This window comes from Balaenoptera borealis (assembly GCF_965194805.1).
Source record: "Balaenoptera borealis genome assembly, chromosome: 1".
NCBI classification, from domain to species: Eukaryota; Metazoa; Chordata; class Mammalia; order Artiodactyla; family Balaenopteridae; genus Balaenoptera; species Balaenoptera borealis.
This window is the reverse complement of record NC_138860.1, coordinates 18,355,788-18,427,876: the sequence shown is the minus strand read 5'-3', so window position 1 is coordinate 18,427,876 and position 72,089 is coordinate 18,355,788. Positions and strand designations below refer to the sequence as shown.

General features: G+C 38.9%; 1 protein-coding gene and 1 long non-coding RNA gene across 4 annotated transcripts in view; both read left to right on the top strand.

Annotated features, from left to right (window-relative positions):
- Window positions 1-20,071: 20,071 nt before the first annotated feature.
- On the top strand, window positions 20,072-57,501 carry LOC309630448 (uncharacterized protein). Of its 2 annotated transcripts, XM_082395736.1 has the most exons (5): window positions 20,072-34,430; window positions 38,362-38,446; window positions 49,875-50,062; window positions 55,419-55,477; window positions 55,757-57,501. In XM_082395736.1, exons 1-5 carry the CDS (start codon window positions 34,417-34,419, stop codon window positions 55,846-55,848), a joined length of 438 nt encoding a protein of 145 aa, XP_082251862.1. In that variant the 5' UTR covers window positions 20,072-34,416; the 3' UTR covers window positions 55,849-57,501. The 2 variants fall into 2 exon arrangements, with proteins under 2 accessions (XP_082251862.1, XP_082251861.1); XM_082395735.1 differs by having other exon boundaries at window positions 20,072-38,446.
- Window positions 57,502-71,646: 14,145 nt separating this feature from the next.
- Window positions 71,647-72,089, top strand: part of LOC309630593 — a 20,036-nt gene continuing 19,593 nt past the window's right edge. For both annotated transcript variants that reach the window (XR_014245783.1, XR_014245784.1), the window contains exon 1: window positions 71,647-72,089. This exon is cut by the window's right edge and continues 4,829 nt beyond it. This is a non-coding gene — a long non-coding RNA (uncharacterized lncRNA).

Genomic DNA, 72,089 nt, shown 5'->3' with positions numbered 1-72,089 from the left:
CCCCCTTCCCATTTTTCTTAGAGCAAAGCCAAAGCCTTCGCAATGGCTGACTTGCTCTATATGCTTTGCACCTCCTTCCTACTCCCTTGCTGCACCACACCATTCCCTTTCCAGCCTCATCTTTTATTGCTTTGCTCTTTTCTCTCTGGCCTCATTTCTGTTCCATGCATATGCCAGGCATGTTCCTGCCTTGGGGCCTTTGCACTCGCTCTTGCCTCTCCTGGAATGTTTCTACTCCAAAAATCTATGTAACTCTTTCAGTCCCCTTACCTTCCTCAGGGGGGGCCTTCCCTGATCACTTATTTAAAATTGCAACTTCCCACCTCCTACTCCACTTTTGAGTTTTTGTCTTCAAGGGTATTCATCACCTTCTAATAAACTAACAATTGGATTTTTTCCTTTCTTTTTTTTTTTTCCACTTAAACTCCACCAAAACGTAAACTTCATGAGGGAAAACCATGGGTGTCTTAATCATGGCTGGGTGTCCAATATAGTTCCAAACAGACAGTGAATGTTCAATACATATTTTAAAAATTCTTCAACTGACATTAAAAATAGCACCAAGTCAGCCCAGTAGCAATGAGCACACCTAGCATTCAGAGTTGTTTTCGGACATTATCCCGATAATAAAAAAAAAAGAGCCAGGGCTCTTTGGAGAAATGGCTGATTCTACAGCTGGACCTTCATATCGACATCTGCACATTCAGTCAGCTGGAGCTTCACAAATAGTTGAATCCTCAGATGCAGAACCCTCCCATGTGGAGAGCTGACTGTACTAACCATTTTATATAAAGGACTTGAACATCCATGGATTTTGACATCCAAGGGGTTGGGCAGGGGGTCCTGGACCAATATCCCACAGATACCAAGGGATGACTGTTTACAAGATGAGCTTGGAGTATCTTGTAGTGCCAGAAAGTAAGGCAGTACTAAAAACAACAGCAACGGCAGCAACAACAACAAAGCAACCAAACCAAAACCCAAAAAACCCCTACCTTGATGGGGGTGTGTCAAAGGGACACCAAAACCAGTTGGAGCAATTAGAGCAACAAAAGAAATACAGTAGGACTGAATTACAACACAAAGGATAAAATAAATATGCATGAGTCCATATTGATATAAGTAATGATTAGGTAAATAAGAGAGAAAACATAAATCCTTGCAGAAGAGTTTCAAATAATTTATGTAGATATTCTGCCTTCAAGGAGGGAGAACGTGGCTCCCCTCTCCTTAACTGTGGGCTGCACATAGTGATTTCCTTCCCAAGAGGACAGTGTGGAGAGAGAGAGAGAAAAAAAAGCATACAGTGGAAAAACCTGACCAAAAACCTGAAAAACAGTACCTCAGCCTGGTGTTCAAGGTCAACGTCAATTGTGATAAATCATCGTGATAGTGGGTGCCCTTTTCTATGTGATGAAAATGTCACTTTATCTCTCTAGTCTTCCTCCCCCAAACTCATACCAGTCTAATCATGAGAGAAGCATCAGACAAATCCTGATTGAGGGACATTCTACAAAATACTTGACCAGTACTCCTCAAAACTATCAAGGTCCTTAAAAATAAGGAAAGTCAGAGAAATTGTCACTGCCAAGAGGAGCCTAAGAAGACATGACAACTAAATGTAATGTGGTGTCCTGGATGGGATCCTGGAACAGAAAAAGACTTGAGGGAAAACTAAGGAAATCTGAATCAACCATGCACTTAGTTAATAACACTGTATTAACATTGATCACAAATTACAACAAATGTACCATGCTCTTGTATGACATTACTAATAGAGGAAATTGGGTGTGGGGTATATGGAAACTTTCTGTACTGTCTTTGCAATTTTTCTGAAAATCTAAAACTGTTCTAAAAAAAATGAAGGCTATTTAAAAAAACAGAGCCAAGTTCAAATTAGTTAGGAAGCCAGAAAACCATGATTATATCTAGAATATGTCGGTTCCAGTTGGAAATTTGCCAGCTTTTTGAGAATGATTACACTGACAGCTCTATTAACCTCCTGATACCAAACGCCTTTTAAATTTAGAAATGAGATAAATGGTCATTTTTCCTACCACCACCTTTTTTCCTTTGCTCTTGATATTTTAGCTTTGAGGTACCCTTTAATAGCACACTTATTTTCCAAAGACTGCAATAATGAATAATTCTGCATCTTATTTCTTAAACTTGCTATTGGTTACTTTCCTCCAATAATTTTTATTTTATCAATAATTTATTCTAAAACTGTTTTTTTTTTTTTTTTTTTTCTGTCTCTTGGGTGTAAAATTGGAGACTGGTCTTAGTCTTCTGGGAGGGCAGGGTGCCCCTAATGCAACCCGCAATCTATACCTGTATATAATTTTAACCTAATGTGTTTGAAGTAATTTGTCTATAATCTCTCCCTAGGTGAAATTTGTTCTTTTAGAGAATAATAAGACAATGACATGGTGTTTCACATTTTTGCTACAATGTACATTTTCATCTGGAACAAAATTCATCAACTGAAAAAATAAAATTGAATAAAAATTAATAATTAGTTTGTTATGTTTTAGATGCTGAACAAAGTCCCATATTAAAAAAAAAAGTGTTTCGCTTTGGTTTCTCAGCATGTGGCTGTGACTCAACTGTTCTCCTTTGATCTCCTACCGTTTAGTACTTTGTTTCTCTGGGAGAAAAAAAAAAAAAAAGGTGTAACAGTATTGGCTTCAGTCAGGTTGATTCTCTTTTTAGCTATCTATTTTAATTACACCTGAGGATGACAGCTTTGAGTTTGCTTGGCTTTTCCAGGGTGTGTAAACATTGTAAAATAAAAAATACGGGAATTCAAATGCAAAACCCAGTGTGGACCTCACACCGTGCACTCTTACCCTAGTCAGGAGATTTCACTGCTTTAAACTTTGGTTCGTTCACTTGCAAATGGTGACTGTACTGTGTTTCTTGCCCACCTTACATATTTGGTTAGGAGGAACAAATAAGATAAAAGTTGCAAACATTTCACGTAAACCACAAGGCACAAAGTAAAGATGAGAAATCATAAATAGAAATATTTTCAGTTATCAATACACCACCTTTTCTTACAGTTTTTAAAAATAACTTTTGGAGGATTTTTAGTTATTTTCAACTCTTCCAGAATACTTGTATCTGCTGTGCCCAGGCATTTATTTCAGCTTCCCCCATCACTGTTGGCCCTTCTCAGACCTCCACCTTGCCTATCCTTTCAGATCTTCTTTTCCCTAATTTTTTCCCTGCCCACCCATCCATTCTTTCCATTCCGCAGAAATGTCTAAGGACATTTCTATCTGGGTTTAGATATTGATTTCACCTTTGAGCTTCAGCTTCCTTATCTGTCAAGTGGGGATAATAATAATTCCCATCATGTTGGGTTGTTTGGGGGATTAATTGAGATAATACATTTGAGATGATAGTTTCATAGGAACCTTAATAGGAACTCAGCAAATATTTGTGGAATAAATGAATGGATTTCCTTCAGTGGATTTTCAGGTGCACTGTGCCTTCTGGGCAGCTTATTGTTCTGGTTCTGACTGTGAACCCAGCTCTTCACCAGCTCAAGAGGGGCCATGTCGAGAGCCTGCAAATGTGAGGTGCAAGGAGGCCATTTTGATGATGGTGAGAAAATAAAATTTATCATCTAGATCAGTTCTTGATAAAATGCTTTCCTTTTTTGTTAGGCTTGGATTGGCTCAGTCAGAAAGAGCGTATTGTAAAAACTCAGTGGAATGAAAGTAAGGGGAACTGTCCATATGCCCACCTCGCCCTGGCTGTGTAGCTGTGTCATTGATCAGGCAGGGGGTGACTCAGGCTTCTAAGGCCTGTTACTGTGGATACAATGTGGGTATGTACCTCTCAGCATCATTAGAAGAAGGAATGACCTCTGGGGAACTTTGCTGTTAAAGCTCCAATCACTGCTGCCGGATAATAATTCTCAGAAGATCTTCAATAACTGTCTGTCAAAGTAAGACTTGTGTGTGGTAGCCCAGCCCCAGAGATAAAGGTGAGTCAAAAGTCCCTGTGACTAGGAGGAAGGAATGGAGAGAGTGGCTGGAAGGAAGGAAAGAAGGAGTGAATTAACATTTTCTGAGTGTGAGATATGAACCAAGCACTAGACTAGGTCCTCCCAACCTGTTACTTTCAAGCCTGTCCTCAGCATCTCAGCACCCACTTCTATCTTGTCTGGATTGTTTCTCTGATTCTCTCATAGGTTGTTTCTGACTGCTTACCTACAGGAATACAGGAGTGGGTCTTTCATGATATTTTCCCTGAAGCAGTCTATTGAGACAAAGCATAGAGCACCTACAGAAGGGACTTAGTAAACCCCTGAGGACACGGGGCAGATGCTTAGCTGTTGCTGAGATAGAGACCAGGGCTCTGACTGTATGGAGTGCACCTATGTTCTCTCCTGGTCAATGGGACCTCAAAATGCAGTTGCTCCCTTTTAAGAAACTATTAAGGGTGGGGGAAATCTCTGGGGCTACCAAGAAATTCTTCTGGAGGGAAGACTTTTTCAATATTGGCTCTTTTCATGAGCTCTGTCTTGTTTAGAGTGAGAGGAAGAACTCTTGTTCACTGTGCTCTTTCAAAGCTCTCATTCTCTCCAGAGAACGTGAAGCCAGCAGTTTTACTCTCCATCTCACTACAGCTTGGTGACCCATGACCTTGGTCAATCCTTAGTCTCCAATATCTTTTCATATTGCCACAAATAATGGGCTATTTTTAGATTTGCTTGAGGTGGGGAGCGTCTGTGACATGCATCAGTACCTGCATGGTATTTGGGCTATGTGTATGCTTAATTTATTTCTCTGGAAGACTCCATGCTTATCCAACCAGGTACCATAAATCTCTTCCCAAATGTCACAGCTTGGATTAAGGTCAGGGCTATTAGGCTCTAAGGACTGTGTTAGCTCAATCAGACTCTGTATTCATTCGTTCTGTGCCATCCCGGCCAGGAGTGCATTGCAATTTAAAAATGTACCCTGCCTTTCAACGTTCTCTTGGTTTTCTGGCTACATCTTTGGTACTCTGGGAAGCAATAGGGAGCAATAAATAGCTAACATCAACCTCTTGGGCAGTATCTGAATGGGCAGAACATGAGGAAGTCTGAAAAGGCTCATTCCAAGCAGGATGAGACCCAGAGATACCTGGAAAAGAACTTTTAGAAATATTTCTGAATTAGATTGCAAAGCTCAATATTCACTAAGCCAAAAATCTTTTTTTTTTTTCCCCACAGAGAGACTGTCAAAATGTCCAATAGCCAAAAGGTGGCACTCCTCATCCATTATTCATATCCTTCCAAAGTGAGACCATCTCTACGTGTTCTTCTGTTCCTTCTATTAATTGTTTCATAATAAAATATTATACCCCCATTCTCTCCTGATAAAACATAGCAATAAAACAGAACTTATTCTTTGGGTTGATCTGTGTTTTGATATATGTTAGTCCTTATCCCTCTGGGTGGACAACGCATAAAGTAAACTGTTTGTATTTTCAGTAGAGCTTGGCTTATAGCTCTGTGTGTATCTATACACTGTGCCATATAACTGAGCACCTTTATTATAAAATCATCTCCGACCAGATCCAAGATTTTAATCTGTCTCTAGAGTTTGCCTCTCTCAATTTCATAAACCATGAAAACACAGCTGGAGCAATTTACAGACTGTGGAAAAACTCTTGAGTATTTTCGCTGAAGTACTAATTCAAGGATCATGCTTTGTTATTTCCTGTTTCATTGTTGTTTGTAAAACTAGTTAATGGGCAATGGGCTGCTTCAAATTTGCCTGGCCCTGCCATACTGTTGCGTGCACCTCCTGTCTGGGCATGGCATGAATTAGGTGCAAGCGTGACAGAAAAACGGCATTGATTTGAGAATGAATTTGAGAACGCATCAGTGAGAATGAAATCAGAGCAATTTGCAGAGAGCTAGGCTTGTATTCTTTGCGTACGAATGTGAGGCCTGAGGCTTTTAATAAACCAAATACTACTCCGTTATAACTTTCCACCAACCCCAAATATTTTTCAGATATACTTTCAGAATCAGCACTGGGTTAGCCACTATAGAGGAAGGGAAACTTTTGCAGCCTCCTGACTTATGGGTCATTAGAAGCAAAGACATAGAGCATGATGGAGAGCAACATGTCAGCATGGAGGAAAAGTATAAAGCAAGAAGATGAACTCCATTAATGCCCCACTAACCTAGAATTTGGAAATCTAGAAACCTCAGTCATTTAGAACACAGACATAAAATCATACATAAGTTAGAAGAGTTTCTGAGCAGCATGGAAAATCTTTATCATAAAATGCAAGCACTTTTCTCTATAGGAATATAGTCTTTAAGAGTTTTAGGACTGGTATAATACAAGGTAGATGCTCAATAAATATTTATGAAATAGTTGGATGGTGAGTGAAGACAGGCCTGAGGGAGGTAGGCTTAATGAACTCAATGTTATGAAAGGATGTTATGAATGGACCATCCAGTGTAGGAGAAAATTGCCTTGCACTCATCAACAGTCTCTAAAGGCATCACCACAATAGCATGATTAAACAATGGAGGCTTTCCATGTAAACTTCATTTGTTGACAAAACATGGAATTACATTTAGAATGTCCTGTTCCTTAAGATTGAAGTGTATGTAGTAAGAATGGTTAGGATTCAAAACAACTCATGCTGTTAAAAAGACAAGCTTGAATTATTTATTTTGAACATTTACTACTGGTCAAGAACTGAACTTGATTCTAGAATATAGTGGTAAACAAGTTATCTGAAATGTTCCCTTAGATTGCATATTTTGTAATTTTATGGTGTCCAAAAAAGGGACTTTAATACATTTTATTATGTACATATGAAGAGCAAGTGCCTTTGAGCAGAACTCATCCAGAAGACTTATAGCTCTAGTTCAAGTCCTCTGTAAAACAGTGATCAGAGGAAAATATTCAGTGCTACATCAAGCTTGATTTTAACTTTTGTTGATTGTTGATTTACAAAGTTGTGTTAGTTTCAGGTGGACAGCAAAGTGATTCAGTTATACATATATACATACGTTCTTTTTCAGATTCTTTTCCATTATAGATTATTATAAAATATTGAATATAGTTCCCTGTGCTATACGGTAGAAACTTGTTGCTTATCTATTTTATATATAGTAGTTTATAATTAATCCCAAACTCCTAATTTATCCCTCCCCCTCCTTCTGCTTTGGTAACCATAAGATTGTTTTCTATATCTGTGAGTTTGTTTCTGTTTTACAAAAAATTTCATTTGTATCATTTTTTTAGACTTCACAAATAAGTGATATCATATGGTATTTGTCTTTCTTTTTCTGACTTACTTCACTTAGTATGATAATCTCTAGATCTATCATGTTGCTGCAGATGGCATTATTTCATTCCTTTTTATGGCTGAGTAATATTCCATTGCATATATATATATATATATATATATATATATATATATATATGCAATGGAAGTGGTATGTGTATATATATATATATATATATTCTTTATCCATTGCTCTGCTGATGGACACTTAGGTTGCTTCCATGTCTTGGTTATTGTAAATAGCGCTTCAAGCTTGATTTATTATATGGATTTTTCTATACTGACAAGCCTTCTTACAACTTTCTTAGTGGGTGTGTTATCCACTAAGACAAGACAATGAAATTAGGCAAAATGCTAAGAAGCCATGCCCTGCATCTCTCTTACAGCATAGAAGAGCTGCATTATGAAAACTATCTTGTTTTTCAGTTAGCTGTGGCTCCACCAAATATTGTGGCTTCTAGTACTCTCTAGGTTAGGGTGAAAAATCTCATGCAACTTGGTGTGTAGACAATGAAGTGCTATTGACTGATATAAAGAAACGAGGTGACTTTAGTCCTCCTAACCTGAAATAGTTTCTCACCAAGATCTAAGAAATATTTCTGGAAAGTTTCATGGGTTAGGTTGGAACTGAAGTTTAGTAGTTTGTTTCACCTCTTTAAATGTGTAGATTTCAAATAGTGTTCCCATTTTGTTCTTCAGCATGCTCAGCCATCAATTTCCCCAGTCATTGTAGCAAGACCCTTACCACATTTGTAGTGTTCTTTATTATTTCCATTGAATTTTAGAGGTAAAATTAGGTTATAGCTCAAAGACTTTGCATGTTCAGCTTCAGGTCATGTAAAGTCATAGAGCAAGCCCAGGACGATGTGTGTCTTTAGATCTTTCACCGCTAGTACCCAACCCTTCTGCAAGATCCACACATTTGCTAACTCTAATTTCACATTTTCCAAACTGGAAGATGCTCTTTGGTTCATTCGGCTGGTTTTTTAAGTGTAGACTTTTTTTTTCATCTTTATAGGCTGATGTTGAGTTTTCAGAATGTTCTTTAAGTGGAAAAGTCTGGGTTTCTCCAACATCAACTTATTCTAGTGTTGCAGAAATGAAAGGACCAGTTGCTTATCTGATTTTTCACTTTCCAATCAGTTTTCATAGTGATTTGAAGATCTAGCCTAATCTCAGGACAACCCCTATAGATAAAGGATTAGCTATTCTTGCATTGCAGCTCGAGGTCATGCCTCATTTCTAGCTGTTCCAACTCAGTGATATTCAAGATAGAAATGCCCCATTCATGCCACCAAACTAAACTCGTGAGTACAACTCATTTTCTCTCTACAGTTTTTTTTTTCCCCATTGACTACGCCAGTTTTAGACAAACAAAAAGGTCACTCTGACTTCTATTTTGAACATTCATTATTGCTCCCAAAGATGAATGAAGTGCCAAAACTAAGAGAATCCTAAGCCAAACATGGTTGAAATAAGTCTACTTCTAAAATATTCACATATTGATTTGAAAACCTAAATAGAAAACTATTTCTGGATTGCTTATTCTATTGGTTGGATTTTATTGGTGGAATAATTGAGCCAACTATATGTATTTTTCTGAACCACTAGTCTGCCCACACTGTCCAGATTGTTTCTAAAACGATGGAAATTTCCATCCAGGTTGCATTTTCTTTGTTTGCTTCCGTCGACATTTCTTTGCCCAAAGAGTTTCTTTTGTGGTTCAATTTTTCCATCTTTTTAATATACAGGGTTGATCCCAGCTGTAATTGTGCATGGTTATATACTGACAACCCACATAAACAAACATCAACAAACACAGCCCTTTGATAGGATGATGTCATCACAAGTGGAGTTTCAAAAGCAAATACAAGTGGGCAACTGGGGCACCTGTGTCAGCTCTCCTAAGTCCTCTCTCCCCTCGCCCTTGATGATGAAAGAATTATCTTTACTGAAGGTGGAATGCTCTGTTGACACCAGCTCCCCTAGTCCCAACCCTGGAAGATCAATTTCACGTCAACTTGTTTAGATTGATACTGAGGCCACCTGGGCCTCAGCTGTCAGGAAACCCAGCGCTTTGCTTAAACAGCAGGCAGCTATCAAAATAGGGGAGAGAGAGAGAGAGAGAGAGAGAGAAAGAAAGAGAGAGAGAGGCTATCAGGCTTAATATTGGCACACATTAGAGGGCTAGAGAACTCTCTCAGGTCGGCTAATGTTGCCATTACCATTTGTCAGGTGTACAATCACCTGGAGAATAGGGATAATGGGGCCTTTGTAGGATCCTGAATCAACATCCCAAACAATTCAACCACTGTTCACAGGTTAGAGCCATAGCTCCCTGACCCTTCTTCCCTCTCTTCTCAAATAAACCCCTACTCTTCCCACCTCCCAGGAGCATTACATCAATCGGTACATTCACTTTCCCTCAATATGACAGCTGGTTAAGTGACACATGAGATTCCCTTCCTAATAGCTGCTGTATAGAAACAGCTGTGGGAATGATTTTTCATGTTGTTCAACCTTGTTTCCAGCATCAGAGGATTCAGAATTTGTGCATTCTTAGAGAAACTTCTCTCTTGTGTTCTAAATTTATTTATTTAATAGAAAAAGTGAACGCCGTTCATGGTTAAAAAAAAAAAAACAGTGGGGAGGGGATCATTTGCTCTTGTAGTTTATGAAATAGTCTTTTCAGAATCACTTTCATTTCAGCATTAAAAATGGCAGCCGTCGTGTGCGCCTCCATGATGAAATGCACAGAGAGCAAATTCAGCTCAGCTGTGCCATGTTACCTGGGCTGGTCTCTGCTGTGGACTTCCCCAGTGTGCTCAGTTTTGTGACATTTATCCATTCCATTCCACCTTCTACCCTGCCTCTGTCTTCTCTTTCCTTGTGCTTCTCACAAGTCCTTTTCATCCTTTGTAAACCATGAAGCCAGTTCTAGAACTCCCCTGAAAGGATTTATCTTCCTCTCTTTTAACCATGGGAAGAAAATGGAAAAAAGCTAAAATAGTAGTATCGAATAAAGAAGTGAAAATCTACCTTCCTGCTCATTGTAGCCAAGGCTCTCACAGGGGAAGTCCAGTGATATGATTATAGATTTCCAAAGCTAAAATATCAGAATGAACATTGGACTGACAAATGGATGGTAGACACCAAATCATGTCCTTCAGTTGTTCTGTATTGTGGCCCAGGAAGAATTTTCCAGAGCCCTCAAAAACTTGTTCTGAAAAGACATGTAATATGGTTGAAGTTTTTCCAACACCAAGAAGAACTTCTTGACAGGGCTTCATTTCCAGAACACTTAGTTTTGCCTCCCTCTGGACTTACACTTCTGTCTTTTTTGCAAAGGGGACTGATTCATTCAAGAGAGGAAAACATGGTGTAGGTTTTCAACAGTGCTACTTCCCCAAACCATTCCTTAGTGCTTAGAATGTTTATAAAGAGGAAGGGTGATTGAAGTCTTTTCTTACACATATAGACATCATTTACCAACAAATTGTATCTTAAGAAGGTAACTCATTGACTTAAACTCACATTCTGGCACATATTATATGTGTCTAGGAGAAGAGAGAAAACTTGGAGGTGCTGGATCCCATAGGGTGTGTTGTGTATATGTGGGACTTTTGCCTGAGTCTGGCACTGTTTTTGTTCAAAGACAAATACTCCTAGTGAGATAATGTTTTTGTGGTTCTAATTATTACATCATGAAAGGATACTTTGGGCTCATTTCTGGGAGGTTCAAAGCAGTGTATCTCCACTGGAGCACACTTCAGCACAGCCATTTTACAGTAGTGCCCAGTAGCAAATTAACATTTTTTTCACAAAGGCTTTGGTCTTTATAGCCAATTAGGTCCCTCCAACGCAGCCATATTGTGTAATGTGTAAATTAGGAACCTGATGCTGAACCTAGGAATAAAACATGTAAGGAACTCAGTCTGCAGTATACCCACATAGTCACTTCATGGACACAATTGTTGAATGCTAATCACATTTATTTAACAATGGGAAAAATGACTCATAAACCAGAAATCTAATTTTTATTTTGTTTTATAGTAAGCCCCTAGTTCTTGGGGATGGGAAGCATGGAATTCATTTTTTTTTCAGGTATTAGTTGCCACATGAGAAAGACGGCCCAAAATATAGCAATTCATTGGGTACTTGCTCACCATGCACATATGAGTAGCCAGAAGAGCAAGAGCTAGGGAGAGGCAAAGAGAGAGACTTGGGGAGGGATGGGGAAGGGGGAGGGAGAGACTGGCTCATTATTCAGATCCCTGGGAGTCCCTTGGTGGTTTATTTGTTGTGAGGAGCCAGAGAACAAATCCATTCTAAACTTCCTTCTTCCTGGCAGATTTTTGAAAGCTGAGGTTTCTCTGCTGACTGTGCATGTCCTTTTATCATGTGTTTGGTTTTTCGACATTAAGCCGTTTCACCGAGAATAGAACAGTTACTTTCAATTAATAAAGCATCCTGCAATTACCCTTTGTTCATGACCACATGAAGGCTTCCGTGTGTGCAGATGATAGCTTACCCGTTAAACAACTCTCTCCATTAGCCGTCTCTACTCCTCACTGTGTTTCCCATTTTGCCTTCTCCCCTGACACTAAGGGTACGCCTGCTTACTGCCGGCTCTGCAGAGAGACACCCGCATGAACACACCACATTTCATGTTCACTCTCAAATTGAGAATAAAGATCTTTCCTTCCAATGCCCTGTGAAGATTTTCAACTTTGATGTCTGTAAATCGGGTGACTTATTTTCACTAGTCTTAATGGCTGTCTCCTTGTATAAAGTAGAATTATGCTTTGAAAAGAAGTAGTCATAGTTTTTAGTGCAGTGAGTGCTTATTCTGCAAACTGTTGGTCTTCTGCTAATTGTCTTGGTCGTGTCAATCTGTGTTTGGAAGCTTCAGGACTGTGTAAACGCAGAATGAATCGTAAGCTCCTGGAGGACAGCATTGGATCTTTCTCATCTTTGTATTTCCCATGATTGAAAGCAGTCAGGAACATGCTAGGCTCTACAGATACAGTGTAAATAAAGGGATAACATAGAGAACCATATTTAAGCTGGTCTGCCACCACCTAAAGAGAATGAGTATGCCCTTTGCTGTTCCTTTACCAACTTCCTTTGAGTCCTTTCCATCCACTGAAACCAGCAGGCCAAGACCCAAGTTTCTTTCCTTTGTATTATCCTGAGGAAAATGATTAAAGAACTAAACTAATAGAAAACACATATAAAAGTCAACCTGGATGCTTACTGAAGGCAAGACAAACTCTGCCAATGACTTAACTGGTTTGCTAAGTTAAATATTAAATATTCCTCCAGGTTGTCCAAAGCTCCTTCCTCTTAAATAGGAGGAGACAGACATTTTCCCAGCACAACTTAACCAACAAAATTCCCAACAAAAACATTTTGTGATTATTATAAAAAAGTCCAACAAATATAGAAATGTATAAATATGAAAATGAAAATAACCCATGCTCCAACCATACATGAAACACCACTGCAACAGTGTGCTGTATGTCATTCCAGGTTTATACATATGAATATACATATGAATATCTATCCATCCCTCTTTTATCAGCATCTATCTCTATTTAGAATACTATGCACATATTTTTAACTTCATTTTTTTCTCTTAAACATAATATACATTTTCCTCACCATTTTAATGGCTTTCTAAGTATTCTAGTAAATGAACATATGTAATTAACTTAACCAATCCCCTCTTCGTGGACACCTGGATGGTTTCCAATACTAATATGCTTTTAATACTTGTTTCAAACATTGAAACTGACACTGGACAACACAAGCAGGAAAACAGAAAGTTATCTTGACTGAATCAGAGCCTCAAAATCTATTTATAATTTGAAATGATGCTTATATGTTAAAAAATTAGAATATTATAACTGAAAACTTATGAAGTTCTTCCATATAAGTTGGTAGATTTATTATATATAAATTGAAGATTATAGGCTAGTCATTTTATCTGTCACTAAATATTACGTACTTTTATAAAACTATCATTATAAAATTTAGAAATGATGTAAGAAGGGAGCAAAAGCATTAATCGATTGGGGCCCAAGCACACAGTAAATAGTTGGAAAACCAAGCTAGAAATCATAGCCTCTGAGCCAATGTCTATATTCAGACATTTAGAACTCTGCTCTAAGGGGTTTAGGTTTATCATTGCCATTAAAATTTATTTTAGGGGCCTATCGATATATTTTTTTAATGTTCCCTATTTGGTGTTTTTCAAGTTGCAAATGGTAGTTCATAAATTTTGCAGTAAATGTAATAACACAAAATGAAGGTGTAAAAGGTAAAGCTAAACATCTTAAGTCCACCCTTCATGGTTGGGAGGGTTGTGCACTGCACAAGAGGACAGCAGCTAATAGGGTTCCAATCATATTGCAGACAGTGAAGAGTTTTACATTTATTACAATGATTTTCTAGCAGATGGCAGTATATTATAAGAATATCCCAACAGATGGAAATAAAGCATCTTGAGTAAGGGGCATCTTTCTCCAATTGACAGCATCTCTGGTTATTCCCCAATCTCATGTCCCCTTATCCCCCTCTTATATTGTTCAATCAGTACTATCTTATGAAAATTCTTGCAGTCTACGATATAGTTCTAAATCATTCTTTTTAACGGATGATTAATATCTCATACAACTTATATGATGACGTTGAAAGACATAATGGGATATAGTAGCTACTGATAATTGATATTTCAAACAACCACATACATGAAATAATCAGAACTTTAATTTTTGCCATATAATTCAGTTGGCTCTTTCTGTAATTGATGCCTATTCATGGCAGAGAGAGACACTGTGGCTTCCTAAAATACTTTCTAAACCCTCAGAGAAAGATTAAATTGTGTTCAAGATTGTTATAGTGTTGAGTATTTTTTCCATGTTCTTTGAAACATTCATCTATTGCTTATATATGTGATACTTCTTTATTGTAATCAATTGAACACCATCTTCATACGGGGCTTTACAACTTCCAGAACACCTTCCCATCATTTTGGTATTTTTCTTTGAAAATACAAAACTGTAAGGCAGGAGGTGTTAGTCTCCCAATTTTCCTGTTGAGGAAGTGGTAGCTTAGGAAGGACAGATGTCTTGCCCAAGACCCTGAGGTCCTAACTATATAGAGTCATGGTGGGCACTCAGTTAGTTGTCTTTACATGGCCCCACTGCTCTAGATAGTAGGATTAATTAGAATCAACCACTTTCCAATCACCATAGTTAAACGGGGTTTTGCTCTGCTTTGGGTACCATAAAATATATCATTACCGTTTATGGGGTCAATGTTGTTTCCTTTGTTAGAATGGTTCCTTTGTTGTGCATTCCCCTGGATACATTGTCACTTTCTTCCTCCAGGTTTCTCAGATGCTGTAGGAACACATGTTCCCACTTTCCACTCCAGGCCACCAGTCTCCTTCCCTACCACACACACACACACACACACACACACACATGAAAGGCTAAATGAGTTTACCTATGACATTAGCTACTGAAATGCAACCTAGCAGCACCATAGACTATTAATTCGAAATAATCAATAATGTACCTTGGTTCTTCAGATCTTTCCATTGCGCATCTCTTGTTCTAGTCTAGACCAAGTTTATAGTTATAATGCTTTACAGCTATGAGAATGCTACAGTCTTTTAAAAAAACCCATTTTTTTCATTAACATTTAAAAATAATTCCCTATTGTTGGATTGGGTGGACACAACTTTAGTTAAAGAAGCCACATGATTTCAGTTTCCTGGGGCAGGGAGAGGGAATGTATAGAATCAAACCACTTCTTTAAGATGGCTCTTTCAGGTCACACTGTTTTGTCAACATCTCAGAGACACCACCATCAGCAAACAGCAAAGCATTTCTTCTTTTAAATGAAATAATGAACAGTTGGATCTTTTGGTCAAGAGCTGGTAGATTAGTTAACGGCACTTATTTACATTTTAGCATTACAGGCAAAAGAATAATTAACGGGTCAGACCCTATGCAGTGGACCGTGGCGGTCTGCAAGGATTAACAAATTAATTTGTTATTTCCATCCATTACCATTTTCTTCTTTTCCTTAGAAACGTGTGGAGTGTTTATTTCAGCCTTTGAAAGTTCCAGAGCAGGGCTGTTCACTGAGCTTTCTGAATGGATGAATAGAACAATAAGATTGTGTAACCACTGGGACACGTCAGTGCCTCCATCAAGGGGATAATATAGAAAGCCCTTTTCATCTTTTAGCAAGGGCCCATTATTCCTATGTATCTCTCTTCTGTGCTTTATGAAAAGGTTTGTACAGTAAATAATGACTGACTATGTAGTAGTTCTTTCTTCTTTTGCCAAGCTCTTTTTAGCTTTGGCAGCAATTTTGTTTTCCCTGTCATCATCTAATGTCTATTTATTTTACATTGCTACAAAGCCAGTGAAATTCCCTTATAAATCCCAGGTCATGAAGATGAAGCAGCAACCCGATTCCTTTTATTAAATGTCTCCAGTATCCTCTGCTTTTTCTAATTAGGTTCAAAGTGGTCAGTGGCTTGAAAAGGCTCTGGGCAGGAATCGAATCTGTTTGAACAATGCATTCCTAGGGGCTGTGCATACTAGATGTTTGGATTTAATTAGAAGACAGGTATCAAAAGTCAGATACTCTCTGGATGCACTGGGGTCGCGGACACGAGGTCCTCTTCCTACCCGGGCAATTTGACCAAATTCTTCCCCTCCCTCTGGTCCTCCCTCCCACAGACGCATACAATAGGCATTAGGTATTCAAAGCCTGGGGCTATTACTCACCACTGGTTTTCCAGAGCTGCAGTTTTCTTTTGTCAGCACTGCCACAGCATGAAGGTGAGAACAAGAAACTCTGAAACTGAAGGGGAAAAGATAAAAGGAAAAGTGTGCAGAAGAAAAGACAGGCTATTTAACTACTCTGTCAACCCAATTTTTCTCTCTGCTCAGCTGCAGGCATGTTCTGAAGATGGATGGGCACAGGTACAGCTGGTACCAGAGAGCAGCTGTGATTTCCATCTGGGTACCATTTAGTAGCAGATAGATTTTTCAGGCCAAAGTCTCCTCCACTTGTTGTGGTTAGAGAGGGAAAGTGAGAGGCCCACTGTGTTTTTTTCCACTTCAGATGCTATTGTTCCAAACCCTTGCCTCTCCCTGTGTTGGTGCATTATCAAAGAGAGGGGAATTATTTGACTGTGGGGTGAGTGGGTGGGGGAGTTAGCTGATGAGAGCTGGTGGAACTCAGACACAAAGCATCCCACGGAACACATTAAATTTTAGATCTATCCGACACATACTTCTCATATTGTCTGTCATTACCTTCTTTCCAAACTATGGGGCCATCAGGAAAGATGGTGTTCCTCTGAGAAGTGACGTCAACGTTTACGTCTGCACAGTGCTAAAGCAACTGGTTGAAATGTGAAAAATTCAGTACGTTGACGACAGTTCTTGTTCGGTTGTGCTAGGAAACCGGTTTGAATCATTTCTTTTTACCTCTATGACAGAGTTGACATGAGATGTCAGGGCAACCACTTCAGCCAATAAGATTCTTCCAGACGAAATAATTTCTAAAAATATTGCATATCTGAAAAGGTTTTGTGAAGTAGATTATTTGATTAAAATGTTTAAAAAATCCAATTTGTTAATATTTTAAAAATTGGACACTGATGTTCTTCAACTAGTTGTATCAGTGTGGGGTGGGCACTGACTGAATTAAATTATTGTTTTGGAGTGAATTTGGTCTACACTTTGCTGTTCTGCAAGTCTTCCACCCATATGTCAGGGGCTTTCACAAGAATCAAACTAGAGGCTGTTTTAATGCTTTTAGAAGATTTTGGGGGGCTGAAAGTTGGTGATTTTTTATGGTGTGAATGCTTCTTTTCAAGGCAGCACCTATATAGCCTGCTCATGGGCCCCAGTTCTTTTATGTTATTCGGATTTGAGACCAGAGATGTTTCATAAGCATTCGCAAGAATTAGCAAACGTGACCCAGGGAGAGATTGCGAGATCTTTTCTGGCAAACCAAGCTTCTTTTTCCTTGCCAACATTGACATCTTCCAAAGTTGGCCCCAGTTCTTCAGCTCTCCTAATGTACTCAAGGTCAATGTTTCTCTCCCTGAGGAGAAACCATTGCTGTGAGGCAGGACCAGAGTCCATTTTATTTTGCCCCTTAGTTTATTGCCCTTTTACCTTCAAAAGCCCAGAGTAAGTTTAAGAACATGTTGATAAATATGATGAACGCATACTCGATTCTGACCTTGAGTTTCGAAGGAAGAATTCAACAGGTAGGATGAAGTGTATGAGGTCCATGCATAAATGAACCATCTGTAGCATTGCTGCCCAATAGAAATATAATAAAATGTCATTTTACATTTTTTTTTAGTAGCCATGCTAAAATAGTAAAAAGAAACTGGTATAATTAATTTTAATAATTTATTTGATTTAACCTAATATATCTAAAATAATAACATTTGGACGTGTAATTAATATAAAAAATATGAATGAGATGTTTTATCTTTTTTTAATGTACTAAATCTTCAAAATCTGGTGAATTTTACGTTTACAGTACATCTCAACTTGAACTCACTACATTTCAAGTGCTCAGTAGCCCTGTGAGGTTAATGGCTGCTGTATTGGATAGAGCGGATCTGAAGGAAATTGATAAAGAGGGAACTAATTTATACTGAACATCTCTATATGCAAGGCACTGTGGTAGCAAGGAACATACGTTATGGCCAGCCTTCACAGCCAGCCTGCGAGGTGACTATTATTTTAATTTTATGGAAGAATGAGGTGGCTATGAATTTATTGTTCAAACAGGAGCCCTTTCGGGGTGATGGGGCAGCTTTTATTAAATCATCCAAGGACAATCATCGAGGACTGTCTCAGGCAAACCGGCAGGAATAGGCAACTTAGATGGGGAAACGAGGTAGAATAAGTTAACTAACTTGCCCAAGATCACACATGGAAGCACGAGTTAAGATTTAAAGTCAGATCTGTTTGTCTCGAAAGCCCACGCCTGGAATGTGCTTCTGGTATTCCTTCTGGAATCCTCCCTTGATAGTTTGGTTAACCATTCTAAGCTGGAAGCATTGGTCTCGAAATCTGTTGGCAGCATGCTTCTCTACCAAGCAAAAAAGACTCAGCTTGTCTCTGTTCTTAGAAAGGTCCTTCTAAGGAAGCAGAACATAAACAGAGGCTGACTACGTACCCATCATTGTTAGATGTATATTAATTGCTACCACAATTAGTAGTTAGATGAGCAGCCAGCTTAGACTCCCTAGCTATGTCTATGTGGTGGTAGGTAAGGGGAGAGAGGTTGCAGATCTCTAGCAATTTTCTCTACAATGCTCTAATTTACTAAGTTGCTTTCCCTATTGGGAAACATATCACTGGAATCTGTTCACAGACATGAAAGGGGGCCAGAAATGAAAACATTTTGTTTGACTTTCTCCAGCTCCCTTTAGGTCTCCAGAAAAATGGAACTTGGTCTCTGATGTAAATGACTGGGTTCTCTGATCTTTGATTAGTGTTTTTTTAATTTGCTTGTCTGTTCCTGACATGATCTATTTCTCAGAAATGCATACATTGCTCCCTTTAAGTGACAGCTAGAACGAATGGTTGCTGTAGAAAATCAGAACACAGCAGGAGAAAGGTTTGGGAACATTGCTAATAACAACAGCTAGCATTTATTGAGAGTGTACTATGTGCCAGACACTGCTTGGATTGCTTTATATCTATTATTTAATCTCAACAATGAGATGATAAGATACATACCATAATTATCCTCTTTTTACAGATAAGGGAACCCACTCAGAGACTTGTCCAAAGTCACATGGCTATTTAGTGTCAGAGCTTGGACTCAAACCTAGGTCTGGTTGGTTACAAAGCACTTACATTAAATAAAAATCAAACCCACCTGCATTACCAAGACCATTACTTGGAAATAATCCGTATTGTACATTTGCCATGTTGTCCTATTAAATCTCTGTTGTCCTGAGATTCCCTGAAAAATATGTTATTAGAAGATTGAATGAAAAAGGTGACTTTTTGGTTTGTATTTCCTGTAATGGCACAAGTTCTTGATAGATGTTCTGGAAATATTCTGGGCATTGATAAACACCTTTCTCTCCTGCGGGCTGAGTAGCATTTGGCTTGCGTCTCAGCATGGCTGGCAATCTCATTTAAGAAAAATTAGTTCTTTTCTCTCTGCCTACTTCTTTCTAATTTTCCATACTTGAAAATTTTAGAGGTTGATAAGCAGTGCCATTTTTTTCTCATTTACATTCTTCTGGTGAAAAGGTAAATCATTTAAATTGTATGATTATACATATCTACCATGGAACGCAATAAGCTGTTACCAAGTAGAATTAAAAAATGCGGCCCAACATTTAAAAACAAAACATTCTCTTGAATTTGCTCTCATGCTGCAGGAGGGTGCCCAGGTGAAGCTGAACACTACAGCGGCCTCTCTTTTCCTGTTCTGGAAGAGTACCTTATGGGACCCTCTGAAGCACAAAGGAGAGAGATTTGAGCAGAATGTCATAAACCGGGGTTATTGTTTCTATTAGACATATTTCAGAACTGCTTGTGACGTTAATACGAGTGGTTTGGTATCAAGTTTTATATTCTAATTGGCATTAAAAAAAAAATTGGTCTTTCCCTAAGACTGAAACAGCCAAGATCTTATCTGTTCTTTGTGTTAATTGTTGATAATGAGCTTAAGAAACAGTCAAGATCTTATCTGTTCTTTGTGTTAATTGTTGATAATGAGCGTAAGGCACAATGGCAGACACTGACCAAGCTCACAGATTGTCCCCAGATACAGAAGGGCTAGGTCTTCATTAGACTGTAAAAGTAGAAGATTACATCCACTGACAAGCAGCAGCTAGCAGGACGTTTCCAAGTTATGCTTCTAAACAACAGTAGGTGGGTCTGCAGAACGTTATTGCCGAGTACCCCCCTGGAAAATAAATGAAATAATCTTCCCCATGTTCAATCTTTGTAGGAACCTGAGGACTGGGGGAAAAAATCAAATAAAAATTGCATTTATAGGCCTGGAAAAAATAGGGGAGAATTATCTCCCTCATAAAACCAACTTCCAAACCTGAAATTGTATTTCTTCCAGACTAATATTTTACTTTATCTTTGATCAGTATAAATTTTTTTTTTTTTTATTTCTTTCGTTTTAAAGTCCTGGTTGAAAAAGTAGCTTGGCAGGCTGTTCCACTGGAGCTCAAATGGAGTTACTTATTGAAAAATACTCAAAAGTAAAAATTCGAAAGTTCTTCCCACTACACTCATCTGAGCCCCCCAAGTTCACTGCATGTAACTGTCTGTGTAGAATTATGGGCAGAGTCAAGTAACCACCTCCTGGCTTCAGACTCAACTTTCCACATCTCTTAGTGCCAAATACGTTTGCTTACTAAGATTTTCGCTTGAATCATATTCTGGTTTTTTTGTTTTTTTTTTTCTTTTTGGGTGATCCTAATTTGTGAGATAGTTGGAAAACTTTACGGGAGGGGTCTGAGAAAAGCCCATGAGTATTGGGGGAGCGGGGGAAGGTGGTCAGGTCTTTAAGCCTTTCAGGTGTGGAGAGATGATCTTTTCACAGTGGAATTACTGGAGACAAACGTCGACCACAAACGTCTTCCGCAATAAGAATACATGGGTGTTATTATCATTGATAAAGGAGAATCATTTCAGCAATGGAAAATTAGAGTCGGCGAGGGTCCCAGTGGGCTCTTGTAAACATGACAACTCTTCCCGGAGACTGGAGCAGGGATGGATTACATTTTCCTCCATTTTCCTCAGTAGCTTTTCATGCCATACCTTTCTGAGGCATTGTAGCCTCAACTGGAGCTCTAAGCAGGAAGCTTGGTGAGTCATCATTAGTAGCAACAATACTAATAAATAGATAACTAACCATAATAAAACAATCATTAGCACTTAGGATTTTATGATTTACCAAGCATTTTCTCATTAATTATCTCATCTGAGATAATGACCATTGTGTCACACCAGGCTGCTCTGGAGACCTCTTTCAGGGCACTCCTTCTCGCATCAAAGGAAGGGCTTTCCCAGCCCCTGGGAGCGGTGGTGAAGTGAATCTCCAAGGGCATTAGCCTTGCCACCCAGGAGAACACAGGAGGGAAGAGGAAGGAATCAAAGGGTGAGCAGAGGATTTGATGCCATGATGTGGAGACGCTTTGTTTCTTCCCCCATATATTTTTAACAGAACCCTTGGGACCTGGGGAGGTGGTTGTATGATCGCATGCTCTTTGAATGCTGTATTGTGTTTGAAACATAAAGCTGCTCCATAAAAAGTTTGTATTGTGAAATGTCAAGTTTTTGGCATGTATCATATTTGTCAAATGAGGTTATGTAAGCTGAGCTTTCCAGCATGGCCTCCCCTTGTACAACGTTGGAGAAAAGTTTCACAGAGGAAAGCCCAAGCCATCTGAAGCCACATTGTTCTCAGTTTCCAAAGTTGTAAAAAAGAAAACCACCCTAAAAGAAATATTTGAAAAAAAAATTACTGAATCCTAGAAAATATACCAAGACATATGGCAAGTTCTTATGTTTTGGGAGTATCAGGAAGAGGGAGGATGAACGATCATAAATTATAATAAGTCCAGGTAGGGAACCGTCAATCTATTCATGTGTCTTAAAGATGGAGTATCAGTTAATTAATTGCATTCTTCTTTCTAACCCCTGCCCCCCACACCCCAACCCTAAAGTCATTCAACTATTTGCTGAATAAATAAATCTCCTAGCCAAAGCTTTGGTGGTGAATTAAGGAATGGAATAACTGGTGTAGAATCTTAAATTGAAAATAAAAATCTGGTAGTGATTTGGGGAGCAAGCACCTGTTGGCTGACTTGTGTTGAGCTGAATGAAAATGGGATTATTGAAAAGTGAGAAAAGTCACAGACAGGCTTCTGTAGGAGACCACAGTCTGTGTTTCCTCACCCGCCATGTGAAAATAAAATCAAGTTACTCTTGGTTGCATAGTTCCTGGAGTTGCACAGAGTAGAGATGAGTTCCTTGGGTTGTTCCCTGGGTTAATTCCACTTGCCTCCACTGGCCAAAATGATCTGGGAACCACGTAAAAGTGTGAGTTGCAATATATCTTCTCTTTTTTTGTTTGTTTTTGTTTTTTTCTTTAAAAAATTTAAAATTTTTTATTGGAGTATAGTTGATTAACAATGTTGTGTTAGTTTCAGGTGTACAGCAAAGTGATTCAGTTATACATGTACATGTATCTATTCTTTTTCAAATTCTTTTCCCATTTAGGTTACTACAGAATATTGAGCAGCATTCCCTGTGCTCTACAGTAGGTCCTTGTTGGTTAACTATTTTAAGTATAGCAGTGTGTCCATATCAATCCCAAACTCCCAATCTATCCCTTCCCCCACCAACTCTTCCCCACTGGTAACCATAAGCTCATTTTCTAAGTCTTTGAGTCTGAAATAATGCCTTCTGCAGCAACATGGATGGCCTGGAGATTACCATGCAAAGTGAAGTAAGTCAGACAGAGAAAGACAAATATCATATGATATCATTTATATGCGGAATCTAAAAAAAAAAGATACAAATGAACTTATTTACAAAATAGATCTTCTCTTTAATTGTAGTAACTCTTACTGCAGTTAACCCATTCCTCAAATCTGACTCTATCTTGGGTCTGACCCTCCCAGGTACTAACCTAGATGCTCATTCTCTTGTATTCATCCTTATTCTTTGGGCTTAACCACTGATGGGTGGCCTTCCTCCCAGCTCCCATTCCCATTGCACGCCCAGCCCCACCCCCACCCCAGGCTGCCCTTTTCCTATCTCTGGCTCTCACCAAGCTGAGTCCATCTCCTCCAGTGGGAACCCGAACTCCTCTATTCCAAATCCAAGAAGATTTCTGTCTCTTCGTCCCCTCCTTCCACTATAATGGAAAAGAGAGGAAAAAAAGAAGGGAATCATCAATTTCTAGGTGTTAGGTAAAGAAAGTTATAATAAAAAACATCTTCTTTCTGGATGCAGTTCTTCAGTCTGTTTGTTTATTGCTTGAATAATAATAAACAAGGATTGGTTAATTAGCCATGATGACAGGACCATCTCATGTTTTTTGGGGCACTTAGTAAAAAATGAAGTTGGGCCCAATCTATGAGACAGGAGAGAGTCAATACGTTCAGTCAAAAATAGGCATGAGACAGATAAATACAAAAACCACAACAATGAACACTGAGAAAGGTGGATTCGGGTTACTGCTGGTGGGTTGGAGCAAGATCAATAGTAATGAAACAATGCTCCACAGCAGATGACCAACTTGGGATATGTTTTAAAAGGAGTGGTGTGATTTGGCGAGTACAAGGTCTCGCGCACAACCTAAAAATCGATTCCACATTCTCAGTGCTTTTTACAGGGTGTTTGCACTAAAAGTGGTAGAGGGTATTTATTTTCAGGCAGAATTCAATTTAAAAGCAGGAATAATTGAAAACATCATTTTGAATGACGTGGTTCTGAAAACTGAATTAAAAACAATGTTGACAATCCTTCTGAGCCCTCCCTACTCCTTTACTGCAAGAGTAACTTTTGAGACTAAAATTTCTTTTGTTATCTGAGACACTTTGTAATTCCTTTCAAAAGAGTGCAGATGTGTTGAGCTAAACCACGATTACCTTAAACTCCTAAGCCAATAAACCAATCGGTCAACAAGTTCCTGATTCTGCCTTCTAAATGCTTACAGTTAACTTGTACCACGGTGAGGACACACCCATCAAGAAACTGACCCATGATGAACTTACTGAATATCTAGTTGTCCAGCCATTCGTGGTATCGGGGACACATAGGATCACTGCCTTGTTCTAGTTCTAGAAAGGCCTTGTATTGCCCTAACCACTCTTCTTGGTGAGGAAAAATTTCTGGTAAAGTTTTCCTCAGTGGATCTAGGACATAAATTAAGTGGCTGCCTGTATTAATAATTTCTCCTCCTACTTCCTGACAAGCTTTGAGACACTCCTGAAGTCCTTACCTAAATTCTCTCCCTTCTACAAGGCCAAGAGCTGGAGTACTCATGAATCTTTCAATTACCCATCTGGTAAAGAAACCTCAGATTCAACTATGACCTCTTTTTCTCTTAGATTCACCCTGGCCAACTGAGTCCTGCTTGTACTCCTTTCTTGTTGGCTCTTAAATTCATCCTTCTTTTCATCTGCACTGACATCTTGATCTTTTCTTACCTGGACACTCAAATTACTTTCAAAGGGGAGTCTTTCCTCTTTCAAATCCATTATCCACACTGCTGTCCAAGTTTAAAAGGTCAGTCTGTTTAAAAGTCATCAAGGACTTCTTATCGTCTTCAGAATGAATATGAGACTCTTCAGCAAAGGGTGCAAGATCCTTCATGGTCTTTTCCCAACTCTCAAGTCTAGTTTGGTCATGTATCTTCATGTTCTCATTTATGAAGCCAGATGGCACTAAGGCGCTTGTCTTTCAAAGGGTCATGTCCTTGAAACTTTATGTCTTTAATTCAACCATTTCCCCTAAAATGCCTCTTCCTCAGTCCCCTGCCCATCTCGTCTATTTAATTACCCTTAATTGTCCTTTACTAATCAACTCAAGCCTGCTTTCCTCTGGAGCACCTCCCTGCACATCCCCGTGAAGAGGGAGCGCTCATCTTCTATACTCTCCCCTTCGCAATGGGTTGCCTACCACCTAGTATAACATTTTCATGCCGTTATTATTTGCTCATCACTTATTTGTGTCTTCCTAAGCACTTTAACTGGCTTAAGCAGAGACACTGGGTCTCGTCTGCCTCTTTATCCACAGTGCCTACCTGGCGCTTGACACAGTAATGTGTATTGTCAAGAATAAGTAGATCATTTGCAGGGTGAGGCTTTGCCAGTTTCCATGAAAGAGGGAGTTTCCCCATGTTTACACCTTTTGCTGGAGGAACCCAAGCCTCCTCTGGCATTTGCTTTGGAGACAGGTCATGGGAGCCGGGGTTCTCATAATCCTACCCTGGTTTGAAAGTCTGGAGCCAGAGTTTAAAGTCCTGTCTTCAGCCCATAACGACCTTTGAATTTCCACAGACTTCAAAGATTTTCACTGAATATTACCAACTATTTGATTAGTGCTTTACAATTTTCAAAATAACATCTTTCCTAAATAATATCTCTCTTTCATTCTCTCTTCCAACATATGCAAGCAATTGAGCCGATATGTTTGTAATTCACATTTTGGAGATGACAAAGTGTAGGCTCAGAGAGTTATTTAACCTGCTCGAGGCCACACAGTTGGTAAATGAGGACATAGGGCCACTCAGCTGGGGCAATGTATTCATTTTCCATTGCTGTATAATAAATTGCCACAAACTGAGAAGCTTAAAATGACATATGTTTATTATCTCATAGTTGGGTCAGAAGTCTACATATGGTTTAACTGAGTCCTCTGCTTAGGGTCTCATAAGGCTGAATTCAAGCTGTCAACTGAGCTGTGTTCTCTTTGGACCTTGGAGTTCCTTTCCAAGCTCAGTCATGTTGTTGGCAGATCCTTTTCCTTGTGGATATAGGAAATCAGGTCCCATTTTCTTGCTTGCTGTCAGCTGAAGGTGGTTGTCAGCAACTAGAAGCCACCTGCAGGTCCTAGCCATAAGGCTTTCTTAGTTCAAGGCAGTGAACTTCTTCAAAGCCAACTGGAGAATCTCTCTCTAGTCTTACAATGGAATCTTACAGAATGTCATTTAATCATTGGAGTGATTATCATTTCCTATTCACAGGTCCTGCCCACACTCACGGAAAGGGATTATAGTATACTGAATATGTATACTGAGGGACAGGAAACTTGGGGAGCCATCTTAGACCTCTGCTTACTGCACACCCCATTTCATCATTACATTAAAATGTCAAGACTCCAGGGAACTGTCAGTATCCTAGTCATAGGGTATGCCACTAAAAGAATGCCATCTTCTCTGTGCTTTCAGTTTGGATCATTTACACTGAAAGAAGAATCATAGTGTGTGTTGTGGGCAGTTTTTTTTTTTTTTTTTTTTCCTTTCTGGGTAAAGTGGAATTCATGACCTGTGAAGTGGACATAGCCAAAGACCATTTTAACTCTTCTGTGTCTAAGAATACCTCAACTGGATGTCCCAGATAGTTCCTAAGAATTGATGTCCAGGAACAGGCTAAGATAGAAGCTCATCTTTTCAGTTTTCTTTGTGCAGACTTTAGCTGAGGAAACTCAGGCGGTCACTGCAAGGCTGGTCCCTGGAATGGAGAACTCTGCTAGATTGTCAGTTAAGGGTGTTGATCCTAAATTGGGTGGTATCATCCAATGAGTCTGAGTTGGTTCCAGAGTCCTCTAAGTATGTAAGCTTTCCAGTTCTTTGGTCTTGTGTTCTGGATGGGAGCTAGCTGGGCATTTACCCATTTGCCTCTGGGCAATTTGTACCTTTGCTTTGTGGGTAAAAAGTGTCTATAACTTGCTTTTCAGAGGTCACTCTCAGTCACACTGAGAGTCCCTCTCAGTGTATGTTGCTGCTTTTGTTCTGGCCTGGGGAAGGGAAGAGCAGTCACATGGACCTTTGGGTGTGTTCACCTTGGTCTGACCCTATAGATCCATGAATATGGAATAGAGTGAGAGCTGTTTCTCTTTCTGGAGTTCAACTATAACACATCTTTGCTTACAAAAAACCAGAGCAGCTATTGTTTAATTTCTTTCATTAGGAAACTCACCAAATGTTTGGCCCTAAATTCTCTACTCCTCTGAGCCAGCTGGAAAACACCACAAGTTGCAAGGCAACACTAACCCACTGAATTAGTCACACAAGAAAATCTGTGTATGAAGTCTCTCTTGACCCAATTCTTTCTATTTGTCCCTTTGATTCCACCTTGCTGGGGTTTTATTTACTTTCTTAGAAAAATGGAGCCTTTTGAGAATCTGTTTTAGTTTATACCCACTGGGTCACACCAAGAGACACTGATACTAACATGCCGCATACCCAAGCATCCAATATCTACATGATACTGTGTCCAGTATGAAGGTTCCTCAGTACAATGAAGACCACATAGTGCAACTCCGGAAATCTGGGATTGGGCTACTTCTGACCTAGTGTGTGTTATCAACGTAAGCACCATCGACCACGAAACAGCTTATTGAGAAAATCAAATGTGAGTGTAAATAAGATAAACAGCTAATATTTAATATTTATTATTTACTAACTCTGCTAGGGGATCTGTCCTGTGGTTTTTACGCATTACTTCATTTAAACCTCATGGCCTCTATGAAGTAAGGACTATTGTTTCCCCAATTTTTTGTTAAAAGTTGCTATTTGTATGACCTAAGGGAATAAGCTTTTGAAGTATGCACATGTACTAGAAAAGTCAAATACATTTCTGGTGTGATATTTATAAAATATTCTTGTCTACTCATTATAGAAGGTCTCTGAAGGTTTTATTAACTGCAGTGTTCACTGTGAGCTATAGAATCACTCCATAGTTGGCTGGAACATTCTGTTAATGAGTCCATTTTTAATTCCTATGTCAATCAGTTAGTCTGGTTCTTTCCAAACCCATATAATGTTGTCCTGTTCTCAACCAAACATCAGAAGGATTTCCATAGTCACAGGTATGGAGAGTAGGGAGAGATTCAGAGTCTCTGGCTCATCATTTCTCAGAAGAATTCCTGCCAGGAATATCCGAACAGATGGTCATTCAACCTCCACTGAAATAACAGCATATAATAATCGATTTCATTAGAAAGTCCTTCTTTGTCTTGAACTGAAGTTTCCCCTTCTATAAAGCAGTCATGAATGGCTTTATAATCCTGGGTTTGCTTTTTGCTCTTCTATTATGAAATATTCTAAGGATAGACACCATTCCACCTGGCCACCACTATGCTACCCATCCAGTTTCAATTGTCCAGTGCATCCTCATCATTAAGAAAACATCTCAAAGCTCAAGTTCCTCTGATGGCTTGCCAATGACAACAGTGTTCATACGAAGATGCGCACACTGCATCACGTAAGCCCCTTTTAAAAAATTTACAATAAAGGGATTTTTTACCATTTCACTTTGGTCTTTTGCAGTAAGTGAGTAGGATTTGTCTTGAAGCAAAATCCCACTCTCTTACTGCAAAATCCCACTCACTTACTGTGGAAACAAGGAGTGTAGTGTGTGTAGGGTGATGGGATCAGAGGTAGGGACATGGGTGGGGCATAACAGTGCCTAGTAGGTGAAGTGTTGGAATCCAAGAGTTTAGGTATCTGTTACATGGTTTGGAGGAAGTCTACTGAATCCCCACATTTTCACAAAACAAATGGCTATTTCCTAGTCACTGAGACAACAGCAAGATTGCTTCAACACATGAACCTACTGGGAAGTGCCTCCAGCCCCAGGGCTTCTTGCTTCCCTACAGAAGAGAGAAGAAAACTGGTGAATTCCATCAGGAGTTTCCCAAAGGTCACATTCAGGCATATGTAGTAGCTGGGCGTGCAATACGGTCATTTACATGGTATTTGTATTCAGTTTGCAAGCATTGGGTTGTCAAAATATATTCCGTGTTAATTCTTGCCAACCCATCCTAACTGAGGAAGAACTCATATTTCACAAGCATATAGCAGATGTGCAAGTGTGTGTGTGTGTGTGTGTGTGTGTGTGTGTGTGTGTGTGTGTGTGAAGGCAGGGGGGTGGATAGTGGGTGGCAGATTGGAGGATGAAGGGGATGGGTACACAAAAAGATGGGAGATTATAAGTGTTCACCAAAAGTCAAGAAAGAATTTTAGTGGAAATAAAAATGGGTTAGGGAATAGATCTGGAATTTAGGCCCCCTCTTCTACTGATCAGCTGAGAGATCTTTGAAAACCACTTTTCTTCTGAGTCGTATTTCTTTATCTATAAAATGTGAAGGTTGAACTAGGAAGTCTCTAAGGTTCTTCCAGTGCTAACAAGTTAGAGATAACAAGCTTTTTTGTGTGTTTGTTTGTTTGTTTGTTTTCTTTTCTGAATGAGCCACAAGGTCTTGGTAGTTCAGATAATTCATACAACTCATCCCTCTCCCCAGATCCAAGGCATGGGTAATAGTGGCCTGAATTTAGGAAACTGTTAACTCCTCAACATCAGCAGAACTTTCTTATATCTCAGCGTCCTAAATTTTCCTATTTCTTCTTGTTACTTTTAAGTTTCTTTTACCTGTCTTGCTTTTTCTTTCTTGACTCTCTGACATCATGGGGTCAACGATATACTTGGCATTGGTGTGCAAGGTTATTGGGATAAAATTCACTAGAAAATTCATATCTCCATACTTTGCTTTCATTGAGGTTTATATGTTTTATTTCTAACCTAAGCTGCTTCCCTTTTTTGTTTTTCCCATAATTATAGAAACATAAGTCAATGAGAAGCCATTCTGCCTTACCTTTTTGCATGTAAAATTTTTATATTAAAAGAAAATAATAAAGCATATCCAAGAGTAGCAGAGCTTCCAAGAGTGAAATCATCACTTCACCAAACAAAGCCAGTTGGGTGTGTTTGTGTTCATAGCACTTGTGCCTATGAGTTTCTTCAGTTCGTGTGTGGGTGAAAGCTACACAGACTTTTTACTACAGTTATTTATATATATTTTAAAATCCATCAAAATTTCACTGTACCAATAAACCCAAGGCAGACATACTATAGAATTTGTGAGGTCATGAATAGCACTCTTTGAAAACTACATTCTGTTTTGCAGGCAGCCCATGGTGGTCAAATTTGTCCAGCTCTCATGTGTGAGAATAGTGCTTTAGATGGACCAAACCTTGATTTGAGGAAGAACAGACCAGCTCATTGGATGATTAATGTTCAGGCCCAGGAATGAGAGAATTCCAGCCCAAATGCATCACTTCATTACTTGCTGGATTGAAATTTTAAAAAAGGAGAGATCGTTTTGTCTGATAATATAATTGCCTTGCGTATACCAGGATATGAAGCCCCCAAGGAATCTTAGGAGTTAGACAAAGAAAATTATGAACCCCAGAGTATTAGGAATTTTATTAAACAAAGAATGTATGGCTCTTACCCATCTTTTGAGGACTAACGTATTGCTATGAAAATCCTTAAGTGTAGCAAGGAAGAGCCCCTATAACATTTCCTAGTTGCTGGTTGTAGAACTTCAGAACCTAGGCTTAGACTGGCCCAGCACTAGGTCTTAATGTAGTGAATTCAGAGTTTCTTCACATACTCTCAATATATTGTCATGTATTTTTTTTTAACATCTTTATTGGAGTATAATTGCGTTACAATGATGTGTTAGTTTCTGCTGTATAACAAAGTGAATCAGCTATACATATACATATAACCCCATATCTCCTCCCTCTTGTGTCTCCCTCCCACCCTTCCTATCCCACCCCCTAGGTGGTCATGAAGCACCGAGCTGATCTCCCTGTGCTATGCGGCTGCTTCCCACTAGCTATCTATTTTACATTTGGTAGTGTATATATGTCCATGCCACTCTCTCACTTTGTCCCAGCTTACACTTCCCCCTCCCCGTGTCCTCAAGTCCATTCTCTACATCTGTGTCTTTATTCCTGTCCTGCCCCTAAGTGTCCATCAACAGATGCATGGATAAAGAAGATGTGGCACATATATACAATGGAATATTACTCAGCCATAAAAAGAAATGAAATTGAGCTATTTATAGTGAGGTGGATGGACCTAGAGTCTGTCATACAGAGTGAAGTAAGTCAGAAAAAGAAAAACAAATACCATATGCTAACACATATATATGGAATCTTGTCATGTATTTTTAATTAATTGTTTGATATGCATGGATATTATCTTCTTAGCAAGGCTACAAGTTACTTGAGGGTGAGCAAAAGTTTTATTCTTCTCATTTCCCCAGTTTTAGCAGCTGTTGATTTGTCTGTTCCTGGGCACTGAGGATTTTGTTGCCAAAAAGTTGGGGCAGCTTCCCATACCTCTGAGAGAATATGCTAGCTAGGACCAGTAGCTCTTCTGAAGACACTGGAAATCTCCTTGGAACAAAGAAGACCAGAGTAAAATAATGACTTCTCAGATAAGGTACCTTTATTCTGGTGGGCTCTGGATATTAAACAAAAACAAAAACAAAAACAAAACAACAGAAAAGAAGGGAGAAAAGGAAAGAAAAGAAAAAAAAAAAGAATAGAAAAAAAGAGATGCTTTAATGACTGGGAAGGAGGTGGCGCCTAGGCATTTTTCACTCTTCTATTTTCCTGAGAACCAGGGAGCATGATTTTGTTTAAAAGAATATCTATCCCACTTGATTTCCCCCTATGCCTTGCCATTTTCCAGAAGTATACCTCTATCCAGTGGAAAATGATAAACAAACTTTGGGGTTAAAAGTAGCTCTTTCTCTCTCTCCAAGAGGGAATGGACCCCCTGGGAGACAACGTAAGCCTGCCCTGAAACCCACTCCTGCTCAGGACCTTGTCTGCCAGCAACTTGAATAGTATTTGAAACTCAGCAATTTATATACAGAACAGACACCAGGAACTTTTTTTTTTCTTTCTGAAAATAGCAAATATTTGGAATAGAATTCCAGGCCCGAGTGTAAGCAGAAAAGAAGCAATTAGATGCTGCCCAAGGAAAAAAGAGTATATTGGAAAGGAATGGCCTCCATGGACTCCACTGACCTTCTCCTGTTCCCTGGGTTTCTTACTTTCTTATGAATAATGAGTGAATTTGAGACCACTATCCACCAGGGCATAGATCTTTCTGCTTTTTATGTTCTTCATTTGCTACTTCCATATGGTAGAGTAATTCTCCAAACATTTAGCCCTGGTATATTAACTGGCCATTCTGGGTGGGAAGGGAATGCTAGGCTTATAAAACAGCTGATAAAATGGTCTTGGACTGGGCTTAAACACAACCCACTCTTCTTAGATGGGTACAAGGAAATGAGATTAGCTTGGTGCTGTCTAATTTAAAATCAAAGCTGGCCTAATCACTGAAGCTGGCTGTAGGATTCTGTAGATGTATGCATTACAGAGACCATGCTCATTATTAATTTGGGTGTAAGCTTTTCACATAATTTCTCACCCAGTAAAGAGCAGAACTGCCTTGATGTTCCCTCAGAGTGAGCTGGGTGAGACCCACAGGCTTCTGTGATTTAACAGTCCCAGAGCAAAGAGGTCAGTTTCCCAGGATACCCGACCCCTAGCAGAAGCCAACTCTACAACTATGACAGAATCAGATAAGATAGAAACAATCAGCCTTTCTCACTGTAATGAAACTGCTTAATGTCATGGGCAGAAATGATTGTCCTTATCATCCAAAAGCCTCTTCCAGTAAATCTGATTGATTGATATTTTCAGTCCTGTTAATGTCTCAAAATGGTAGGGCACTGATCTTTTCTACTGCTCCCCAGAAAATGAAAAATAGTGAGGCTGATATATTGGCATACTGGTCAATTACCTCATGAAATAACTTTGGCATGGTAGTTTTCATGCCATCATGCAAACAGAATAAAGCCATCGGGGGTAGATATAATTTCCCTCCCTCAGGAAGTTGGTTTTGCCACTGTATTATCCAAATGCATTTAATTATTAAGGCTTTTTTGGCTCACGACATGGGCTGAGGTTTAGGACAGAACAATCTACCTAGAGTCAGATTCCATCCTCCTGAAACTTAGTGTTGCAGTATTTTTATGCTATTTTATGAAGGGATTAACCTCTCCAAGGTTGGAATTTGCCTGCTTTGGATAAACTAACAGTTCCAGAGGATTTTTATCATTTACTGAATGCTATCCGTGGAAACATGGAGGGCTGTGTGCTGACAATCGATGCTAGCTACTTATGTTTTAAAAGAGATCAGAATGGTTGAATGACTAGTCCAAAGCCATGGAATAAATCTACCTTTGAGATGATAAGGGAAACCAGGCTTTCTACGTTTTCACTGTTGTCAAATGCTGAACTGATTGGATAGAGCAGGAAGGGGTTGGGGCAAGAGGGTGAGTGCAAAGAGATGCCAGCAGGGCAGCAGGCTGTGCTTCGGATGGGGAGAGCAGTAACAGAGCTGGGTAGCAGGATTCCTCTAGGTTTTATACAAAAGGACAGCCAAGGATTGCTCTGAAGGGCCCCAGAAAGAAATCTAAAGTCTGTCTTGGGAACGGATGGCCTGAGAGATCATTTTGCATTCTTAAGTTGAAATAGTTAAGTACTATCTTGTGATATTATATTTATAGTAATTGGTGAATTGAGTGGGTCTCTTTCACCTTTTCATTTCCTCTGACTTATATTTTCCCCATCCTCCCTAAAGGACATTTAGGGTTCAGTGTAGGGTCTTAAATCTGGTGCTCAAGATAGGCAGATTTCTCCTTTCCACTAAGTTCTACCTGATTAGCGTTGGAACTGATAATCAAATGAATGTTTCCTGTGCATTCATTTGAGGTGACTCTGTAAATGATAATGACTCAGGTTCAACCAAGCAGGAAGGAGGCTGTAAGATATTTCAGGCTTCTATGGATAAGAAATCAAGCCAAGGAGATAATATTTTATATTTTATTTATTTTTATCCTTACAGTAAACACAAGGTTTCTGGATCAGAGGCGGACTGATTTATTTACTTATGCCCCATCTCCTCGTCAGGGTGATATGATAAAGACAGTCATCACATGCATGTATGGAGGGGGAGGGGTGACTAGAGTGCAGGAGAGGAACCTTGAAATTATGAATCTTGGAGCTCATATAGGAGCAATTGTACAGGTGTCTTTATTCCCTCCTGAGAGAAAGACAGAAACTTTTGCTCTTTCATGTAAACAAATCTTCTCTGAGGAGAGAAGGGAAAGGTCCCAAGGGTGTTACAACCCTTTGGAATGTGAACAAATAGTTCCAGGGTAGATAAATCTGTAAATCTCTCCTGAGTAATGTATTATCTTTAACTTCCAAGGCTTGTTTGCTATTCACTCATCCTTTAACCCAGATTACTCAAAAAGCTTGAACATGCAGAAACATGAAGATTGTCACGTTGTTTTCTGACACTAGGGAACTCAACTAAGGAGCCAACAAGTGCCATAGATTTAAAGAGGCAAGCAGAAATTCAGAAGTCAGAGTCTGAAGGAACAGGAGTGGTGGATACTGATGCCAGGGGAAAGGTCATTTTCTCTTTCTGTCTGGTGGGTGTGGGTAGCTCTGGGCCAGGGGATACTAATGAAGTTGGTGGCCTGTTGGAAAATATATTGCCCCAGACTGGGCAGATAAGGAGAATAGAATTCCATGGTAACTAGGTGCAGTGATGGTAGAGGTAGCCTGGTTAGTTAGTAGAAAGGCTATGGGATGACCAACTAAAAGAGAAGGGAAAGAGAAGTAGGATTTATTATAACAATGACATGCTAGGCACCGCATTATACATATGTTCTCCTGTTTGATCACACACCCACAACCCTGTTTTGCTGATAAGAAAACTGAGGCCTATACTGATGAACAACCTTCAAAAGATATAGCGATAGAAGATGGCAGAGCTAATATTCAAAGCCAAACTTGCTTGGATCCAAACTCCATGCTAGGTTTGAGTTCGTGCTCTGTCACATACTACCTGTGCAACCTGAAACACATCACTTAACCTATTTGAGCCTTAGTTTCCTCATCTGTGAAATAGAAATAAATAAAATCATAAATTGTTCTGTTTTTTGTTAGGCCTCTTACAAATCAGGCAATGCACTTGCAAACGTTGTATAAAGTCATATGCTCTACAAATTCTAGTTGTTTTTATTAGTAATGAAGTCCTGTAAACTATTGTTATGGTTTTAGCATTTGGGAAGTTAAATCGTTTCTAATTTTTCACCTTTATATTTCATGTTTCAATGAGCATTTTAGTTCGTATTGCTTTTTTCCTCCTCTTATTTAATTATTCTCTTATATGTGGACAAACCGAGATCCAGAGAGAGGAAGGCATTGGCTACGATCCCACAGTAGGTTGGTTTTCCCACATTACTTGAAACCATATCCTGACCGTGGGATTAGACACTATTCTGTTTAGTAGAACTTGGGGGAGGTTCCTGAAAAGATTTCGTCTGCGAGCTGGTGGCTTCACTTTAGCTATTGCTCCGTACCTCTACTTCTAGGTAAGTGGATAAGATCAACTGTATTTCAAAATTGGGGTGGATGGGTATTATTTAGAATCACATTGGGATAAGGAGGAAGGGAATTCCTAAGGGGAATCCATCTGAACCAATGGAATAGTGATGCTCATCTTTGTCTTGTTGTCTTAATAGCCGTGGCTCTGGAGAAAAAAATTAATTCTTCAGTGATGCAGTTAAATTGACTGGGAAGTCCCAAGCGAGATGGGTGTGGAACATGCAAGGGAGTACTTTTCGTAAATTAAAAAAGAGAGAGAGAATATTTCATCACATGGTGGGTTTTCTATTAGGCCCACTACATAATTTGTTTCAGCTCACTTTTCTGGCACCCAGTTGACTCTTCCTCCCCGTCTCTAGGGGCTGGAAAGGATTACAGTTTCCAAAAATCATGTGTACTCTCTTCAGAGCCATCCCAAGAACCTAGCAAAAAAGAAAAATCTGGAATGGTTCTTCTATTGATTTTAAATGACGAAGAAACTCAAAGTCTTCGAAGTGTTTAACTTCATCTGTGGTCTGAAATTAGGAGCCAGGGATATAATATTGCAAGGACTTATTTTCTTGTTTATACAAGTAGATTTTGCAGGAGCAGATGACAATGGGCAAGGCAGGTTCCTGATGGCATGTTGTGCATCTTCTACATGTAAAAACCCATGAGACAGATGCTAAACCCCTTCAATGTGTGTGTGAGTGTGTGTATGGGCTTTAAGGCTTTTAATATTTTTAAGTTTCTACTTAATTATAATGTTATACATTATAAGCTCTGTATTCCAGCTAATTAAGAAAAAAAAAGAAAAGAAAGAAGTAGGTCTACTTACTTCTAGTTCTGTCAAAAAATATTTAACAAATGGTTGGAATATAATAGTGTTGATGGTAATGAAATCCACATTCCTTATCATGACTCACAAGAGTGTGGGTGATCTGGGCCCCGCTTGTCTCTGATGTCACCTACCATCACCTCCCTTCTTCCCTTCTCCTCACCTTCCACTGGCCTCTTTGCTGTTCCTCACACCCTCTGCTCTTCCCACCTTTGGAATTCTCTTCTCCATGTCTTTTTCTTGCTAATGAAGAAGGTCATTGTTCAATAAGGTCTTCTTTGGAGAGCCTTCCCTGTCTATCTTATCAACTTGACCCAACTTCTCCCAGTTACTCTCTGTTCTGTTACCCTGCTTTATTTTCTTTCTAGTACTGACCATTATGTGACCTTATTTTATGCATTTGTTTCATGCTTATTATCTCTCTCCTCTACCAGATGTTACTCCATGAGGGCAGGGCCCCTCTTTTACTCACTGCTATACCTACAGTGTTTAAAACAGTCCCTGATGCACAGTAGATGCACAAGAAATATGTGTGGAATAAATGAATAAGTAAAAAGAAAAGAGATAGGGAAAGGTTGAAGGAGAAACACATCAGAGCTATTTTCAGTGACATTATTTAATGACGACTTTACTGCACTGATGAAAATGGTTCTCATTTAGCATAATTGATTTCTTTTCCTCTTGATTGCTAAGACAGTTGAATTAATTCCACCTCCACTTCTTTTTGCACCATTAGGCTGAACCAACCCAGGTTGAGAAGTGTTTCATTTTCCCTAAGAGAGCTAGCCTGTTTTTTAAAAAAAAAAAAAAATTTATTGGAGTATAGTTGATTTACAATGTCGGGTTAGTTTCTGCTGTACAGCAAAGTGAGTCAGTTATACGTTCCATATATCCACTTTTTTTTTTAAGATTCTATTCCCATATAGGTCATTACAAAGTACTGAATTGAGTTCCCTGTGCTATTCAGTAGGTTCTTATTAATTATGTATTCTATATATAGTAGTGTGTATATGTCAATCCCAATCTCCCAATTTATCCTGCCCCCCTTTTCCCCCCTGGTAACCATAAGTTTGTTTTCTAAATCTGTGACTCTATTTCTGTTTTGTAAAAAGGTTCATTTGTACCATTTCTTTAAATTCCACATGTAAGCGATATCATATGTTATTTGTCTTTCTCTGTCTGAGCCTGTTTTGTTTATAAATGTTGGTTTGTTTATTTTACAGTTTTACTTTTTATTAGATTTTATGTTTTTAAGTAAACTCCTTAATCTATCTTGGATATGTTTGTGTTGGCATCCAAAGTTAACATGTGTGTGGGTTTGGACATAACAGGTTTGGGAGAAGTTGCTAAGGAGAGCTGAACCATTCTACATAACAGGTGGGGTGTAGGGGCTCAGAGAAGGAGGGCAAGGCGAGTTGAAGAGATGGCAGAAGGCAATGTGACTGTCTCGTAAGCTCTTTGCTATGACCCTCAAATTTCAGTAGAGCCTACCTATGCTCATGGAAGTTTGTGTGGAAATGGAGAAACTTAATGTTTATATCTGTTTCAATGTTATATGAAAGAGAAGCTCCAAAACATGCCTAGAAAAAGAGATGACTAGGTGAACATATATCCCTGGGAATCTGCAAAAATCTCTAGATGCACTGGGACTTCCACAGGGCATAGAATGAGAGTCTCAAACCATATGATCTGTGGTTTAAGGGCCATGTGAGCTACATATCTATGAGTGTAGGTCAACACAAAACAACCAGAGGAGACTAAAGCTTATGCTATCACTTCAGTAGCTCCAAGTACCATCTTTAGAACCGAACAGGTAAAGAGGTTGCTGCTAAGACTCTGTTAGGTACAGTATGAGCTTACTGGTGGATCCTGTTGTCTTAGCATGATTGGATAGAACTTAAAAGGAGGCTTACATCTGGTCTGACTTGCTTTCTGCTTTTGTGCTATTCTAACTCTGGGAAGTGTGTTTGCTCTTCACTACCTGCCTGGAGAATTCAGATCTATTCCCTAGTATGGCATAGCAGGCCATAGTCCCCAACCCCAGCTGCTGGATCCAGCTCAGTTTCCTCAGTTTGGATCATGAGCAACCATCTCCCTCATGAATTATCACCTGCTTTGGTTTCTGTTATCAGGTCACCTGGATCTTGTTACAGACTGAACTGTGTCCCTCAAATTCATGTGTTGAAAGCCCAGCCCCCAGTGTGGCTTCATTTGGAGGTAGGAACTTTGTGAAATTGAGTTAACTGAGGTTCTAAAGGGGGACCCTAATCCAATAGAACTGGTGTTCGTATAAGAAGAAGATGAGACACCAGAGCTCTCTGTCTCTGTCTCTGTCTCTGCAGGCACATGCACAAAAGAAAGGCCCTGCGAGGAAATAGCGAGAAGGCCATTCCTTCCTATAAGACAGAAAGAGAACTCTCACCAGGAACCAAATTGGCTGGCACCTTGATCTGCGACTTCCAGCCACCAGAACCATGAGAACATAGACTTCTGTTGTTTCAGCCACTCAGTCTGTGGTATTTGACATGGCAGCCTGAGTTGACTAACACAGGCCTTTTCTAGTAGAGCCCTTTATTTCGTTTATTTTATTTTATTTTTTTACTCCAACAGACAGCATTTCCAGATCCCAACTTGTTTTCTTCCTCATCTCCCACCGTTCCTTCCTGATGGGTAGCTCTCCTCATCTCAGTGTTGTTACCTGTTCTGCCTGTTTTCACTGCTCTGCCTTTGTCCACAGACTAAAAGTGTACTAGGACATGAGACCATTGTTAGAGCTTGCTTTTCATCTTAGTATTTCTAGTGATGAGGAAACCTGTATTCTAAGCAGGTACTGCCACATCACATGACAATCAATAAAGGAACAAAAGAAGGGGAAGAATCTAAGGTTATTGAGTGCCCACCATGTTCCTGATTACCCCCATTTTACAGACAAGGAAACTGAGGCTCAGAGAAGTTAAGGTCCATGGCTTATTGGTGGCAGCTCTAGGATTCAAACTCAGATATGCTTTACACCTGCCCTCTGTTTTGTCTTTTGTACTACATTGCCCCAAATCTTTTAATCATGTCATACAACCTCTCTAAAGTCTTAGTTTCTCACCTTGAAAATGAGGAGAGTTGGACTGGATGGAGGCTATGTAAACTCCCTTCTAATTCTAAAACTTATAATATAGAGACTCCAGCTCCTAACTGTCTGTGGTTGATCATTTCCTAATGACCACGGGTCTTCTCCATACTAGTCAGAGCAGAGCACAGGAAGCAAAACCACTCTGGCTATTTTAGACAGAAAGCGATTTAAAATTAGTGGAAGGACTGAAGGACTGGGGGTCAAGGGCCCAGCACAGGACTATTCATGGTTATGGCCAAGGCATCAGGAAGCTGGCTGTGGCTACACCACTGTGGTCCCTTCTGCTGCCACAATAACTGCCTCTTGATACCCAGGAGACTTGATATCCAACACTGGACTCCTGCATATGCCAGCAAAAAGGCCTTTTAAGAGTTACATCTCTATGACCTGGTTTGCCAGCAGGACATTGGCACGAAAATAGCCTCCTTTACTTATCTCTAAATCTCAGACAAATGCAGGCATCTAAATGTATTTAGATACAAGAGAACCTAATTTTTATCCCCAACCTCCGTTGCTAAGGAGTCTGGAAAGTGTAGATTTCAGTTCACTAACCTCTGCAGAACAAAGAGGGTTGAATGGAGACTGAGAAAACAAAACCACAGTGCCCACCACACTCTCTTGACTTGTAAATGTCATCTGCCTTTCTACTGCTCAGCCTGCCGCAGCCCATCTCGCTGGTTCACTGTAGGACACCTGCCCTATTGCTCTTACAAAGTTAATTTAGCGGAGAGGATTTTTTTTTTTTTCCCTGAAGAAGTAACATGTTGCCTGATGGATGAACAGAAAACTTAGGTATTAGGAAAGGTGTGGTAACCTCACAGTGTCACCAGAATAGCAGAAAACATGTTTGGAATATGATCATTCATATGTATGGTTTGTCCTATTAGCTGGCTTAAAGCCTCTAAAAATTCATGTTTTTCCCTTTGGAGTGACCTTAGAGATAGAAGGAGCTCAGTGGAAGCTACCTTTACTGAGGAGGAAAATCTGAGTGTAGTTTTCCTTCTTGCAACTTGGAATTCAGAAATATGCCATTCTGATGTAGACACGAGGGAAATATTCTAGTGCATGTTTGCTCTGTCCTCCCTGGAAAAAAAAAAAAAAAATGCTGATTCTGCAGTTGAGTGTGGCCTGAAAAAGCTTGTCCATGTGGAAGACACAAGCCTAGTGCTTAACCGCTTTTCCCTTTGCACAGCCTTATTCTGCAGGAGGCCACAAGTACAGCATGTTAACTCAAACTTTTCAAAACCATGAAACCACTGAATATCTCAATATCCGCGTGTGGACTCTCATTTGCCTACTCTGTGTTAACAGAGAAACATTTGGTTTTAAACAAGACTTTATTTAAGGGGAAAAAGTGTATAGGATTACATTTGAAAATGTAATTACTGAAAAGATAAACCATATGTTGTAAGTCTTTGTTTTACCTCCTTCTCACTGAGGCCCGCCTTAAAGAGTTCATTTGGAGGTGTATGGAAATTCTAATTCTTCTGGAACCAAGCTGGAGGAGCCAAACGTAGCTTACTCACAGTCATGTGTGTTTACATTTTGATGTAGTTACTGCCAAAGAATCTTATAGTTCAGTGATATAGTCTTACTGAAAAAGAGCACAGAATATTGGCTCAGCGATACAGAGCCTGAGGGGGCCACACCTGCCTTCCAACTCTTCCCATGGCCACCTCCCCAGGACAGTGGCTAAAGGGAGGCTGGGACAAGGATATTGAGACGAGGGGCTGCAGGTGGGAGGTATGGTGTGAATGGATAAAGAATGAAAATTGTGTTTTCTGGTTCCTCTTAGGTTAAGTTGAGCGGGTCATGTCCATGCCACATTACAACTAGGAACAAAGGGTAAATAGCCAGATTGGGCCCTCACCGATGCTAAAATCCATCATAGGTCAGTCCAAATCTTTTACAGAGGATAATTCTGAGTCTTGGTAAGCAGAATTAGTAACCCTCTCTCAAAGGAAAAAAAAAAAAAAAAAGGCTAACCCTGATACCTATTTCTGCCTGTTGTGAAGTTACCTAAGTTAATTTGGATACGTACTACTCTTGGGTTGTTTTTGGTAGGTGAAGGCAATAACCCAAAATGTTTGAGGTTGATAAAGGCTACTCTTCCCCCCAAATTCCTGCTACACGGTTATAATGAAAGCAAGCTTCTGACAAATTTCATCACAGATACAGACATTTTAAAACAAACTTTTATGAGCAAGCAAGCACAATACAATCTGTTCTGTGAGTTCAATGTGGTCAAGTTCTCTCTTCTTTTAGTTACTCTGACCAATGTCTTGCAAGAAAGTTTAGCTCAAGGCAAACTAGACAGTATTTTGGAAGCAGCCTTCCGATACGTGTTTTGCAGCAACCAGAAATCCTTGTAAACCAGTGGTTGGAGATAGGCCTATTGAAAGGAAAATTGTGGAAGACTTTTAGAGAGTCCAAAAGATTACTGGGTGTTTTAGTAGAGAACTAAGTTGTTTAGAGCATATTCTTTTTTGGTTATTTGATTCTAAGGGGTTTTTTGCCTTTCATTGTCTTTGATCTATTTTACAATTCTGTAGATCTAAGTCAACCTGTAGAAAAGTGAATAGTAATACAAATAATTCTTGTCTATATACATGCAAATACATTCTCTCTAGTGCAGGTTCAGTTGACTTACCTTTTCTAGAGTAGAAGAAGCCAGTTTTGTACCCATAAAGAAAATGTACTTCAGTATAACCAATTGACTTACATATTTGTCTGGTCTTTGAGGTTTCCTTTGAACAAATTGCAACCTCTTTTCTGATTTTCTCACTAATTAACGAGTCAAATAAAATCTTTGATACATGTCCATTTTATATCATAGAGTCATGATTTTAACTATTTAAAAGAAATGTATCTCTATCACTATGCCTGTCGGCTTGCTAGATTCACCAGAGAGTGAGTGAATTAAAATATTTTATCCAATTTCTAATGCACACAGCTTAAATAACTTTAATTTAATAAAATATTTCACCCAATCTATGTATCTCAAATATATTGAAATTTCACTAATAAGCACCCAATTGTAACATTCATTAATCTAAATACTGACTCCAAGAATCTGATATGTATTGTGTTAATTAACAAAGTCTCAGGGGCTGATCAAGATATGAATAAAAGAAGTGCTTTTAATAGACACATGTGGCCTTTCTGATATGATACTAATTGGTTTTTCCAGAGTACAGATTTTCAGTCGAAGGAAGTGACTGTCCTTAGAACTGAAGCTTAAATTAAATGACATATTTACAATATCATAATGTCTATACTGAAGTATTTTAAAATAAGCTACAAACATCATAACACTGCCCTTTAAAGACATTAAGAAAAACCCTCAAAGTGGAAAGTTTCGCATTCTATAGCACATTAGTTCATGTAATCTTTAAACACAAAGTAATTTGGCACTTACATTGTTAGCAAATGAAAAGTTGATGAAATTTCATTTGGGTTGAAATGAATCCTGACAACTTGAGTATCATATAGCTATTCACAGAAATCTGCAGAAAAAATTGTGTGTATTGAACTTTAATATAAGTATGTATTTTTTGAAGAGGGAAAAGAAAGAATTATACAAAGTAGGTAGTAATTTACATATAATAACAGTGCTTCGCATTTATATATACCACGGTTAACCATTTCAAAGTGAATTTGTGACCCAATAAGAGCTAAGCAGTAGAATTTCAAGCCAATTCAGCAGTAAGGATAAGCAATTCCTTCTCCAATGGAACATCTATAATGGGGGAAGGAAACATTTAAAGGAAGGACATTTGAGTAATGGGGGAGAGTACTCAGCTCAGAAAATGTTTTCTAGTCACCTAAAGTCACAGAGTAACTCATCTGAATACTAGGAGCGTTTCCTACTTAAAGTCATAGGACAGAATCCATTTGAGTTTGAGAGGGACCTCATTTCTTACAGGTTTCATGTTGTATGGGATTGTGCAATAAAATATGAGGAACAGGAGTAACAGTTGCAAAAGCAGTAAATGTTCTGTTGCAAATCTTAGGGCAGTTGAAGCCAAAATCCTGTATTTTAAGATGGAAACCTGGAACAGTTGCAGAGAATTGAGGACTGAGTGCTCTATGAGGGAAGCAATCAGACCAGCTTGATTCAATGAGAATTGTAGCCACATACAATTTGGATTGGAGACAGTATGGAGACAACAGAAACAGGAAATGGGGCGAAAATATTTCTCTTGACAGCTTGGCTAAGGGGCTCACTAATACCCTAGAGAAGGGATTTGATTAATTTCCACCAGAACTACATTGTTCTTATATCTGCAAGTGATTTGCAATTTGCTGTACACTTTCATGCTTGAGCTGTTAAAAGCTCATGTTATTCCAGGGTATAGTTTTAGTTTATATAAATTTCAAAAAAGTAGTAAAGTTAAAGAAATAAAATCTTAAGTTAAGATAAATCTCCTTAGGTTATGTTAAGAAGCATTTAAATCAGGAGAACTGAATGGACAATTATAGTTCCTATTTTCATAGATCTATTAAGTATCCTTTATAAAAACTGATTAGAACAAGGCTGTTTCATTGGATCAGTCAACTCTTGTTTCCACCATATTGTTTTTTCACCTCTGTCCTTTTGCGATTGCCAACTGAAGAATGTTGCTCGCCATCTGGCTCTACAAGGGTTGAGTCATTAGCCACTGCAGTCCCTGACCTTCAACTTGCCCTGAAAGGAGTTCAGGATTGAGATCAGGAATGAGACACTCTGTGCTCTGGGAAAACTGGCAGAACAGGCCTTCAGATCGTTTTTCAGGAGAAAATTTTTATGAACCCAATTTCTTGCATCTTCCCATACTTAGAAAAGCACTACAATCATTAACTAAGATATCTGTTTCTCATGACTAGCAGCAACTGTCTACCGAGATGTGTGCTTGATTGCACGTTTTTTTCAAAATCACACATATGCTGACCTCCCTCCCACCTCTTTGGAACAGTTTCTCTGAGCTAGCTGAAAGGCTGTCTCCTGGGCTACGGTCCTCAGTAAGTCCCCAGATAAAACCGAAACTCACAGCTCTCAGGTTGTGCATTTTTATTTCAGCCATCACTATGATCCCCCCTTTAGGAGTCACATTCTCCAGTCTAGCAGTACCCCTCCCCCAACCCCCTGCCCCCGAACACTAGGTTCACTTCTGCTCATCCTTCCACACTGGGCTTACCGTTCAATTCTTGCTGGAAGCCTTCACTGACCCACACTGTATGCTACCCTGTGCATAAGCCTATGATGGTATTGCCACAGTTTATTTAGTGTTTCTGTCTCTATCTTCCCACCTGTGAACCCTCTGTGGGCAGGAGCTGTGTCTTATCCATCTCCATATCCTTAGCAGCTTGAACCATGTGTCCAGCACACAGTAAATGTTCGACAAACACTGAGGGGAAGATTGAAGGAGTGAACTGTAATTTCGTGTTAATTTAACTCAACACTTTCATATTACATAATAGAAAACAAAGACCCAACTTCCTTTTCTGGCCTTGTGTCAGACAGGGTGATCTTCTACAAAACACTTGTAAAAGGCATGGAAAATGTCATCAACATTATCTCCAATGCACAGAGTAGCTGTGATTACCAGGGACTAACTTTAAGTGGAAGTTTGAAACCGGAAGGTGAAGGATCACTGGGTTTGCTGAACACTTCTTCACCTGAATGCTGGTTTTAGATCAGGTGGGAAGAGAATCCAGGGCAAGGTCAGGGGAGGGTGGGGGAGGTGAGGGAGGTGAGGCAATTAGGATGTTTGAAAGGCCACACCCTTATGAAAATATGGACTGGGAAAAAAATCCTCATGAAAAGGGAATGATAAAGAAACTTGTCTTTTTCTGTTAGGGTTCTGGGTAGCAAAACAAATTTCCTGACAATGTTTAACACAGATCCGCCATCATATGGGTTTTGACTGATCAGCGAAATCCCAAGCTAAGGTATTAATATGATGGCCCACCAGCATCCTGGGGTGTCTGACAGAAATATGTAAATTCCCGCTGGAGGGGCAGATTTCAACCTTGATGCATAGGCTTGTCAGAGATATACACAGGCTAAACAGGAACACACTAATCAAAGTTTATATAACACACAAAGAAACAAATATGCAGGAGGCCGACTTGTTGGATAAATAGCATATAATGAGTATGCTTAAAATGTTTAAAGAAAAATGAGCCCCACTTTGGTTAAACAGGACTCAGCAAATTTGTGGCAAAAATCTGAACTATATTATATCCAAGGCTGGCTACATAATTTGCATGGTCCAGTGCAAAATGAAAATGCAGGGCTCCTTGTTCAAAAAAGGAGGAAAAAAGTGTCATTAAAAGCACTAAAGTAAAAAGTTTTTTCTTTAAAAACATTCCGTTACTTGTAAAACATAATAGGGATAATAATGTTGCCTGAGTAACAACATAAACTTACAAATTGCAATAATATGTTGGCTTCATAATTTTAAATAAATAACAATACTTTATTAATGTGATATCTTGATTAATCATAAAGTTTTTCTGACTCAATCTTCTACAAATTTATTACGTCATCGAAATTTATACTTTTAGAAATTTTATTTTCAATCAATGTAATTGAAAGCAGGGTCAGTTCTCTTGGCAGATGCAAGATTGCAAATAATTCTTGAATATTCAATTTTAAGAAGAATTTATATGTTGATGCAACTGTTACTGGAGCTGTTAATAGTATTTTATAGACTGACAACATTGGAATAAATCATCTAGAGCTGATGATTCTTATAGAACAATTTTTTAGAAAAGATTTCACTTTTTATACACATCATGTAAGTATGAATTTAATTTTCAATGTAAATGTACACAATGGCATTTTATTGTTTTCTCTAACATTTCCTGTAACTTGCAGAGGTCATATAAAAAAAACCAAAGGTGGCTTCAAGATTTATATACAATTCAGAACATTTGTTTATACATTATATTATAATATATTGAATTACAAAGGAAAAATGATTTTAAAATTGTCTGCCTTGTTAATAGCTAGTTATCTGAAGCTTCATGTGAGAATAATGTTCTTTTTTGTTGACTGCAACAATCTTTAATTCCTGTATCTAAGTTTGTGGAGATTTGCTTTGCAATGCTGTAGAAGTTTGCAAAACCAGAGATTCTAAATCCTTTAAAGAATTTTAATAATAATTGAGTATGGTTTATTGCAATGTCTGTGTGCACAGTCTTATTCTGTAATAATTTGCTGACAAAGTTGACTGCTTGAGCATAGGTATTTCCTGTTCTAGCGCTCAGACTGGAGAATTAGTTTTGGTACAGATGCTGTAAGGACGGGATCTGGGGATGAATGGGCTAGCTGACCTCTCACCTCTGGTCTTGGTGCTGCCACTGTGCACAGCCCCTGTTCTCTCCCTCCGCCATGGCCATGGCTGCTGCTGCCCCAGTTGATGCTTTTGCCCCATACTCACTGTACCAGAGTACCCAAGTCTGTACATACATGTGCTGACACCTGGCGTATCCGCTCTGCTCATGCTTCATTCTCCCATCCAACTTCACTTACAAAGCACAAATTCAAAGATAAAATTATTAAGGATTTCAAGTCAGGGACAGGGAAGCATTAGACCAGATGCTTGGCCCTTTTGAGAACAGGGCCCTATGCAGCTGCACTCGTTATCTTCCCATAAACCTTGCCCTGATTGTGTAACTTCATTTCCTTCTCCCTACCACATTTTAAAGCGGCTAGAGCAAATCTATTCTCCAGTGAATACTGGAAAATCAGTGTTGAGAAGATAATTACTGGTCTATGTTCAAACAAAGTAGTAACCAAAACAAGCGTAGAACCTGGACCATTTGACTTTAAGCTTGAGATTGTTTTAGATTGTTTAGGCTATATTTCCACAGTCATGCCAAGGGGAAGGAGGCTGGGGGAGGGATGGATTGGGAGTTTGGGATTAGCAGATGCAAATTGTTACATAGAGGATGGATAAACAACAAGGTCCTTCTGTATAGCTCAGGGAATATATTCAATATCCTGTGACAAACCTTAATGGAAAAAAATATGAAAAATAATATATATATGTATATATTATATATATATATAACATAAAGTTATATGTGTAACTTTTTAAAAAGTACACAAATTTCCTTAGCTAAAAATTTTGATGTTTAGCAACGCTCCCCTTAGTTTAATACTAATTCTATAAGTGAGAACTGGAAAAACTTAGGCATACTAGGGATTCAACTTAACCTTACATGTAGCCCTGAAAAATCCCACTTAGTATACTATACATATGATGAAACTCAAAGGATAATTTATTGTTCTCTCTGATGAGCTCGCTTTACACAGAAAGTCAATAGTATTAGGAAAAACTTTCCAAAACAAATGTGTGTATCTGTGTAGTTGTATGCATATACCACTCTGTGAATAGGTAATCACTCAGATTAGATAACACTTTTTGATATTTCCGTATGTTTCATATGGTCTTTATGTGCACATGGAATGATCCAGTATGTTGACTGGTAAATATTAACAACATATTTCTAAGGCTGGTCCACAACCAGTTTCTAAGGAGATTAATCCTTCAGTCCTTCTATTGGATCCCTCCCCAGTCTTTGCTATTTCCATCACTGCCTGAAACTCACTGAATCTGGAGTTGAGACCAAGAGAAAGTTTACGGGAGAAGTTTTGGATTTTATTCTTCATGATGATTTGAAAGAAAGGTCCATTAAAAATGGCCTTTGAGAAGCTGGATGGTTGAAATGCTATTCTAACGGCACTGTTGGAGGCTTTGGACATAGCTAAGTAAAGCCAGTTGGATGAAGGGTAAACTAAACTCATTCTTTCCAATGTCTTGTCTATCAGGAAAGAAAACATAAGGGCTACGTCTTCACTTTTAATATGATATGATAAACACAGGAAAGGGAACAGCATTCATTGTGTTTAATATCCCATGAAGGTATTTGAGCAAGGCAATATTTTATTGTCTGAGAATATAACAAATGTCTATGTCATTTCCCAGGAATGAAACATGTCAAGAAATGATCATGGCTTGGGAAAGAGCATGCTTTTGCTAATAAATCATAGAATGTAACATAATATGGTGTGACTATGTTAAACAAATAATTATATCTACAAATGGAATCTGAGCCAAAAGGGAAACATACACTATTTTGCTTTGCTTTGGACTCCACCCCACACTCACACAAGCATACATGCTCATGGTGCACACACATCTCACGCACATACACCATATCATACTTAAAGATCAGGGATGTATTGCTTGATGGCCCAGAGAATATAGACTAGTGGAAGCACAGTTGATTTTGGTTACCTCTGCCCCATTCTCCTCCTCTGAGTCTCCATGTCTATGCCATACTCCAGTGATGGAATGTAGAGGAATTTTGTATCCTGAGCCTGCTTTACTTAAAACCTAGAATAGAGTAGGAGTTGCTAAAACTGACTACACAGTTGACATGAATATCAAAAGCCCCACCTCCCTTCTATCTCCCAAACACCAAAACACCAACTTTCCTACTTAGAATCTTCAGGCTTGGTATTTCCATGCTCATTCTAAATTTTGCTACTTGCCTGCTTTTCTCCCATCCCCTCATATTTGAGGGGAGGTAAGCCACATAGTGGTTTTTTTACACAGTAAGTACACAATAAATTTGTATCATGTTAATACATGGAAATGTTTTTCTGAAAAGCAGATGAATTATTTCTTTCTACTCTATCTACCTTTTGAAAAGAAACTGAAGCAGATACCCAGAGGTCTCTGAATAGATCCAGTTATTCTTGATTTTGTTCTGAACTTCTGAGGCACCAGATCATTCATTCTGATGTCTTCGTGTCCTCAGAGATCGAGTGTACCTGCTTTAAAGTCTGAGCAAGCTGGGTAGGGGTGTGTGTGTGTGTGTGTGTGTGTGTGTGTGTGTGTGTGTGTGTGTATGGGCTGGTGGGGGGGGGGCCGGAGCCATTCTCAGCAAGTCTGACAGAATTTTCTAAATGTTATTACTGTTGGCAAAGTCTTATCTTAGATAAGGTGGTAAATTAGTAAACTGCCATGGAAAAGTATGATTTTATAAAATTAGACGGGGTATAAAGAAACACAATTAATTCCAGGCCCTCAGGCAAGAGAGGTGAAGTAACTGGAGTCTTTGTGCTTTCAGATTATCAGATATACCATCTTTTCTTCTGAGTAATAGCAGGCACTCTCTGGCTGTCAGTGGAAATGCCAGGTATGCACTTGCAATGTGGACGAGGCCACCCTAGGATTACACTTTGTTGTCTTTAGGGAGAAAAAGAGTGAATCACCCTCCAAGGGTCTGTTTTCTCCCATTAACCCTAAACCCCAATGTCACAATTTATTACATCTTAAAAATGACCAAAGATTGGTTACCAGCTCCAAATTAGCCAATAAGATCCACAATGAAACACCCAGAAAGCCCCATCAATATGAAAATACACGTTAGGCTCATGAAGTGTCTTGAATTTTAAGGGATGGTGCTGGAAAGAGTTTAGAGAGATGGAGATTGAGAAAAGTCCTCTTTCTATTTGCACAGAGCCTCAGGCTGAGAAGGAAAGAGGGAAAAAACAAACATGCAAGAACAGGGTACAGAGGTGTACCAACTAATGCCACATTCCATGGGCCAACACTATGTGAGGACATCAAGGGAGCTAGTCTACAGACCATGAAAGATCTACCCTCCTTTTGCTATTGGATCTCAGCTCCCTTTGCATCTTCTGAGAGGTAAGTTCCAAGTTCTTTCAACAATCAGTCTCTGAAGTGCTGTGCAGCTAGGAAGTATCATCTCAAGTAGATACTTTAGACCACACAGATTTTCACTCTTCACCAAAACAAGATAAAAATGTAATTGAATTAAGAGTTAAAAGGGATGGGACTTAGAGGTGAAACATGGTTCAACCTCTCATACAGTGTTATGTAAGGTCCCCTTTGCAGTAATTTGGTAGAAAATGTCCTCAGAGGCACTTGTTAAGAAAAAAAAATTTTAAATGTGAGAAAAGAGACATAATCATCACTGGAAAAATGACTTTTTCTTTAGGCAGAACCTTTCTGCTGAGAGGGAAGATTTACAACTATCCTAATCTAATTCATAATGTACGTGGGAGTCACCAATATGCTACCTCAAAAATAGCCTTCACATATGTCAGCCAACAGTTTACTCATTTAAGAAATATTTATTGAGTACTTACAGTATGCCAGATAGCATTCTGAGCACTGGGGATGTGGCAGTATACTCCTCTCAAGGGGCAAACATGAAATAAATAAGTAAACGTTGGTTAGAGGTAGCTATTTTAGTGTGAGTGATGAGGGAAAGCCTTTCTGAGAAGGAGACCTTGACTGAATTTCAAGAACAAGACAGTCACACGAAGATCTGGGAAAATGACATTCTGGGCAAAGGAAGAGCCCACTTGGAGATGCTGAGGCAGAAATGGGTTTGGCATGTTTAAGGGACAGAGTGAAGGGCAGAGTGGTAAAAGGGAGTGAACAACAGAGAGAGTGGCCCAGATCAGATCAGGCCTCACAGGCTATAGTCAGAACTTTGAATTTGATTTTAATTGCAATGGGAAACCCTTGGAGGATGATAATCAGGGGTATTATGTGATTTTATGTTGCAAAGATATCAACCTTACTGCTCTGTGAATAAGAGATTACAGGGGCAAGAGACGATTACAGGGAGACGAGCTAAGAATATTCAAGTAGTTCATGTTATAAATATCCGGGTGCTAGGCTACAGAAGCAATAATAGGAAACACTTATAAAATGTTTACCATATGCCAAGCACTGTTCCAAGCATTTTAATTATAGCAACTCACAGAATCCTCATAACAACCCTACCGCAATTCCATTTCACAGGTGAGATAACTGAGGCCCAGGAATTTTGAGGGGCTTGGCCATAGCAGTTAAGTGACAGAGCTGGAATTCAAATACAGATAGTCAGGCTTAGAATCTGTGCTTTCAATTATGGTAGAAACCATAGAAACGGAGAAACACGAATTAGTGTATTAGTTTCCTACTGCTGCTGAAAAAAATTGCCAAGACTTTAATGGCTTCTACATCATGAGTTTATTACCGTATAGTTCTGTACCTGAGAAGTCTGAAATCAGTTTTCCTGGGCTAAAATCAAGGTGTCGGCAGGCCTGTGTTCCTCCTGGACCCTCTAGGGGAGAATTCATTTCCTTCGTATTCCAGTGTCTAGAGGCTGACCTCACACCTTGGCTTGTCTAACATAGCCTTTGCTTTCTTTACTTCCACTGTCACCTTCTGTCTGATCTAACCCTGATCCTCCTGCCTCCCTCTTCTGAGGGCCCTTGTGATTACATTGGGTCTACCAGATAATCTCTCCTTCTCAAGATCCTTAACTTAATCACAGCTGGAAGGTTCCTTGTCCATGCCGCGTAAAATATTCACAGGTTCTGGAGATTAGAATGTGGAAATCTTTGGAGAGGCTTTATTCAGCCTACCATAGACAGGTTCAGGATCCATTTTAAAGGTAGTGCCAACAAGACTTTGCTGACAAATAGGATGGGGGAATGAGGGAAGGATTTATACATCAACGATATCTCCTAAGTGTTTTTGGCTTGGGAAACTGGCTGGATGTTGCTACCATTTGTCAGGATGAACAAAATACTATGGAAGAAGTCATTTTGCCGGGGTAAACCGAAGAGTTCAGTTTTGTTCATGATAAGTTTGAGGTGCTGAATTGAGATCTCAAGTAGTTGGTTACATGATAGCCATCATCCACATTTTGAGTGGAGTGGAGGGGACAAGGCTAGAGAAAGGAGTTTAGGAACTGGCATCTTTTTTTGTTACCAAAAACCATAGCATGGGTGAGATAATCAGGAAATAAGATAAGAAGAGAGATCCAAAGTCTGGCCCCTGGAGCACTTATCCCTAACAATTATTTAGGGGTTAAGCAAAGGAGCAGAAGAAGTCAGCAAAAAAACCTAAAGAAATAGTGTAGAAAATGAGAGAGAAACTAAGAAAATGCAGAGATAGATAATCCCAGAGAACAGCGTGGTGGAGAATGTGTCCACCAATATCCATTCTCCACTTCTTCCGCAGAATTAGAGTGTAGCTGGGCAAATGCCTACCCTTTGAAAAAATTGTATTTGCAAGCACCTGTTGCACCAAGGTGTGGCCACATGCTAAATGCCTCAAGTGGATTGTGAGAATGGCATGTGCCATTTCCAGACTGTACCCATATAACATTGTACATGCACTTCCCATGCTTTTTTCCCCAACTTCCATCATGTAGATAAGAACAGTGCACTAAGGAATGGTAGAGAAACAAGATGGAAAGATGGAGGAGAACAACTCAGACTTTGACTGTTATATGAGAGAGAAATGAAGTCTTTATTCTTTAAAGGACACTGCTGTTAAGCCTCTTTGATCTTTAAGACACTGTATTGTTGCCCAGCTACATCTTAGTTAATTCAGAAATTGGCACTAAAAGTGGGGTTCTTCCAACCAAACCAATATACATGACATTGGCTTAGTGGTCAGGCAGCAGTTGGCCTGGACACGCCAGAGAGCTTATGACCTTTATAATGCTGTGACAAGACAGTTGGTAAAGCTCTTTCCTATAATAAATTTTATGGCCTTTGTTCACTGAGCCTGTACGTTAAAGAGAAGCAAGAAAAAGCCAGAAGTTTTGGGTATGTTTCCAGTTCTTTGCTGCTTTAACAAGGTGTTTCAAAAAAGATACAATCTCAGAAAATAAGTGGCTAATTTGCAAACAGAAAAGAAAGAAAATAGACAGTGCCTAGAAATTTGGAGTCTCTCATGTTAGGAAAACCTAACTCTTTATATACCTCAAATAGAAGAGAATATTACATGTAACCTTAAAAAAATTTGAGGGGACAGAGGATGGACAAAGAACAGACCAAGGAAGTGGCTTTTCCAACCAGGCTTGTGGTTCAGAAGACCTCAAAGTAGTTATCATTCAAGTGAGCAATAGGCATGTGTCACAAGTGGAAACAGTGAAATATAGCAGGAATTAGAAATATGTCCAAAAAAGACCTTTAGGTAGTTTGCTAACACATGAAAACAACTGGAAGCAAAAATATCTAAAGTCTAATATCAATTTTTTTAAGGGAATTGTATTGGCAAAGAAATGACTGTTTAAGCTTTAGTCAATTTACAGGACATCAAAACTGCACCAGCAGGAAGTAGGACATAAAGGTTGTACTTTTGCCAAGAGAACATAGTTCCCATCACTTATTTTAGATGTGGCTCTGAAGGATAATGGACTAATAAGAATTTACCAGAGTTTTAAAAATGGACACAGATCAATGGAAAAGAATAGAGTCCAGAAATAAATCCACACATATATGAACAATTAATTTATAATAAGGGAGCCAAGAATATACAACGAGGAAAGGGTAATCTCTTCAACAGATGGTGTTGGGAAAACTGGACAGCCACATAAAAAAGAATGAAACCAAACAACTACCTTACATCATACACAAAAATTAACTCAAAATGGATTAAAGACTTAAATGTAAAACCCGAAACCATAAAACTCCTGGAAGAAAATGTAAGAAGTAAGCTCTTGACATTGGTCTTGGCGATTATTTTTTGGATTTGACACCAAAAGCAAAGGTAACAGAAGCAGAAGTAAACAAGTGGGACTACATCAAACTAAAAAGTTTCTGCACAGCAAAAGAAATCACCAACAAAATGAAAAGGCAACCTACTGAATGGGAGAAAATATTTGTAAATCACATATCTGATAAGGGGTTAATAGCCAAAACATATAAAGAGCTTATACAAGTCAGTAGCAAAAAACACAAACAATCCAATTAAAAATGGGTGGAGGACCTCAGTAGACATTTTTTCATTGAAGGCTTATGGACGGTCAACAGATACGTGACAAGGTACTCGACATCATCTCACATCTGTTAGAACGGCTACTATCAAAAAGCTAAGAGATAACTAGTGTTGGTGAGGATGTGGAGAAAAGGAAACCCTTGGTCGCTGTTGGTGGGAATATAAATTGGTACAGCTCCTGTGGAGAACAACATGGAGCTTCCTTAAAAAAACTGAGAACTACCTTATGATCCAACAATCCCACTTCTGGGTATATATCCAAATGAAAACAAGATATCAAAGAGATATCTGCTCACCAATGTTCATTGTAGCATTGTTCATAGTAACCAAGATATGGAAACAATATAATTGTCCATCAATTATGAATGGATAAAGAAGATGTGGTATGTGTATGCAATGCAATACTATTTAGCCATGAGAAAGAAGGAAATCCTGCCATTTGTGACAACTTGGATGGACTTTGAGGGCATTACACTAAGTGAAACAAGTCAGACAGAGAAAGACAAGTATTTCATGGTATATGTATAATCTAAAAAAAAAAAAGTCAAACTCATAGAAACAGAGAGTGGAATGGAGGTTGCCAGGGGCTGGGGGATGGAAGAAATGGGGAGAGGTTGGTAAAGGGATACAAACCTTAGGCTATAAAATGAATAAGTTCTGAGGATCTAATCTAAAACATGGTGACTAGTTCATAAACACTGTATTGTAATGTAATTGAAATTTGCTAAAAGAGTAGAATTTAAATGTTGTCTCTCACACACAAAAGATAAATGTTGAGTTGGTGAACGTGTTAACTAAATGGGGAGAATCCTTTCACAATGTATACGTGTTATCAGGTCACCACGATGTACACTTTAAATATCTTACAATTTTATTTGTCCATTATACCTCAATAAATCTGCAATCAACAAGAAAAGAACTTATTAGTGTTCAATGTTGGGGAAGATGAAGGAAGGACGATGATCAAGAAAGTTCCTCTTTCAATCTCCCAATTTATTCCTCCCATGGGAAAAGAATTTAGAAAGAGTGGATATATGTATATGCATAACTGATTCACTTTGCTGTACAGCAGAAACTAACACAACTTTTTAACCCAATAAAACTATACTCCAATAAACTCCAACAAATTTGTAAAAATTTATAGTAAAAACTATACTCCAATATACTCCAATAAAAATTAAAAAAAAAAAAAAAGAAAGTTCCTCTCAGAGAGTAGAAGCAGTGTGAACTGAGACTATCTCTGTTGTCATAGCAGGAAGACTTCAAAATCCCGCCCATCAGAATTCAATCCTTCCTATAGACCAGTGACAGGTATGTATTTCCCATTCCCCTCTTTTAATTATTTTTTTAAGTTTTTACTTTGAAATAATTTTAGACTCACCCAAAATTTGCAAGAATGTAAGGTTCTTTTATACCTCTCACCCACCTTCCCCCAAAGTTAACATTTTGCATAGTCATAGTACAATTATCAAACCTAAGAAATTAACATTGGTACAGTCTGTGAAGTAAGCTAGAGGCTTTATTTAGGATTTCACCAGTTTTTCCACTAATGTCTTTTTTGTGTGTTTGTTGGTTTGTTTGTTTTTACAGAAGTCAATCTGGAATCCTGCAACATGGATTCAAGTTGTCATGTATCCTCTATTCTCCTCATAATGTGTGACAGTTCCTCAGTCTTTTCATGATTTTCATGACCTTGACTCTTCTGAAGAGTAATGTTCAGTAATTTTGTAGAATTTTCTTCTATTTGTATTTGTCTAACGTTTTCTCATGATTAGATGGAGGTTATGAATTTTTTACCAGAATGCCACAGAAGAGATGTATCCTTTTCTGTACACTAGATCAAGGGGCATATGAAATAAATAAACCTCATTATTAGTGATGATAACCTTGATTACATGGTTAATATGATATCGGATGGGTTTCTCCATTGTAAAGCCACCGTGTTTTCCTTTATAAATAAATACCTTGAAGAAATACTTTGAGATAGTGCAAATATCCAACTTCTTTTCCAATTTTCACCTACTAATTTTAGCATCAGTTAATGGATCTAATGTTGATTTTCATTCTTTCTATGTTTATTAATTGGAGTTCTTCTGTAAGGAAGAGCTGCCCCTTCTTCATTTATTTGTTATTCAATTATTTACTCATATCACTATAGACAGATTATTATTTATTATATTTTATGAAGTAAATCTAATACTGTTGTTATTTTTGATGCTAAAATTGGTCCAGATTTGGCCATTTGGAGCTCTTTTAGGTTGGCTTCTATGTTCATGCTTCCATCCTCTGGGACCATTTCCTTACTTTCTGGCACCAAGTTTCATTTGTATTTTCTCTGCCCAACCCTAGAATAAACCACTTCTCCAAAGGCCCCTGGTTCCTTTTTTGAGAATGATATTTTAAAAGCAAAGATCTGGCTCCTAGGTGTGCTCATTGCTACAAGCGTGTCATTACTTCTAGACAGTCTCAGTGTACAGAGATTAGAAGTATATGTATACATACTAACTCATGCATGCACATACATCTATGTTTACTCTGTTTCTATTTGTATTTATATTTTTAAAAAAATGAGCTGATAGTGATACCTTTCATTCCAATCCAACGCCATGGTGTTCATTCTAACCTTGCCCCTTGGCTTATTTGTGACTTTCTTCTCTGACAGTGGGAAACTTGGCTCTCATGATTTCTAATATATTTTTTATTTGTTCAACCCTAGGACAAACACAGAACTGCTAACTTATTCCCCTGAGAAAAGCAAATTTACTAACTACAGACTTGCACAGTTCTTTTATTCTTTAGTCTTACCATATCTGACCAAAATACTCTATTCCAAGATAATTTAGGTTAATTCTTTTTCTTCCCTACCCGCTTTGGTGTAGTTATGCTATTAGTTTGTGATAGATTTACTGTCATTTGTTAAGTTTGTATTCCATTTTGGGTACCCACAACAACATCCTTGTTGATTTTTTTTAAAAAATTTACATACAGAAAAATTAATCTTTGTGGTATAAAGCTCTATGAGTTCTGAGAAATATGTGTTTGCTGTCATAATCATGATACACAAAAATTTCATAAGCTCAAAAGTTACCTTTGCTGCTTATTTTTTTTTTAACATCTTTATCAGAGTATAATTGTTTTACAATGGTGTGTTAGTTTCTGCTGTATAACAAAGTGAATTAGCTGTACGTATACATATATCCCCATATCTCCTCCCTCCTGCGTCTCCCTCCCACCCTCCCTATCCCACTCCTCTAGGTGGTCACAAAGCACCGAGCTGATCTCCCTGTGCTATGCAGCTGCTTCCCACTAGCTATCTATTTTATAGTTGGTACTGTATATATGTCTATGCCACTCTCTCACTTCGGCCCAGCTTACCCTTCACCCTCCCCGTGTCTTCAAGTCCATTCTCTACGTCTGTCTTTATTCCTGTCCTGCCCCTAGGTTCTTCAGAACCTTTTTTTTTTTTTTTTTTTTTTTTTTTAGATTCCATATATATGTGTTAGCATACGGTATTTGTTTTTCTCTCTCTGACTTACTTCACTCTGTATGACAGTCTCTAGGTCCATCCACCTCACTACAAATAACCCTATTTCATTTCTTTTTATGGCTAAGTAATATTCCATTGTATATATGTGCCACATCTTCTTTATCCATTCATCTGTTGATGGACACTTAGGTTGCTTCCATGTCCTGGCTGTTGTAAATAGAGCTGCAATGAACATTGTGGTACATGACTCTTTTTGAATTATGGTTTTCTCAGGGTATATGCCCAGTAGTGGGATTGCTGGGTCATATAGTAATTCTATTTTTAGTTTTTTAAGGAACCTCCATGCTGTTCTCCATAGTGGCTGTATCAATTTACATTCCCACCAACAGTGCAAGAGGGTTCCCTTTTCTCCACACCCTCTCCAGCATTTATTGTTTGTAGGATTTTTGATGATGGCCATTCTGACCAGTGTGAGGTGATAGCTCATTGTAGTTTTGATTTGCATTTCTCTAATGATTAATGATGTTGTGCATCCTTTCATGTGTTTCTTGGCAATCTGTATATTTTCTTTGGAGAAATGTCTGTTTAGATCTTCTGCCCATTTTTGCATTGGGTTGTTTGGTTTTTTGATATTGAGTTGCATGAGCTGCTTGTATATTTTGGAGATTAATCCTTTGTCAGTTGCTTCATTTGCAAATGTTTTCTCCCATTCTGAGGGTTGTCTTTTTGTCTTGTTTATGGTTTCCTTTGCTGTGCAAAAGCTTTTAAGTTTCATTAAGAACCATTTGTTTATTTTTGGTTTTATTTCCATTTCTCTAGGAGGTGGGTCCAAAAGGATCTTGCTGTGATTTATGTCATAGAGTGTTGTGCCTATGTTTTCCCCTAGGAATTTTATAGTCTCTGGCCTTACATTTAGGTCTTGAATCCATTTTGAGTTTATTTTTGTGTACGGTGTTAGGGAGTGTAGTAAGTTCATTCTTTTACATGTAGTTGTCCAGTTTTCCCAGCACCACTTATTGAAGAGGCTGTCTTTTCTCCATTGTATACTCTTGCCTCGTTTATCAAAGATGAGGTGACCATATGTGCGTGGGTTTATCTCTGGACTTTCTATCCTGTTCCATTGATCTATATTTCTGTTTTTGTGCCAGTACCATACTGCCTTGATTACTGTAGCTTTGTAGTATATTCTAAAGTCAGGCACCTGATTCCTTCAGCTCCATTTTTCTTTCTCAAGATAGCTTTGGATATGCAGAGTCTTTTGTGTTTCCATACAAACTGTAAAAATTTTTGTTCTAGTTCTGTGAAAAATGCCATTGGTAGTTCGGCAGCGATTGCATTGAATCTGTAGATGGCTTTGGGTAATACAGTCATTTTGACAATGTTGATTTTTCCAATCCAAGAACATGGTATATCTCTCCATCTGTTTGTATCATCTTTAATTTCTTTCATCAGTGTCTTATAGTTTTCTGCATAGAGGTCTTTTGCCTCCTTAGGTAGGTTTATTTCTAGGTATTTTATTCTTTTAGTTGCAACCATAAATGGGAGTGTTTCCTTAATTTCTCTTTCAGGTTTTTCATCATTAGTGTATAGGAAAGCAAGAGATTTCCGTGCATTAATTTTGTTTCCTGCTATTTTACCAAATTCATTGATTAGCTCTAGTAGTTTTCTAGTAGCATCTTTAGGGTTTTCTATGTATAGTATCATGTCATCTGCAAACAGTGACAGCTTTCCTTCTTCTTTTCCGATTTGGATTCCTTTTATTTCTTTTTCTTCTCTGATTGCTGTGGCTAGGACTTCCAAAACTATGTTGAATAATAGTGGTGAGAGTGGGCAACCTTGTCTTGTTCCTGATCTTAGTGGAAATGGTTTCAGTTTTTCAGCATTGAGGATGATGTTGGCTGTGGGTTTGTCATATATGGCCTTTATTATATTGAGGAAAGTTCCCTCTATGCCTACTTTCTGGAGGGTTTTTATCATAAATGGGTGTTGAATTTTGTCGAAAGCTTTCTCTGCATCTATTGAGTTGATCATATGGTTTTTCTCCTTCAGTTTGTTAATATGGTGTATCACATTGATTGATTTGAGTATATTGAAGAATCCTTGCATTCCTGAGATAAACCCCACTTGATCATGGTGTATGATCCTTTTAGTGTGCTGTTGGATTCTGTTTGCCAGTATTTTGTTGAGGATTTTTGCATCTATGTTCATCAGTGTTATTGGCTTGTAGTTCTCTTTCTTTGTGACATCTTTGTCTGGTTTTGGTATCAGGGTGATGGTGGCCTCGTAGAATGAGTTTGGAGTGTTCCTCCCTCTGCTATATTTTGGAAGAGTTGAGAAGGATAGGTGTTAGCTCTTCTCTAAATGTTTGATAGAATTCACCAGTGAAGCCATCTGGTCCTGGGCTTTTGTTTGTTGGAAGATTTTTAATCACAGTTTCAATTTCAGTGCTTGTGATTGGTCTGTTCATATTTTCTATTTCTTCCGTATTGATTAATTTTTAAATGTTGAATCAGTTTGTAATCCTCGTATAAACACCATTTGGTCATGACCTAGCAACCTTTTTATATATTGATGGATTTCATTTGCAAATATTTTGTTGAAGAGTTTTGAGTGTATGTTCATGAGGGATATTGACTTGTAGTTTTCTTTTCTTGTAATGTTTTGTTTGGTTTTGATATTAGGTAATGATGATCCCATTAGATGAGTTGGGGAGTGTTTATTCCCCTTCTATTTTCCAGTAGAGATTGTTTATAATTTGTATTATTTCTTCCTTAAATGTTCGATAGAATTACCCAGTTAAATCACCCAAGCTTGGAGTTTTCTTTGTATAAAGGTTTTTAACTACAAATTCAATTTCTGTAATAGATGTTTCTTGTTATTTATTTCTTCTTGAATAAATTTTTGTAGCTTGTGTCTTTCAAGGAATAAGTCAGTTTCATCTAAATTGTTGCATTTTGAAGGCACTGAATTGTTTGTAGCATTTCATTATTCTTTTGTCTGTGGGGTCAGGAGTGATATCTCTTTTTTCAATCCTGATGTAGGCAAATTGTAATCATAACTTTCTCTGTATCCAGCAGATATTGCTACAGTATAGTTTAATTTTTTTCAGCTTAAAGTGTTTTAAAATTTCCCCTCACTGCCTATCTGAATCATGGGTTATTTAGAAGTATGGTTTCTTAATTTCCAAATATTTAAGGAATTTTTCAAGTATCTTTCTGTTATTGATGTCTAGTTTAATCCTTTTATTATCCAAGAACATACTTTGTATGATTTCTATCATTTTAAATTTGTTAATGTTTGTTTTATGGCCCAGAATATAGTCAATTTTGCTGAATGCTCTGTGTGCAGTTGAAAAAAGTGTATATTTCACTATTGCTGTTAAGCGCTGTGTTTTACACAGCTCTAAATTGAACATCTTTCTAAGTTTATGTTGCTCAGCACATTAGTACAGAGAATCATAAAGGCAAAAATGTATACTTTTTTCGTAAAGGCTAAAGTTACTGGAAGATACAAGCACACTTAGTGAAGGATTACTATAATTTAGAGAAAAGGAAAGATGCTCTTTTCAAAACAGGCTTCTCTAACAGTTAGAGTGTGACTCTATAGGGTTTTGCCTACTTTCTATCCAGATTCTGGGTCTGTTTTTTCCCATAACCCAGGATACTCGACCTCAGCCGGACACCAACTATTGCACAGGGCCTTGGGATCAATTCTGACCAAAGCTGATGGCAGGATTAAAGCAATTTTACTCATCGCTGATTCTGAGCTCCAGGTCTTTATTGTTGTCACACAGTGTTTCCAGGAACACTAAGTTCCACTTGGAGGTCCACTTTGCTGAGAGTTTATGATCGTTGTCCACTATAACAGGACCCCAACTACTGCAGAGAGTGGGCTTTGCATGCAGAAAATGCAATGTCTTGAGTCAAGCAATTAATTTGGCAAAGCCCTCACTCCTTTCAAAACTAGCAACATCTCTGAACAGCTGATGGAATTTTAGAGTAATACATCTAGGAAGCTGTAAGCATAGGAATACATCTGTTTCCATTGTTAGAGAAAGATAAACAAGACCAGACTCAAGACACTGTGGGAAAAAAAGTTGTTTCTTGTCTGCTTACTGTTTACTGCCTTTCTGGAGGAAGAAATGTCATGGATGTGTCAGATGGTGAGGACAAACTGGTATACAGTATAGCCATCTCAAATATGTCCTGGGAAGAAAGAAAACAAGGCTACATTAACATAACAGAGAAATGCTCAGATGATTATTTATTTATTTATTCTTTTTTTTTTTGCCCACATTATATCAAATTCAAGAACATCAAGGAATTCACATTTATCATTGCATGTTGGCTTTTTGGGCCATTTTGTATCAAAGTGTGGTTGTTGTCTGTTTTGAGGTCAGTCTGTTTCATGGATGTTTATAGGATATGCTAGCTTTTCCATGACAAACTATATTAAGTTGATTAACAATAGATTTATCTAATGCTTTCTTGGAGCATTTGATATTTTCAACCCATACAATGTCTTGGAAATAATTTGCTACTTGCTATTTGAAGAAGTATTTGCTTTTATTTGCCTGAAAATGACTGGTCTGACTGGGTTTTTTGACTGAATTAACTGGAAGTTTTGGCATGTTGATGAAGTCAGAAGTTGCTACACAATCTAGAAGAACAACATTATTTTTTCCTTCTGGGGTAAAATTATGAATTTTTACCAATTCAAACAATCCAGCCTCCAAGTGATCTTTCAAATCTTTTCAGTCAGAAGCCATCAGACAAATGGAGATATTAGTTCATATTGGATCTTTTTGGAAGAGAGAGTGAGCCTTCCTCTCTGTTAACCCTGCAGGCCGCACACTGGCCAATTCCAGATTGAAGACCTATTAGTCATGTCTGACTGGAAAGTACACACTGTATTGGTGGCCTTCAAAGTGATATATGGGCATCTGATCTGCCTTTTGTTTCCCCTGACAATTCCCAGTGCCTACTTTCCATCCAGCATCAAATAATCAAGGATCCACGGGTTGAGGGGTGCCAGTTATTCAAGTGATGGATTTGTGTTAAACCCTAGGATCAGTACAACCTTACGAATTAGCCAGTGGAAACATGCCCCAGTTAGAGACAGAGCTCCTGGCTGCCAACAAAACCACGTGCTGCTCCCCTGGCCTGAACATCAGGGCTTTGGGCAAATACCTCGTAAACCCAGGGACAGAACTGGGGAGCAATGTGTGCTTGAAGGCTCTTATGATAATTTTTCTCCTTTTTAAACTCTGCTCAACATTTGTGACCCCCTGTCTCACCTGGCTGCAGATTCAGAAGAGATGAAAGCCAGTGGGTTTTTCACCAGCAGGGTAAATAAATGAGGACTCAACTTAGAAAAGGGACAACCTCTCTTATGCTTTCTGCACCTCTGCTGGGCACGGAACAGTAAATTGAAAGAGAGTACAAATGATGCAGAAAATACAATGATCACTCTTGGCAAAAGGACTACCTTTCAATGCATGGAAATGTTCATATGAAAGGTTCCACTAGAGGGGAAACACTTCTCAAATAGACCCAAATTATCTGTCCTATGGCACTGAACCTTTTTTATATACATCCATATATTGAGTTATTTGTGGGGAATGCTAAAACCACAAAGTTCCTGTTTGCTCTGTTTCTTAAGGATAAAGTTATTCTGTGGTCAGAGACACCTAAGACCATTAGGCACGCACACTGCAGATCTGAAGAAGGTCTATTTACTTGAGCTTCCAGGAAAAATATTGACAAGGCAGTAAAAATACTTTCCTGATTACTCAACCTCGTATTTTAAACTTAAAATTACAGGAACTTTTCTCTTTTAGTCATTTATTTTTAGCTTCTCTATTTTTCAACCTTTTGGGGTTTTTCTGGCTCACCTTTTAAAACATGGTCTATTTATACTGACTCTGCAAATCGAGGAATAGCAAACCCTTTAAAGCATTGTCACTGTTTCCTCTGACTAGTTTTCAAGCTACTTGGGGACAAGTGAATCTCAGCTTCTGGAGATAAATGGATAAAGGAGAGTTTGTTACAGGTCTGAAAGAAACTTCAGACAGTCTGTTAGTGGGCTTCCCTGGTGGCGCAGTGGTTAAGAATCTGCCTGCCAATGCAGGGAACACGGGTTGGAGCCCTGGTCCGAGAAGATCCCACATGCCGCGGAGTAACTAAACCTGTGCGCCACAGCTACTAAGACTGCGCTCCAGAGCCCATGAGCCACAACTACTGAGCCTGCATGCCACAGCTACTGAAGCCCGCGTGCCTAGAGCCCGTGCTCCACAACAAGAGAAGCCACCGCAGTGAGAAGCCCGAGCACCGCAACGAAGAGTAGCCCCCGCTCGCCGCAACTAGAGAAAGCTCGCGCGCAGCAACAAAGACCCAACACAGCCAAAAATAAATAAATTAAATAAATAAATTAAAAAAAAAAAAAAGTCTGCTAGTGCTAGCTTTCAGGAAAGCCTGCAGGTTAATCATTTCTAATTTCCCTCCCTTTGACCAAAGGTCAGAAATAGTTACAAATCTGGGGGGGGGGGAGGAGTTGAGTCTGTCTCCATCAATATCGCACAGAGGGACTTACCTTGACTCAATCACGGCGCTCCAGAAACAGGGGATCCAGACCATTCTGTCTTTCCTGACCCCTCTCTACAACACCCCCAACCCTGTTATCTCTACCTCTTACCCTGTTTCATTTTTATTCAATGCACTACCTGCAATTGAACGTTATGTTTGTTTGATTATTTGTGTATTATCTGTCATTTTCACCAGATTTTTAAACTACAGGAAGGTGGGAGGTTTACATCCCTTACATGTAGAGAGGACTGGGAACAGATACTTCACCATAAAAGCTCAAAAATGCATTTATTGTTGAATGGATAAATCAGAGTTTTTCAGTTGACTTGCATTTTTAAAAAGCTGATCTGGTTGTTCATTCACAACAGTCAATGCCATTTCCCTCTAATTATTTCTAATTGACAGAGACTCTTCTTCGCTCCCCAGATCTAGGAGAGCCATGGGACTTCTCACAGTTTGAAAAAACTGCTCACAGAAACTCTGTCAATGATGCTGAGTCCTACATTTGAGTCCCTGCTGAAAACACCCAGATCATTTTCAGAGCGGACGAATGCATTATGCCTGTTTTGTAAGCTTTTGCTGAGTCTTCTCAAGGGTTAATATCTATTTTTTAACACTTCTGCCTGGGGCCACCCTATGGTACTTCTGCTGCTTCAACTTGCCAGTTTATACTTTATATATCTTTGTGTTTGCTTACTTTATATCCTGCCATAAAAATACATACACTTCTGGCTACGCACCGTCCAGAACATACAGAGGACTTTGACAAAGATAAAAGAACAGTTGGGTCACCTGGTGATGAAACACAGATGTTCGGTCCTGGAATGGATACCTGATGCTCGGAGAGAAAGATGGTTAGTTGGATGAGGAGGAAAAGTGTTGTTACTTAGCATTGGAAGCCTGGAGGAAAGGCTTTCATAAAATGAGTCAATGCCTCATTCGCCATTGGACATGTAGGCAAATGGCGGATTACTCATCTGAAACCTGGATTCCTCAAACCACAGTATCTTCAGTTTTCAAGAGGCCTGAGAAATCAGCCCACCTTCTTCCTATCATACAGCATATTGTTGGGCCATCCCCCTCTTTGATAGGCAGATGTCTGTGCAGTCATCGTTATTGGGAATATTTGTCCAGCTATTCTGATGTGCAATAAACACGATAAGGAGTTGACAATACTTAAATAATAATGAGGAGCACTTCCTTAGCATGTACTATGGGACACACGCTGTTCAAAACGCTCCAGACCCTCTCTTACTTCTCACAACATCTGAGGTAGATACTCTTATTATCTCTATTTAAAACAGAGGAAACAAAGACGAGGAGAAATTAATTTCTCTGTGGTCATCAGGATTTGAAACCAAAGTGCCTTCTTCAGAGCCCACCTAAAGACATTTCCAGCCCTGACAGTGACTGAGCAATGTTTGTACAGGCTGCAAAGTACCTTACCCAAATGAGTCATTCTCATTCAGCTTCTAAGATTTGGCCACTTCTCTGTTTTCGATTCCACAAATTTTGTAATTTCCACGAGAAACCTCAGAGGTCCCATTTCTGTCTCAGGAGAGGGTTCACAAACTCCACCCAAGGGTCTCCCAGTACTGGGCTTCATTCATCTTCCAAAATATAGCATGTTCTGTTTATTAATCTGCTTCACGTCGTTAAAGCAAACCCACACACCAACAGTGAGCTAAACCCCAGCCATGTGGTGTGGTAGTGACCTTGACCTCATTTCCCCCTCAAACTCTTGGTCTTGATCAATTCCCAGAACCCAAAGTTCTGTAGTAGAGTCCTCTGACAAAAACAAATGAGGGTGTTTCAGTGGCTTGCTTCCACAAGGAATCAAGGGCTCTCTTCTGATATGTCTCTTGACAACCATCCACCAAGCATTTAAAAAAAAATAAAGTTTCCAAGAGAAAATGCATGGAGTTTTTTAAGCAGACAAATTTATTTGATAGGTAGATAAAAGCTGCATACATCTTATGAAGTAAGGAATGCTGGCATGAGACTTTGACCCCAGTGCATCTCTCTCATGCCTTTGCCTGGTTCCATTAGGGCTTTGTGCCTAATGGGATCATTTGCTTCTGTTCTGAGAGTCCAAAAGCAAATGTCTCTTGGTGAGGTAACACAGGAAGCTGCTGTCAATCTTTAACATCCTTTTGTGATTCAGTTAACCCTAGAGGGATTAGGTCATAGAATCAGTAAGGTTTTATCAGGATAAGAAGGGGAGAAGAAAAAAGAACTCAAAGGCATCAAGCTGATGGAAGAGACCTGGCAGTTGGCCACTGGAGACCCTGGTGTCCCTGAGGAGGGTACCATACACTTGAAGGAAAGGAGTCTTAATACCCTGGTTTTGGACCTCTCCAGCTAGGCTTCCACCTGGTTCCCAGTCCCAGCCTTCCTCAGGATTAAGCCTATTTGAGTTATGACTTTTAACAAATGCCAGTAGGAAGCTGGGCCTGAAACTTTATTAAACTTAAAGTGAAGGTAGATGAAAGGGTTATTCCTCTACATCAGGAAATAGAAGTGTTTATGATATAGCAGATAGCAAGCACTTATTTTTATGGAGTGGATAGATGACAATAATGGAATAATTAACAGAATAAGACTGAACCCAATTCCATCTTTCAGTAGATCCTGCCTTAATGTACACAAACAGCTAGTTCTCTCTATTTATTCACTCTGATCCTAAGTCTTCTTTCAAAAGGGAAAAAATTATGATCTAGCTGAGGAAATATAAAGAAGTTCCTCTTAGATCCAGAGGATAGGCCGGTGACCTTCAAAGTAGTCTATTTTTCCTAAAAGCCAGGCAAATGGGAACTTTTCTTCATGTGATTTAATAAAGGTGTGATTGAACTTGCCAAGATTGCAGCCTCAGGTCCTGGGTGGTTTCCTGACCTATTGTGTGAAGGGAATTTGGGTTTGGTGTGTATAGCATACAATGTACTTGGCACATAGATGCTTGATACTTGTTATTTGAATGAATGAATATATGAATGAATGAGTCCTTCATTTTGTAGCCTAAGTCTTTGGGGCTAACTGACCTTAAACTTAATTATTTATAATGGGTGAAAGAACTGAAAGGCAGAAAGCAGTGGACTGTATGTAAAGCTGTCCACCAACAATTCTTCCCATCCTTCCACTGAAGGGCACTCTTCCCATCAAGAAGTGGCGTCTTATTCCCCATGTCATAAAGTAGGGATGATCTAATGACTTGCTTTGACCAGTGAATGACGTGGAAGTGATTTTCTGAGACGACTGAGGTCAGAACTTGGGAAGGACTTGCAACTTCTGTTTTCATCCTTTTGGTATCTAGATGCCACAGAAAGGAGCTTGGGTTGGATGAATGAGTTATGAGAAACCATGTGGAAAGAGAGAAGCCCAGGCAACCCCCAGCCATTCCAGCTACCCCAGCTGAGGTGCCAAATATGAGTGCAGCCCTCTTGGGTGTTCCAACCCTAGCTGAGTTCCTGGCTAAATGCACTCACATGGATGACCCCAACTGACACCATGTGGAAAAGGACTGCCCAACTGAGCCCAGCCAACACACACAATCATGAGAAATAATAAATCATTGCTGTATTAAACTCTAAGTTTTGTTTTTGCAGTAGTTTATTAAGCAACAAGAAATAACTGAAATGCATAACAAGGCAGCCTTACAAAGGTCAGAAGCAATGCCATCTCTGCAGGGGGAGGAAACTTTAGTGGTGTCTCTTGTGATGAGTATACTTTTCTCTGTTGCAATTTGTGTCTTCCTGAAGACCGAATGGCTACAAATGACACCAAGGGTTGGGATACCTTTAAAAGCCTTACCACCTGGGATTTAGAGAACTGGACTCCTAGAGTGGGAAGAGCCCAGAGAAGACACTGCCAAAGGGACAAGAGTCATTTATGGTAGTAGAGTCTGATCCCATGTTTAGTTGTATTAACATTTTAATTTAACTAAGCAAACTAGCCAAAGACACAATTAAATGGAATTTTTAAAATGTGTATGTCACTTTATGTTTGCAAAGGCTTTGACGTGCCCTGCTTAATTTGATGCTCGTCTCAACCCTCTGAAGAAAGACACACTTTTTAATAAACTCAACTTTATCAAGACATAATTTATACAATGTAAAATTCTTATATTTTAGGTATATGAGTCAAAGACTTTTCACAAATATATACACCCATATAACCTTTACCCGAATCAAGATGTAGAACATTTTTATTTTCCCAGAAAGATCCTTCTTGCCTTTTTCTTTTTTCTCTTTTGTATTTTCAAAATTTCAGGGACTTCCCTGGTGGTCCAGTGGCTAAGGTTCCATGCTCCCAATGCAGGGGACCAGGGTTTGATCCTTGGTCAGGGAACTAGATCCCACATGCCACAACTAAAGATCACACACGTGGCAACGAAGATCTTGCATGCCGCAACTAAGACCCTGCACAGCCAAATAAATAAATAAATACATACATATATACATTTTTTTTTAAAATTCAGCTTTATGGAGGTATAAATGACACATAAAATTGTAAGTTATTTAAAGCGTGCATTGTGGTGGTTTCATACGCGATGTGTTGTGAAAGATTTCTCCCCATGGAATTAGTTAATGTAGTTAATTAATTCTTCATCACCTCACATATTTATCTTCTTTTTTTTTTTTTTTTTTTTGGTGAGAAGATTTAAGTTCCACTCTCTTAGCAAATTTCAATTATGCAGTACAATGTTATCAGCTCCAGTAACCGTGTTGTACATTAGATCTTCAGACCTCATTCATTTTTTAGCTGAAAGCTTGTACCCTTTACCCTCCCTTTACCCTCGTGCTTTTTCATTCAACATCCTCCAAACACACCCCCAAGGATGGATTGAGTTTCTCTCGCTGTAAGACAGTTTTGCCTTTCCTAGAATTTTATAAAATGGAACGATACACTCTGTCCTCATTTGCTTGTGGTTTCTTGCATTCAGCCTCATGAACATAAGACTCACAACATGTTGCATCAGTCTGCATTTCTTTTGAGAAAATGCTTCTTTTTTCATTTTACAGAGCAGGAAATTCAAACTCGAAGAGTGGGGTAATTTTTCTGAACGTCTCAGCTCACAAGTAGCCCATCCAGGATTCCCACACAAGATCTTCAGCATCCGAGATCACTTCTCATGATGCCGCTTTTGGTGCTGAACTGGAAGGAAGAGAGTAACATTCATTCCATTTTGGTAGATAATCAACATCTGAAGAAGGCACTCCAAAGAAAGAGCACACTCTGACAGTTGATGCGAGGGTGACACTTTTGGCTGCGGGACGAGCACCAGATACAGACAAGCCAGTCAGAATTCTTCACCTGTATTTTCCAAATGGGAATAAAGAGAAGGATAAAGCCTTTTCTGCAGTTAAAAGCTGAAGGGTATGAAGCCTTGGATTGGCCAGGTACTGTGTTTTCCTGCACTCTGGAAGAAATCTGAACTAAAAGAGAAAGAAGCCAACGTAGAAAAGGAAAGATAAGGGACACAGACAGAAAGTCTGACAGTTTTGAAACTTTGGTCCATTTATTTTTGAGGGCTAACAGCATCCTTGTCCTTCTAATGAATTGGTTATTTAATCCTTCATTTGATAACTTGAGATGTTTCAGTATCAACCGATAAATTCCCTCTAAGTACATTTGAGTTAGGTTTCCATTACTTGCAATCAAAAGAACCCTGTGTAACACATAGCGCTTAAAAGGATTTAACTGGATTAATCCATTTGCATAATGTTGCCACATCTTGTAAAAAACATGCGGTTTTCATAGTAACTCTAGTTAAATATACTGCATCTGTATTGTGCCAGGAAGAAAGACAGCACTGTATTTACCTTTTGAAACAATCTTTGTTTCCATTTGACATGTACAGAGGTTGAAATATTAACAATGCATCCCAGGAGAAAAACCTAGCTCTGTAGGGTCTGTGGGTGATAAAATATAGCATATAAATACTCTCCGTTCAAGATCAGCACATACTATACATTTTTTGCCTGCTGGAAGTTAACTCATTTTTATGGAAAATGTCCTGGCCCACTATCATAAATATGAGCAAAACTGCTGGGGGATACTTTTTTTCTAATTCTCATATCCTATACAGGTAGTGAATAATGTCTTGTGTATTTTAGGATACCATTTTCAGAAGTAGAACACTTGCATGTGGGAAAGACTGGAGGTAGTGAATCTCCTTTAAGTAGAAAATGTGCCAACAGCAAAAATAAGTTCTTCATATCTCACGCAAAGAAATTCCTCCTTTTTTTGAGGACCAGTTCCCAAGAATGCTATCAGTGTCCCCCAAGAGAACTCAAGGAGCAACAGAAATTAACACTTGGTTAAGTTTCTCTTTGCTTTGCTTTCATGACTCTAACTCTTCTTCCTGATTATAGGCTACCCTTTGTCTAGATGCTTTTTTCTTCTGTTATTGTTTCCCTTTCCCTTCCTTCCCATTTCCCCAGGGCTTCTTGAGGGTAGAGCCAATTCTCCATTCCTCCTCCTTATGCTCCTTTGTGAACCAGAGGGAAGTGACCTCGCTGCCTGCCCTCATGCAGGGGGAGCTCTCAGTAGTTTCCAGTTTAGACTTTCAAGCTCCTACATGTTGGGATGCTCAGAGGGCAGATGTATGAGAAAGAGAGGATAATTGAATTACAGATTTCTATTGTGTTCAAGATGTTAGCTCTTGCACACATGTAGCAATTCCTGATTGCTTAAGAGGTCCCTGGTGTGTTTTTGGCAAGTGAAGACCTTTACATGTGCCTGGCTCTGGTCCAAGTGACATGCACAGCGCTGGGATTACTTAACTACTCATCTGCCTGCATTTTCTTCCAATTCCTTAGAAAGAAAATGGAAAACAAGGAGAGAGAAAGAAAAGAGGTGTTGACCTTGATGACTGAAAGAATTTCTTTTAGATAAACTCCAAGATAAACTTCAAGATTATAAAGATAAGATACTGCTCAGTGGAATACTTGCAAAAAATAAGATCTCATACAGGAAGGCTTTCTTTAAAAATAAGACCCCAAAAAAAGGACTAACCCCTGGAAACGTGTGTGTGTGTTCATGTGTGTGTATGTTTGATTTCATTCTGTGAGCTGAATCTTTAATGTGATCATAAAGCTGTGATCTTTAATGACTTTTTATTTATTTATGTATTTACTTTTTTGTTTTGTGTTGGGTCTTCGTTTCTGTGCGAGGGCTTTCTCCAGTTGCGGCGAGCAGGGGCCACTCTTCATCGCGGTGCGCGGGCCTCTCACTGTCGCGGCCTCTCCCGTTGCGGAGCACAGGCTCCAGACGCGCAGGCTCAGTAGTTGTGGCTCACGGGCTTAGTTGCTCCGCGGCATGTGGGATCTTCCCGGACCGGGGCTCCAACCCGTGTCCCCTGCATTGGCAGGCGGATTCTTAACCACTGTGCCACCAGGGAAGCCCTTTAATGACTTTCTAAATCTGCCTAGGATGAGGAATGAGTGAAAAGTTATCCAGAATAGAGGCTGCTCTAACTATGTGATATATTGGTCTGATTTAGGAACCACCTGTGAGGCAAAAAGAATGAAAAAAACTGACTGGAAAAACTTAAAAATTATTTCTTTTTTAAAAACACATTTTAAAGATATAAATAGAAATTACCATGCTTAGTATTAATTACAAATAGCCAGGATGAGCATTTGGAATTCCAAATAGAGGAAAGAGGGGAGAACAGAAAGTAACTTGAAGGCCCTAGGAAGTCACATGGATCTGCATTCTGGAGGATCCAAGCTTCTTCTTTCTTTCCAATAGGAACCTTGTTTGCCTTCAGCTTTCTGGGGGTCTCCAGTGGACAGGTGCAGCCCCCCAAGTATGCTCTAAAGCAGAGCAAGCATAATGTTTACTTAGGGCA

Coding starts and splice junctions, on each gene's coding strand:
- LOC309630448 (XM_082395735.1), top strand. CDS start 38,309: ATGAGCAACCATCTCCCTCATGAATTATCACCTGCTTTGGTTTCTGTT. Junction 38,447..49,874: donor CAGTGTGGCTTCATTTGGAG/GTAGGAACTTTG, acceptor CTATTTGCACAG/AGCCTCAGGCTGAGAAGGAA. Junction 55,478..55,756: donor TTCCTATAGACCAGTGACAG/GTATGTATTTCC, acceptor TTGTTTTTACAG/AAGTCAATCTGGAATCCTGC.